The sequence below is a fragment of the Pholis gunnellus genome, assembly GCF_910591455.1.
Source record: "Pholis gunnellus genome assembly, chromosome: 17".
NCBI lineage: Eukaryota > Metazoa > Chordata > Actinopteri > Perciformes > Pholidae > Pholis > Pholis gunnellus.
Window position 1 is genome coordinate 11636898 of NC_136544.1, and position 68402 is coordinate 11705299.

Here is a 68402-nt window from a genome sequence, read left to right on the forward strand (position 1 = left end):
GCCACAGTGTTTTGAGTTCATCACACGATGAGACCTGCACCTGGTCGGCTGTAATGTTTTATTAAGCTATCACATTCAAATGAAGCTCAGTAATAGGTATCGTATAGCCAATGGCATAAAACACTCCCTGAGCCATCGCACCTTCACATTGGACCTGCACTGCTGGCAAGAAGAGTCTGTGTTATATCTGGATCCAACTGAGGCGTTTTTTAACATGTCGCGACAAAAATGAAATTAGTTTGAAGGGTATACTGCCTCACCCTTGGGAATCATGCCAAAGTTTCTTGTTGTTAGATGTACAAAGTGGAAAATAAAGATGCCCTTTTTTAATCAAAATGAACCAAGTGAACTGAGATCATCTTGAGCACATTGCTGTCTTTACCATGCTTGAGAACCTTCCTGTCCTTTCATCATATTTTACAGAAGTGTCACAAAAAGTGCCACAGACCGGGTGTCTGTGGCGGGTAGAACCGTTCTTAATAAACCCTTGCTTGCTTCACAGCAGTGTAGCCTACATAAACCCCACTTCACTTGACCCAGGCACATCAGGCATCAATATTTAGAGCAGCTTAAATCCAGCATCTCCTTGTAAAGCTTAATTGGAAACTGAACCTCTTCACCCTGTCAGCATGCACTGTGCCTTGTACTGTTTTTGTTTTTACTATTCAAATTTCTATTACTGAACACACTCGTCATAGCAATGGAAAGCACCAGGATTGGAGCCCATTTATAGTAGGGTTTTCCCACCAAGAAGCGAGCAGAAAGACTAAAATGTTTCCTCTCCAGGCGAGCGGGCCCATAATGGTAGCTTTTATTGTCATGGCAGTGACATTTGAGGTTGAGGTTTGTTGTGTTGTGAGAGTCGGCGTGTGGCGAGACGTGCTTTGGAGTCGGTGTGTGGGCTGTGCGAGGCCTGGAGGGACACAGCGCGCACAGTATCAGATTGTTCCCTGCTGGCCATGCTGCGTTTCCATGGAAGTGTGCAGGAGCTGTCTCTGTGGCATGCTCTGTGCCGTGCGGTTTCCTGTGACGCGAGAGATCCGAGTGTCTTCAGTGGACATCTCCATGGCAGCCGCTTGTTTTTCCTGGGACACCTTTCATGTCCTGACAGGAATTTTCTACAGAGTACAGTTGTCTGCCTACACATTTTTTTTTTTTCTTAGTCTTGTGTTGGATTTTCCGAAAAGGATTAGAAATACAACACCGGCTCTTTTTTGTTTACTTCTTGTCTCTTTGGATGTGAAACCGAGGGGGGATTTATCAGCAGAGTCCTCTATTGGGACTTACTGCGTGGGACTTTTGTAATCATGGGTTAAAAACATTTATTTGAGGGAAAATAATCATGACTAATTTTCATAATCATTCCCAGACATTTTCTGCAGAAAGGTTGTGGTTTCCTAAGGCTCATTGGGTAAAACTCCTGTGTTGCATGAAGACCTGCCATGACAAAAGTGAAAAGAAAAATCCAAAAATCATATCTTGCGATCGGCACAGCGGCCTTTGTATATTAATATGTACCTATGATTGAATACTGGATGACACACGCACACAGAGTAATCACGTCAATACATCCATTCGTCCATTGCATCTATGTTCCTATTCTCTAATAATACAATCAATTATATTTGCTTTTTTTTTATATTATACAAATCCACTGGAATTCTCAACACCTATGACGGGTGTTTGTTTGCAGCTCTAAATCACTGTGACATTATTAAAAAGCAACAGTGAGGCTTAGCTAAAGAGCTTTGAGCGCAGGTTATTGAGTGTAACCGCTGAAATGAGACAGATCAAGAGAAACACAGTTTATTCATACAAAACATAATCAACAAATATATCATGACGTCTTTGTTTAGATTCAATTGTCCAGCAGTGCTTTCTAGAAACCGAAATTTTACATGAGGGCATCAATAATTGTAATCTCGGAAATCAGCCAGTCTGCATATTGTGTAATTTACGTAAAACTTTTGATACTTTGTATATTTTGACGCTAATAGAGGCCAGTACTCTCTCAGATATCGTGGTGTACAGATATACAACAACAAAGCTCTGTACCCAAAATATAGAGCCATAGATATCTATGAGATATCTCATTCATAATGTCTAATTTTGACAATATTGTTTGTGGTGTATTTATGAATTTGTATTGAAAAGAGTTATTTTCTGTGCGTTGTCATTTACATTTTGTTGTATTTTTCAAAATGATGTTGGCTTTGTTTCTTTGTAAAGAAGTCTTATGTGTGTGCAAGAAAAATACAAATACTTCCACTTGAATGCAGGACTTTTATTTCTACTATGTGGTATTGCTTTGTTTTACTTCAATCTGAGTTCTTACCACCACTGCCGTGTGTCTGTCATATATCAAATTGATAATACTTTTACAACATTGATGACTCTAGACTGCTATGACTCTTTCCTATGTTTTAGTTCTTCTTTTCCTGCCAAAGATCCAGTCATCGGCTGCATTCTTTGCTGACGCACCGAGCCAGAACTCATGGAGGGTCATTTCTGGTCACCAGATGACCTCTATTACAGGAAAGACCTGTTCACTCCACCTGACTGAGCTCTGGTTTCGGCCTTCTGTGTTCTTATCTTAAAGTTATTGGCTAATGTGTACACACACGCACATGTAGAGGTCACACACACACACACACACACATACACACAGACAAGTCCTCTCTTTATCTCTCTCTCTCTCTTTCACACGCACACACACACACACACACAGTTGTCATTGTGTACTAGGTTTGTGGTTTGATGTATTGAATGGCTCAACTGTGTGTCAAATGATTAGACGGTTTCCAGTAAAGCTCCTGCTGCTGGCTTATGATCCACACATGATGCGAGAATGTGGCTTTGGATGATTTTGTTGTTTTTTTTCTACTTCAAATGACCGAGTGTTTAGTCACATCATGCATCCTCACATTATTTCCACTTTGGACAATCAGAAACTTTGTTTGAGAGTCGAGCTGATTCGTGGAACAGAAGTAAAAAACATGCAAACAATAAACAGATTTTTGTGAGACAAGATGAGGGGGAAAAAAATCTAATTTGAAGAGTGCTGCCATAAATTTACAAGTCTGATTCCTTCTCTGTCCATACACCCAGCCAAATCTCACCAAATGGCGTATGAATGACAACAATTCGTATGTCATATAACCTGCAATAGCTACGCCATTCTTGCTTTTTGTGTGTCATTTCACGCCATGTATTCTGTACTGACTGCAATGTAAACTCATACATGTGGATACGCTACGCTCAGAGCAAGTGACAAGTGTAAAAAAAAGAGAAAGACTACTTATGGTAGGATGAAGGGGGTCAAACAAACACAACGAGCAGGCCGTTGTTCGTGTCCCAAAGTGTTGTTGAGGTATTTTGAAGTTACATTAGGGATGTTTGCGACATGTTTTCCGGACTTATATCACATTGTTTATGATTTATTTAACTATAATGATTTTCCTAAACCTAACTTTGGCAGTTTGATGGTAATGACGTAGCGTTGAATGAAACGCGAAAATCCATAAAATGCATTAACGCGCAATGTCCTTAAAATGTCGCACTATTAATATGTCTTTCCAAGCGATCCGGATGATATACCGAACTGACTCGTTGTCATTTAAATGCACAAACCTAAAAATCTGCCATTTCCTCAAGTTTACACATAAATGTTGATACAACATCCAGTTTCTTTGGCCGAAATATACCAGTGTTATCAGGTTTCTCTTGAACCCCTACACAAGGTTTACATGTTGCACGACATTGAAATCAGACAAAAGCAGCTGGATAATGAGATTTCTTGCATGCATTAAAACACGATGAATGAGCCTGACACTGTGTCCGTATTACTGAACTTGACTTTACTCACTTCTGCTTCACACCCGACTGGTTGAGTCCATTAATCTAATGATTACTCACTTTTATCATGAAGCATGAGGTAAAGATCATTTTAACAGGCGCCTTCCACTGATATTGGACAATCATTCACATATTCATTAGTGTCGCTTACTGAGAAGAATTACATAATGCATCGTTTACATGATAAGAACCTGATTATGCGGGTGGGGACAAAATGTAATCCAATGTCTGTTCAATGTAAAACTTTATAACCACACCTGACTTACATTCGTTGCTTTGATGGTGGTAGCTTCATGACCTGCCATATACAGAGATAGTGCCAGGATTATACAAGTGTTGATCCAAACACCAGATATAGCCTTAGGATTGAAAGCCTGCAGGCATCTGCCACATGGTTTCTAAACCTTGATGTACAAGGGTTTGCAACATATGCCTTATTCTTTGGAGAACACGTGTTTCTTTTGGCTGATGAAGGCCAGCACAGCTACAGCCAGCTGATGAAAATCAGAAGGGTAGAGGAAAAATAAAGAAGAAACAAAAAACATGAGATAAGACCAAGTTTGCATGCTAAAGGATAAGGCTGGCAATATGTTAAATTGTTGTTACTGTCAACAAATCCCATGAAAAGACTAAATCCGAGAATGGGTTAGTCCATCACTCTGATTTCCTAATCCGGTTGTTTTGCACTCAGCCCGAAGTCCACATTGCATCCCATTGAAGACGTAAATCTTTAAAAATGAGGTCACAAATACATTGGTGTCATTAAATATTTTCAGCTGCAGATTTGTACGCTAGGGAAGGAACACTGTGTGCTACAGTGTGGCGGATTCATGTGTTTTTTAATAGTTTTTGGACAACATTGGAGCTCCAAGTGAGTTTGGCTGCACAGATAATACTTGTCAGTTGGTTGAATTCATTGTTGGTTTTGATCTTTTTATGGGATTTGGTCATTTTAGTTTCTGGAAATGCCGAAAAGAAAGGAAAACTATCAGCGATTTACCTGAACTTGCAGAACTTCAGTAACTTCGTGGCTTACATGGCTAGGATATTTACGCCAAGCTCATCCTCAAAAAGGACACCGTGTAGCATGGATCAAATTACCAAGGAAATCTAAATATTTATAAGTGGCCTGTTGGTATTTGTGTGGCTGGTTTCACTTGAATTTCACTTTGAATGACTCAAAGAAAGAAATGAGGTATCGTCACACTTCCGAATACTGATGACACTAACTTTGACAGTGAATAAAATACAGCAGATTATAGTACATTTGGTCACAATCCGCTGTATCATATCATGTTGATATGCATATCATACATATTTCATTTGGTATCTTTTGTGTGGATTGTGCAATGAGTTTGAACGACTCAGTTTCTTGAAAGTATAATCGTGTCTGCATTTCACCGTGACTTTTACGTCTTTACAGATGTAGCATATCTCGACACAATAATCAGCACAGCACATTTATACAGACAGAAGGTGACAGAGATTACAGTGTAAATAAATGTACCTTTTAATCTATTACGTGTCATTGCGGCATGCATGAAAAATTAAATTCAAAGGAAACTTCTGAGGAAATGTTAGTCACGCCCCAGTGTGATGATTGTGTCTCCCATCTTCTCCTCTCTGTTTAATGTGGTTCGCCATATCAAGACTGGTACATTCAGGAGTGCTGTACAGAGAGGCCGCCCTTATTTTTAGACAGCACCAGCCCTGAGAGTGTTTTTCTTACTGATTGATAGCCAATAAAAGTCAGAGAAACTCCCTGGAATATCAGTGGAAGTACTTGAATACTTCTGAGGAAAAACATGCTTGGCCACTCTTGCAAAATCATGGTTTAACAAGAAGAAGGAAGTTCCACTATTATGTTTTTCCTCTATGCAAAACTGCTACATTTCCACTTCTCTTTAAACATTAGAGAAGTACTCTTATTATAATAAAATTCCATGTGTTGTTTATGTGGGCAGCTTGTAGCCCTGAACTTTTACTACATAGGTGGATAGCGTACACTTCACATAGACTACTGCTTGTTTTAGTTCCCATGGAGAGGACAACTTGTGCTGGATCAGCGTAAATTATGTCACAGTTCAACCCTGACCAATGACGTGACAGAGCCACACCCTGTTCCATTACACACACACACACAGTGGTGTGATATTACAACAAAAGAAAAAAACGTCATGCATAGATTATGTTTAGAACAAAACTGCTCTACGTCTTTTGTCAACAAACGCTGTTGTCAGCCAAAATATGTATTAAAAATAGAAATGTTCATGACTCGTGAGGGAAGTCATGGTTTTATAATTCCAACATCTTTCCCAACATACAGTGCAACAGAGCGTAAAATATCCCTGCAGCGTACTCTATTGCTGCTTATCAGTTTGAATGTATGATAGCCAAAGACAGTCAACAAATGTTGATTGTCTGAAGTGTTTTCCACTCAGATATGATGAACAGGAAGTGAGTCAGGGTATCACCACAGCGGTGCACAGCAACACGCTTTTTATTGTAAGAAGCTCACAGTATCTGTTCCGTGTTATTTTATAGCTAATTGCATTTCTTTAGCTTGTAAATGCACCACGGTGTAGAGGCGCCTTGTGTTTTCCTATGTTGCATCTTGCTCAGTGTTTTGAAGTATTTTGTAAAGTAACAATCCACCAGAAATACGTCATTTCACTCTGTCCCTGCCTACTGCTATGGTACATTGGGTTTCCTGCAGCAGTGACTCACCGGGTGTTTCCCGGCAGTGCAGGAGGACTGTTAGGGATTTCTCTTCAGCTGACATTGTTTACATTTGGTAAACGCTTCACAATTACAAGCACTCCAACTGTAATTTTAGTTTCTGTAAATGCCGAAAAGAAAGGAAAACTACCAGCGATTTACCTGAAATTGCAGGACTTCAGTAACTTCATGGCTTTTATTATTAAATGAAAGCAAAACAAAGAGCCTCATCTTTTCACACAATACTTTACTTTTGCACCTTCGCACGGGCTTAATGAATGGTTTGTACCCAGTGTGACGTGACTACATAGGTCACTGTGTAGGTGTGTGGAACCACGCTGTGACGCAGCCTCGTGTGTCTTTCGTGTGACACAGAGTAGGATATTTACGTCAAGCCCATCCTAAAAAAGGACAACATGTAACAGGGATTAAAATACCAAGGAAATCAAAATATTTCAAAGTGGCCTGTTGGTACCTGTGCGGCTGATTTCACTTGTATGACTCAAAGCATTTACAAGACTGAGTCCTCATCTTATAAAAAAGCACTAAATTACCACTTGTAAGAAGAAACATATATATATATACACGTACACTCAGTGTCCACTTTATTAGGTACACTTGTAAAATGTATTGCAATCTAATACAACAGCGCTGCCATGAATTAGTATTGATTGACAGTGACCGAGAGGTTTTAATTGAATCAAATGTTTATTATTGAAGTTGTAGTTTGCAGTGGTGTTGAGCTGGACTGCGTTATATTGAGAGGTTTTCCATTTACATTATGAGGGGGCAAGAATATTAGAAACACATTTATATCCATATTTACATTTAACTCAACATTTATATCCACATCCATAACCACTAAGTACGACCTCAGTAATAAATAGATGAATTAAAGCAGAGAATTATAAGCTTTTTAAAGGAAGGTGACCTAATAAAAGGGAGCAGGGAGGTTATAATACACTCATTGTGAATGTGGCACATAATGACTACCAGTTGGCAGTGTGGAGTAACTGCAGCCATTACTGAATTAAGATGTAGCTTAATACAAAGATTATTAATTGAGTCCGACAGACCCGGTACCAGGTCCATCCCTGTGGGGTAGTTACAAAAAGGTGCGATGGAAGATGGTCTATGTATGGAAGATATAATGCATGGTGTACTTTTTTGAAAACATTGAGTCTTCAGCTTGCCGAATTTATAAACAAACTAGGGTTATCCTCGACCATAGAAACTTTTTTTTTACGGCTAACACTTATATGATATTGTTGACTAATGGATTAGTTGTTTTAATCAATAAATCTGTAAAACTGACTTTCTGCATAAAGAGTCACACAAAATAATCACTTTAAATCGTGTTTGTACTAGAGAAGTGCTAATAGTTTTTTGGGGAAATCAGTCATTCACCATGAAAAAGAACACATGTTTGGTCTCGCTGAAAATTAGAAACTCCGATTTTTCCAAGAACCTAAACGCACCATGACTCAAAACAACAGCGTCCACAATTAGAACGGACACGAAGCAGTCAGACTTCTCATTTCACAGTCACACTGATACAAATCTATGTTATCGCCAAAATAGTTCACCAAGGCATATGTTACTTTCGCCAAAAAAACGTTAGATTTGAGTTACTGACCGTTCTACGGCAGTAGACAGGAAGTCGTCGTGAGCCTCCGGCGGCCTCGGGGAGGACACAAACACCATCCAGTTCTCTTCTATTGGCCACCTTTTCAGATTAAACCTCCATTGCACAGTATTAGACTAATAGCCTACAATAGCGTTAAATATTACATTTACACAGAACAGTAGGAGGGTTTTACAAAATGTGTATATTGTCAAAACCATGAGAACCAATCAGCTCCTTGATCAGGTGACAGCCAGGTGTTTTTTCGATCATGCCTCTGGTCTTGCATTTTACAACTTTTAGGACCTAATGATTTAAAGGGCTATGTAAGTGTTCGTACCAGGAGGTTGATTTACCTCAAAAACATTATCCCCTGACTTACAGATTTTTTTGGGCCCAATGGGCATTTAAGAGATGCAATATTTTATTTTATTGCATCTCCTTTTACTCTGGAGCGGTAATAGAAATAGTTTACTTACAATGGTTCAAACTCCTTTGCTTCTTACTTTTCAAAGGTGACCAGAAATAGGCATACAAGCCATGGTTGAGGAGCTATTCCTGATTCATTTTGGGTAGGTATGTTAGTTTAGGCCTTTTTTCCTATAGGGCAAGAGCTTAAGATATTAATGTAAAATAACACATGAAGTGAGTCTCGTAGAATTAAACTTGCACAATCCTAATATTTTTGTGTACTTTGTGCATTGCTTTCCTGAAACCTGGGATCTGTGAAATATGCCATAAGACTATAATAGCCATGGTCATTTTGAGAAACTGCCAGAAAAGGTCACGCACAACACCGTCAATGGTTTCTAATTTTGTAGCATTGCCTCATATCTATTTCAGCTTCATCTGTTGTTTCTCTTCTCTGTGTGGAAACAGAGCAGAGCAGTGATATGGCAGTCTGAGAGCTGCTGAAATGGCAGAGGATTCACGCTCAAAGACGACTGTGAAAATGGAATTGCAGATTTATAGTATTACAGCCAGGCAGAGAAGTGGAGCACAGGGAAGTGGAGTGCTAACAGTAAATCTGGAGGCCTGGAGGAGGAACAGGAGGAGCGTGCCCGGAGAAGCGTCTCAGTGGGTGGGACTTGGATGGTGACTCACTGCTACTCGCTGGCATCTGGAGCTCATTGACAATGACTCTATGGCAACCAGAAGTTGTGGAATTGTAAACAGACTGGAATGACGGGCAGGAACCAGGCTTTCGCAGTTCCTCCACCACACGCTCAAGAGCCCCAGCAGGACTGCCAGCCTACGCACATGTTTAGGTCAAAGGGAGCAAATGAGGCAAATTACACATACACACAAAGTCATATAGAGACAAAGGCCTTTCCCCTTGCACATTACGTGTATAATATGCAACTTTCTGCAGCATTCAGGATTCATCAAGGCATTTTTTTCAGATATGAAAGATGTAGAGTTATTTTGCCACTGTGGAAATTAGATAAAGCATATTAATAAATAATTAAAATACTGAATTTATTGCAAATTGCGCAGTTGGTCAGGTTCCTGTGAGAATATTGTTTGAGAATATTTGAGAAGTAAAGCTTTTTTTCAAAATGTAACTGGATTTGTGTGGCCTGCAGTAAGTTGAAAAGCTTCTGTAACCATCCTCAGTTTTTGTTGCATAATAAACACTATAATACAGCAAAAAGTTGGAAGAATCGCCAGACACTGTAGCAGCAGTTCCCTGGGGAACTATAATTCCTCTGTAATTGCTCCAAGAACTACGAGTAACTTCATATAAAACTACATTAGATAGTACCAGTGATACATTGGGTCAGATACTGTCGGGCTGGAATTCAAAAAGCCTCTTACTTACAAGATAATTTCAGTTTCTGATGATAAGACAGCATTAGCTCTACATGCTAATGCTAGAAATGATGCCAGTGAGCCAGAATAACAGACTGTGTGTGCAGAGCCTTTTAAAAACTGTGCTGTCAGAAGCAGAAGTTTCCTCATCTTCAGTTCCAGTGAGTCTTTGACAAATAGTCAAAACCTTGTTGGAGCAGATGCAAAATATGCTATAGCTCAGGCTTGAAAAGCCTACGTCTATGTAAATCTTCCAATATGCGGTATCAAATGTATCTGGAATCGTTTTTAATGGTTATCGGACTATGCTAAATTATCTGACCGTTTACCGTCACTTCTGTCTTTGTTTGGGTGACTTTTAACCGTGCTTCCTGATGAATGCAAGTAGAGTTGATTAATGTTTGTGTATTACTCATCTTTCTGTAGTGTTTGCCATCTGTGGCAGTGTACACAATCATTTGTGACGTCTACCTGGAGAAGCTGGAGTCCACAAAATCCCACTTCCCTCTTGTAATACGACCAAGAGACTGACGTGAATGGATTTTCCCAGTCGTTGTATTGTATCATGAATTGTATTATCATAAATCCACTATGACATTAGGCACTTCAATGTGCTAAACTAAGTCCGGCTGATTCAGGGACAGTGTGCTGAGGGACCTATTTTCTTGGAAAATTGTCGAATCTATATGCTGTCAAGGTCTCCATTTGTACAGCCATTATACTTTCAAAAAACTAAAATACCAAAGTAATCTTGATATTCTGTATGTGGCAGATTAAAGAGATTCTGGCTGACAAGCAGTATAATTAAATGCCTGTACTTTCTCAGCTAAACCTGATGTGGGAGCTTGGTTTCAGAAACGACTGTGCCGCTATCCTCTGACAAATATATGGCTTGCATGAGCAGCGCTCTGTCTCTGCAGTGCTTGTTCTCTGGAATCACATGACAAAGGACTACCAGAGAAATTCTCCTGGGCGCCGCAGCAAGTCGGCATTCTTTAAATAGGCCAGACTGGTTGCAGCTGGCTTTTAAAGTGTTGCAGTCTGTCATGCATGAATGCCTTTAAATAGGTTAACGGCATCAGAAACCTGATAACTTACAACAATGTTGACTGACAGATGCTCCAAAGCACTAATCACATAATAAACTGTACAGAACGTGATTTAGTTTAGTTAGTAGTTTTGCAGCAGACTGCACACAGACTTACACACAGAGGAGTGTATGTTGTACTTCCAGCCTGATCCTGCACTCATCTCCTAAATACATTTAACCAGAAATATGATTCATTATGTCAGTTCTGTGTAATTTAAGGAGGGGTGTGTCATTTTTACAAGGAAAGCAAAGAATTTCCAAAATAGCCGTTCTCTGGAAGATTAATTACATTTTTAAAAGACCGTCTGTATTTAAGTCGAACAATGTTGGGTGATATCGAGACAGTGAGAAAAATAATGTTTTTTTTCTGGACCACTCACAGCGCACAAATCACCTCAGAGACCCCTTATCTCTCTGAAACCTCTTCGCTGAGCCCCTTTGGCTGAGAGGAAACACTAAAGTGCTGTGGAAGCAGGTAGACCAGGAGCGGATTCCTGTAATTGTGTTGGATATGGAGGTTATTGCAGATTCCCGTTCATCCGTCATTTTAGCGGTTTGTCGTAAATGTGCATGTTGCTCCTGGCTGTAGTTGCTCCTAATGAAGACTTGAGGGATCTGTGCTTTCACAGGATTGTAATAAAGAAGTCACATCTGGGGTGGTAGTTAATTAAGTTAATTAAGTCTTTGTAGGAACCCTAATCATTAGATTCATTTTTTGTTTCGATTGATTTGTGACAGTGTTTTGTTTGACATTTGCTTTTTTATAGAGGAGCACAAGATGTGTTGGAGGAGACTTGAGATCTTTCCTGATTTGCACAGTGGTATCGTTGACAGGTAAACAGACAGTGTGCTGGAAATCTAGATGAACATGATGTTCCAATGAACTGGCAGCACTCAGCATGATTACCAGCAGCAGCCTACGGTAGTGCGGGCCTCAGTGCACGATATTATGACAGGCCCTGCGCGCTAGTTACTAGTTATGAACAGTCCCAATTAGTAGTAGATACATTTGACCAACAATATGTTGGATTTTACATTCGAATTAGAGACTTTTTGTATTGGGAGTAGCTTCCAATAACCGCACTGCCTGCCCAGTCTATACGCCCTTGATCACTGGTTAAGGTGCACCATGGATGGATTACCGAACAGGTAAGGGGCCCCTGAGCCAGACTACAACCTCAAAAGGATACAAAATGACCATGGAGAGATGCAAAATGACCATGGAGAGATGCAAAATGACCATGGAGAGATGCAAAATGACCACAAATATATATCTTTGAATCTGTGGGTCTTGTTCTAATCTGGGAGAGAAGACAGACGGGGGCCCTTTCCATGTCTGTGCTCAGGGGCCCGTTGCCTCATAATCCATCCATGTGTGCAACAGTAAATACAACTTATCTTTGAATTCCTATGTGCTGAAGTAAACATGTTGACATATTTCTAACTGTGTATTTGCCTACAGGGCGGGGTACATTTCTGAGAAGTTCCAAGCTTGTAAGAGGCGCACATGTTACAAGCACGCTTCATTATGCATGTGCACGTGAGAGCATGTTAGGCCACACTTTCACCTAGAATCAGTCACAGCAGAATAAAGGAGTCAGCTCTTAATTCTCTGGATTGCTATTTAACATTTCTGGTGTGCGGAATTTTATCAACTGCTCAACAAGTTCTCAGCTCAGAAAATAAGAGTGAGATACTATTTTTGCTTCAGCTTAAACTAACGTCTTGGAAACATATCTTTAAAAGACAAAAGTGTATGATAAACTGATAACACGATGATGTTTGTATTTAGTGTATCTGTATCTGGGTCGAGGAAGAAGGCGACACTTTGACTTTAAGAGGAGATCAGTAAAGACAGTGAACTGGTGGCCTGACCTCTGCAGCGAGTTAACAAAACCAAATGTGATGTTATCAGAACTTATCTAAAAGGATCCATGCGTACAATGAGTAGTGTTAGTCCGTTTGCTCTGCCTGTGGAAATAAAAGTTTCGTGAAATAAATCAAGCAGTCAGATCTCATTTCATAGAAAAATAGTGCCCTTTTATTATAAATTAATGAAATGTTCATACAAATATAAATAAGTGCAAAGTCGTATCAGTCTGCTTGCTTCGTCAAACACATTTCTTCAAGCATCCACAGCCAGTGGTTTGGCTGGTAAAAAGTACATCTTTATAAAAGACAGCACAAAAACATCTTCACTCATGTAAACTCATGAAAATAAGACACATTTTGACTCTTCTCCTTATTGGGAAAATACAGATACCATGTTTAAAACATTCATTTGCAAGTGATGGCAATTCTTTCTCTGCCACAAATACTACCACATCTTTTGGCATATTGATATATATATTTCCTCACCACTGAAGGCATATTAAGCAGTGGTACTGTTCTCTCAAGTAAGATCCTCTAGGATTCGTTCATGTTGGTGTTTCAACAAGCTGCTGTCTAGACAAAATATCAGAAACACGTCTTCTTTATTTTCTGGTCTTAAAACATCTTATAAAAGTCAGGTATTTTTTTCAGTTTTTCCATCGTGGCTGGTACAAATATGCACCCAGAAGGTCATCAGTGTCCACTGGTTTGCACTCTAAGTTTCCATTGTCTGTCAATTTCCCAGGATGCTGGAAGGACGTGTGCAATATGTCCAAGATTATCATCGGAGGTCAGCAAAAAAGCCAGCCTGACCGTAAAAGCCGGACCGGCTTTAATGGATGGATGATTTTTCTGAGGCTGATGTGTGTGAGCCCGACAGACTCACAGCTCATTTGGTTAGCAGCAGCAGAGGGAACCTGTGTGTCATCGGACTTTAGACAGCTGACTGTGACTCTCACTTCAGTTTTCAGTAAGTTGCATGTCATCAGTGAGGCAGGGAAGGGCTGCGGTGGTTGTCTCTCTTTCACACTACCAGATTACAGCAGTGCTCTCTTTCTCTTGGCCCCTCTTTGTGGATTAGTCCCTGATCCAGAGTCTCTTCCTGAAACACGGACCTTAAAGAGACCGATCCCCACTTTTCTGTGAGACCTACACACGTCTTGTCAGTACAATAAACCGCTCCTTTTCACAAGCTCGATCTTGCTCTCGAAGCTGCTTCGATTGATACTCCTCGGACACTGACCGTTAGCTGCGCTGAAACCCATCCAGTTCCTTTTAAGTCTTTGCCCCTTCAAGAGCATCAGTCCGACGCCTCTAGATAGGAGCATCATACTCTTGGAGGAACTCCTTAAGAGGATGAGGGAGTTGGTCTCTTTTAGTAGAAGTGTCCAAATGTCCATTGACTGTTTTCCTGCACAAGTGCTGCAAGGTGGAAAAGCTACATGAGAGAGGTTTGACGAGCTCCAGAGGGATCTTCTCCCCTCCAGAGTAAATGTAGTACATATTCCCACTGCGAGTGTTCACTTTGCTCTGAGGCATGTAGAAATGGACCAGCTTGAGGACGCAGTCAAAGTGGGGAACAGAGTGAATGTTCTTAGGGTCTGTCTGCAGGTAAAAAGAGGAAGTGTCACATTGGATGCGCAGGTTCTTGGTGCCCGACGCCGTCTTGACGCTGAGGGCGAACAGGTGTCGGTTGTCGGAGCTGTCCCTGATGAGGAACGTGCCGATGGTCTGGGCCGCCAGCATGGCGTTGGCCTCCTTACCGGTGATGGCGGCCCAGTAGAAGCCGCTCTCCTTGAGCTTGTGGAGCGTGGCGAGGACCATCTGGTACTGCGTCTTGGAGGTGAAAGTCTTGTAACGTTGAGGCAGCCGCATACTGGAGTCCAAGAGGCTGCTGCTCATTGCGGAGTCAAACTTGCTGTAAGTTACCATGGCGCTGTGCCCGTTCTCTATGCAGCCTGGGGAGCACTGGGCACCACACAGACAGGAGAAGGAAAAGGTGGAGTCACAGAGAGGTTCAGAGAGTTGTGATGAGGTCAGTCTGTCTGGAAGTGAAACACCTGAAGAGACAAAAGAGGGGACGTTAGTTTGAGCTCAGTGTGGGAACAGATGATAAACATTCAAATGCATTTTTAAAAGTTTAACAGTGACATAGCCAAGCTTTGTTTTATTCATGTTGAGGTCTAACACCCCTCAGCTCCAGCAGCTCCAGCAGCTCTACCGGGAACTATTTTTCCAGATGTGGAAGCTCTTTACATCGTGCGCTTAAACATCAGCTTTGTGTTTGTCACAAATATACCCAAACTGCATGCCTCCTCTCTCCCCTGTTTGAGAGGAAATGTGGCTTTAACAGCGTGTTTAGATCAAATGCCTCTATGTAAATTCCATCCATTTCGGGGAAACTTTGTGTGTGTAATGTGCCCTCGGGACTCGGTCAGTTCCAGTAAAGACATCGTTATCCTCATTACGCAATTTAAAACGCCATGGCCGGCTTCACTTAATAATTTACCTCACTCAGATAAACACGCAAAACATTATTTATCCACGTTCGCATAGAAGAGAAGTATTAGAATATGAAGGGAAAAAACAGATCCTCACCTTCAATGTTTCTCCAAATTCGCTCTTTTAAAATAAATCCAAGTGCGCAGTCGCTGTCTGTTCACAGTCTGTCGGGACGATGCAGACGTTTGAAAGTTCTTTGGCAACAAACTTCGGACTTGTAAAGTAGTTTTCTCTGTGTGTATCAGCCCGAGTGCTGCCCTGTGGAACTGTGAGTGAATAGTGATCAGAGGAGAGGAGAGAAGTCATTATAAATGTGAGGAAACTCCTCCCTTCCTCCCTCTTGGCAGATTGACAAGCGTGTTTTTTTTTTTTTTTCCTGCTACGAGAAGCGTCCTCCCCCTGCTGATTTTCCAAAATGAAGTTAAGGAGGAGTTCCAAGCAATACTTATTTACCGTTGGTAACCTAGAGTCAGTCTCCTCCGGGTCTTATAAACACTTTAAATAATACTTTTTTTGTATCATTATTTAAAGCACCAGCTATATAATTAGATATTTTATTATATGCTCCTTTCCTCTCTCTTTTTGGTAGAAGTTCCGCTTTAGCGTCATGTATGAGGTAATGATTCAGTCGCAGCTCTGTGTACTCGGTTTCCCAGAAATTCACAGCAATAATAGCTCACATGCTGAGCACCGGTTCCTCCAGAGAGGGCGCCAGATTTTGTGTAACTTCATTCAGCACATCTTTATTTCCCAATAGCAAATAGTTGGTATCCAGGGGCAGCAGGTTATTATTGACTAATTGTTGTGAAGTTGTGCGTCTGTTCTTTCCTTCAGTCTTAGAACATATTGTATGATTGTTTTTAAGTACTATCCCGAGATCCGTGACACAATCAAGTAAGGGCTCTTGCCAAATGCACTTTGTTAACATGTCAATGCATATCTCAATATGTGCTTTAATATTGTTCTTAGTTAGTTCACTATGTTATTTGTACACAGTAAGTGGAGGCTGGTGTATACACAGGAAATAAATGACAATGTTGTAAAACACAATTGTAATGATATAAAGTATTATTGCCGTTATAGGATAAATTGCAAATGTTGATAAATACTATAAATTAATGAACACTTAAAATATCCTCATAGGTGCTTAAATCTACATTATAGCATGTTTTAAACCATCTATTAGTTGTTTATAGTAAGTATGATTGCTAAATTATGTGTTTTATAATAATCCAACAAGTAAAAAGTAGTAGTACTGTAGAATAGTAGTATGCATGTTTTGTTTTAGTTTTTTTTGGGGGGGGGGGGCAAAATCCTATTTCATCTAAATGAATAAACCAACTTGGATAGTCCATTGCTGATTCTCAACTATCAGATGAAAGTGTATTTCCTGGAGCTCTCCTCCCACTGCGGTGACCCTAACTAACCCTTCTCCTGACCCTGCCCATACTGTGAGACTTTCTTCATCATCACTGTATAATAAATACCATATCAGCATTAGACTGTCTAAAGAAAGCTGACTTCAGATCCTCGCCTTAAAGACTAGTCCTATTTTCTTTTAAAGAAAGTTGTATCTTTGGCAACATGTCTCTGACTGACAGAGTGCTCATATCCACATCAGATCCCTCCCTGCTGACTCATCTATGACCGCCAGAAGCCTCAGGTGGTAATTGTACGGCACATTAACTGGTGTCATGCCGGGCTTTGACATCCTTTATCCAACTCACTCGTAATCATCATGTAGAAGACGGAACAGCTCTGAAGCTTCTCTGCACAGACCAAACCTCGGCTGGGAGCTGAAAAGGCAACGGACTGACGCCGCAAAGCCTGAGTGGGTTTTGCTAAAAGCCAGCTGTGTCGACAGAGGTGAGTCAGGTGTTGTCTGATTCAGACCACCAGCGGGACGTAGGGGGTAAGGGAAATTACTAGGATAGCCTCGTAACAGTGCACTTCTTTCCAGAAAGTCTATTGTGTCATCAGCATGAGGCATGTACTTAGCATCCAAAGTCTCCTCTGGAACCATAATGCGTGTCAATGAAAGGAAGAAGGGAGGGAGAAACCCCCCACACCATGCTTTAGCTCGTCACATCTCCAAGGAAACCACTATGCACATTATTACAGGATGCTGACTTGGCTTTTAGCATGTATACTGTAATTTCCCAAGTCAATTACACTTGTGATACAAAGACGCTCCAGTAAGGAGGACGGCGCTGGAAAAACAAGACCTGTAAGTGCCCCCAGACGTCAAGACGGTGTGTGCTTAACCAGAGGTAAACCCTCAAACGGTTGGTCAGTCGGCTGACGAACCAAGTGACCTGGAGCTGAGAAAGCTTTCTGCGCTGTGAGCTGTAGCACGCCGCGAGACCTCGGCCAAACATCTGAAGCTCAGGGTGTGAGTCTTGGCAATGACAGATGTGGCTCTGTGTAGGCGATGCGTGTGTGTCCCTCTTTCTGTGTATGCTAATACTCTAGGCTTGACACAAAGCGTTCAAAGTCAATGAAATGGACTTTTATTTAGCGGAGGAGACAAGGCCTCACATGGCAGCTTGTTGCTCTAAACAACTGTTTAGTACAAAAGGCAGCTGTTTAGGTTTTCCCACACTGACTCAGAAATTTACTCTAGCTCATGGTTTCCCGTAAACCCACTGGGTACGGGGGGGGGGGGGGGGGGGGGGGGGGGGGGGGGGGGGGATAGAGTGGTGAAAAGCAGAAAAATGTTATTCAACAAAATATTTTGGGGCTGCTCGGTCTCGCAGTGTTTCACCGAAGAGGGAGATCTTTAAAAAAAATCAGCGTGTTTTGCCAATTCCATGAAATTGTTTGCGGTGTTGGCAGTTACAAAGGCATCCCTTATTGTTAGTACAGCTGAATACAGTGAGCCCCGAGTTCAGGTTGAGTCAACAACATCAGCAAACGTTATTCATTGAACAGAATCTGCCATTGTGGGGGGTTTCAATAACAATACATTCTGTTTTACTAAAAACTTTTGAACGATACTGGGGAAATGAAAGGGCTGAAAGAGGAAATGATACTGTGAGATGTGAAATTATACTGCATGATTCAAATCAGGTAGTGTGGAACTGTTACTGCTGATTAGAGATAATGCAGGTAGGTTCCTGGCATATCACTCAATCTAATTCCTGTTAAGCCTGTGTCATTATGTACAGTAGCTTCACTTCCTGCCTCCCCAAATGTCACAATTTGGTCACTATTGAGCATTTCCTCTTACAGATGTATTACTTTAAAACGTCCTTGTTGGTTGAGCAAGACTATGACCGTGTGATTACTAATCATCCACTGATAGTTTCCTGGTAACCCTCTCTCTCTCTCTCTCTCTCTCGCTCTCTGTCTCTCTCTCTCTCTCTCTCTCTCTCTCTCTAGTATATATATATATATATATATACACATCTGTGTTACTTAATGTCCTTTGAATTATTGTTATTATTATGTGTTTGAATTATGGGAACCACCAGAGAGATGAGAAGCCACAAAATCCAAAATGTCAAAATTGAGTTTCACAATTCATTCTTACAAAAAATATTCGCAAACTCAAACATGTCCTTTCTGTATCAGTATTTACATTCTTTGTGTTGACTGGAAACCTTTTGATGTGCAGTCTTTCCCTGGTGAGTGACATGAATTGTCCTCAGAACATTTTGTACTTCACGGTCTGTAGAGCTGATAAAATCTGTCTCCACCCTTCACCTGACACGGGTGTTCTTCCCCCAAATCCATAAACAGGTACATATAAGTAGAGGAGTTAATGTTCAGAAAAGGTGTGAAAGCTGGCGATGAAGTTGAACGTGAAGTCAGGCAAGACATGCTTGACATACTTGACACATGCCGCACTACGCATGCATGGAATCTATTTATGTCACGTCTGTCTTCTGGGAAGGGCTAAAAGCAGAACAGAGAGCCATTAATAAGTACAATCAACTGTACACACCCACAATACTTAAAAGTAGCAACACTATAAGTATAAGACAAACATGTACTTAAAATTTACTTTAATGTTGTATCTGGTCAAGGTGGAGCTAATTTGACCTCCTTCATAATATAATGTTTAATATGTTATGAGCAGATAATATGTGCTGTGTGTAATGTCTTAACCGGAAAAGTAACCAGCTGTCATGTAAAAGTAAAAAGTATAACGCTTCTCTCTGGAAAGTAGAACTACAAAGCCTCACACTAGAAATATTCAAGTAAATTAGTACCTCAAAATTTGTACTTAAGAACAGTATTTGAACACTTTGCACCACTGTCATTGTGTCAATCTTTCTCGCAACAGCTGTGGCCCTGTTTGAAAGGAGCCTGTTACATTGCCAAGAATGCTCTTTGAATAAATTATCTGATTCCTGATTTTATGACGTACTTTCTGGCATTGTTTGTCAACGGCCCTGCCAGCAAATGACCAGCAGACTTTTCACCTCCGGGCATCTCTCCAATATTTACATATCACCACACTGAGGCCCATTGACGGGGCCGGAGCAAGTTCTGCTCCTATCAAGGTTAACAAGAGGAGGAGGAGGAGGAAGAGGAAGAGGAAGAGGAAAGCTTTTGATGTGATAAACTTACGGTACGTTGTCTTCCCTTGGCTTTTATTTTCCTGGCATAGGCTACTGACAATAAAAGGAACGTCTTGTGCTGTTGTGATATGTTGCAACTGGAACAGCATGTGAGTGAGTTACCAACACTTCAGCCTTGTGACAGGGAGCTGGCAACTTCAGCTGTGTGGCTATTATTGAGACCGACATCACAGGACTAACTCCTGAGAGACCTGCGCTGGAATTTCAAAACCCTTTCTTTCCAAATCACATATAGCCGACACAATTGGGAATAATGACCATTGTAACATTTCGTCCTGACTTGTGAAAAATGTTACAGGGATTGCACTCTATGGGACCGTGTGATTCAGTTCAGTTTAACTGCACAGTCACGGTGTTGAGGAAGAAGGTAAAGAAAGAAGTGAATGCCACAAAAACGTCACTGGGTTCTGGCTTTCAGTGTGTCATTATTTTCCACCATGAGGTGGGTTGTAGTAGATGTGGTTGCTAAGCACGTGGCACTTCAACATTTACTGGAAAGTTCAGAATATAGTGTGTAAATCAGCTGATCCACAGTGGAACACGTCTCTTTCTATCGCTGTCTAAAATGATAGATGATTATGACATTAAGTGTGAAAGAGTCTTCTTAGTTGTTGAGATTCTCCTGGGTGCAAAGCCGTATTTACTTTCAGAGGAATAGTTTGGCATCTGGGAAAATGTGCTTGAACTCTCTTTTTGCCGAGAGTTAGACGATAGCGTATATGCCACTCTCATGTTTTGTACATAAAATATGTAGCTGGAGCCAGCAGAGGTTTAGCTTAGCTTAGCTTAGACTGGAAACAGGGGAAACGGTTAACCTGGCTCTGTCCAGAGGTAACAAAACCCAACTACTAGCAAATCCACATACTGGAAGGTGGATTTTGTTACCTTTTGACAGAGCTCGGCTAGCAGTTTCCCCTGTTTCCAGTCTTTGTGCTAAGCTAAGCTAACTGGCTCCTGGCTGAAGCCTCTTATTTACCATACAGACATGACACCGGGATAGATCGTCATCTTTCAAACTCTTGGAAAGAAAGTAAATAAGCCTCTTTCCCCACAATGTCAAACTACTCTTTTAATAGATTTTTCCAACTTGTGAGACATATGCAAACAAGATGGGACACTAATTAACACCTCGAAAGGAAGCCATCATGTGCAAGATTACAATCTGCAACTCTTTCGTCCCTGCACTTCCCGACAGAAATAGGCACGTGAGGTCATCCCACCATGGTGGTACAAGCTGCGTCTGGTAAATGCACATCTGCCACGTTCCCCGAAACTGCCAGCGTCCAGATCGTGATCAACTGCCTCCTCAAACATTCGGATTGCATCATGCCAGATAATACAATTGATTAACGCTGCCCGCCTATCTTGGCTGGCCGGCCACTGTCGCCTCCATCCGTTTATCAGTATCAAATGCTTGGAGACAAACGGAGCCAGTGACATAATCGGGATCTTCAAAATGGACTTTGATTCCCACAAACCCCAGAAATAGCAGACTGATGTCATTGGGCAGATGGTAATAAATCTGTCTACACTATTATAGCAGGTTGCCAGAGAGATGCTGTTACACACACACACACACACACACACACACACACACACACACCTTGTTTAAATGCACTCAAGCAAGAGTGCACACTGCCAAATAATAGGCTACTTGAAAATGTATTGAATGCACAGAGCACGCGCACTCATGTGCATGCATACAGTATTCATGTGCATCTTGGATAATACGCTGGTTATCCATATGCATCTACACTCATGGGCACATGGAAACTCAGAGACACACACGTCCTCTATAACACAGTAGTAGTAACTTGATCCTGAGCTGTGCCAGTAAGCCTGACATTTCCGGATAGATTTAGTGTGTACGTGCAACGTTCACACACCGGTTTTGTGGTTACTGTCCAGATAAGAGCGCTGACAGCGGCCTGTGATGTGTGCCCGGCAGAGGACAAGGACATTTCGGAGGATCAGAGGCGATTTACCTGGAAGATGTCCTGTAAACCTAGGGGAACCTGATCTTGATTTAAACGTATCCCTCGATGATAAGTCACTTGTTTCCTTCTTACTCCACATTGTCTGAAGGGCCTGACTCACACATGTTTGAGGATACTACCCAGGATGCATCAGTCAGAGGAAAGCTTTGATCCTAGCTATTCACTCAATCGGTAACTGCTTCCACATGCCTGAATGACGAGCCCTTCAATGACTTTGCACGAACTGTCTTCACGGCAGACACAATGAAGTCATGTGGGGGAACTATAAACTGACTGAAAGCCATTGGTAGCCTATTGTTACTGGTGCAGGTGTGTTCGTGTACGGAGTGAGTTACAGGAGCGCTCTTTCATCTCAGTCATCTGTGTTTGTGCTTGCTTCTAATAAAATTGCAGCTGTATTATTAGTCAGTATATGTGTATATGCATTTATTCTTCTTTTACAGCTCAGACCGTTTTGTTTCAGCTGCAATAAATCCCATTTTGCATGTACAACTCCTACACATTGAGGTTCGTGACCTCTGCAAACAGCAACTCAGTGTGCCCAAGAGGCCTAACAGAGGGAGCCCCTGTCTTCACAGCTTCGCCTACACTTTCAGATGTGCAAGCATCACACAGAGGAGCTCAATGGGACTTTTTACTTTGACTCTGACCCTCAAAAGCTGCGGTAAACTGGTCCTGGAACAGAGTTTAGAACAGAGCACCGAAGGCCTCTCCCACTCCCTCTCTTATCAAGGCATTTCCTTTTGTCCCCTTCTAGTCGGGCACTCCCTGTAGACAGGAAATTCTTCTGGAGGCGCTCCAAAGCCCGGCCTCCTTTTCCATCTTTTACTAGAAATCTTTGGAAGGAGAGTACAGTCTGTTCCAAGCTCCGACCTGCATGTAAACAAACACTCTGCAGGTTCCAGAAATCGCTCCAGTTTATCAATCTACAGCAAGCTCTCTTCTGAGATTTCTGCAATGCCTGTAATCCCTCAGCTGCAGAATAATATGCAATCAACACGAGATAATATACAGGAAGCTCCTTAAGACATGAGATACATCGTGAAAGTCCCACAGGAAGGAATGTGCCTCTTTTCGCACCACATTGAAAAAGTTTCCCAGAATAAGAGCCACCCACAGTTCAATGAATATGCAGAAAAGAAAATCCCACAATACCGTTTTCCCTCTGGGACAAACAACCTTTTGTCTTGTTCAGCCAGTTTATTCTACCGCCCTGCATCAGCAAGTTCACTACCAATAATATTGCACACAAGAAAATAAGTTGATTCTTCTTTTCCAGTAAATTGACTTGATGTGATCTCGATTCAATTCAGGAACAAATACTTCGATTTAAACTTAAGGTGGCTGCATTGTTTCTCATTTGTTATCCAAGAATGCCAGTAACTGCAGTGTCTGACTGCTAAATCATTTCCAGTACTTTCTATTAGCTACACATGACAGTTTACAACTGAGTCACGGATCCGAGCACGCTTCTGTTTCAACCAGAAGAGTTGTAACAGGATAGAGCCTGTTTCGTCTTTTATTACCGTAACGTTCTCATTTCTGTATCACCACGTCACCTACGTAGAGGTCCTCAGGGCAAATGATAGCTTTTAAAGCATTTGATATGAACAGAGATTAGGGATGTCTTAACCACAGGTCTAAAGTTATCCATTCACCAAAAAAATGAACACGCAAACAGCAGCTGCCCCCTTTTTCACCACTTTAATGTCCCGAGGTACGAATCAGTCGCATCATTTAAAATAAAGACTAAAGTGAGGCCATAGGTCTTCATTTTCTTTTCTGCTCCAGCTAGTTTTAATTTGACTTACACAACAGCATGTTTGTGGGAAGATTCTTTGAACCAAATCAGTAAATTATATATTCCACATCCCAGCAGTATTTTACTCGCTGCCCAAGTTCTACTGCTTTTCACTATCAGTGCTTTAACCTCACTCTCAGCTGGCTAAGCTGCCATGATACACGGTACATAATGGTGTTTGCATGGTTATATGAGTGTGTGTGTGTGTGTGTGAAGCAGAGAGCGAGAGAGGGAGATAGCTGAAGGGGGGAGGGGAGGGGAGGGGAGGGGAGGGCGAGACTTTGTTGTGGTCGTCTTTTTAACTCCCTTTCTCAGAAATCCTTCCCAGAGGATGAATACGGTGTTCCTCGGCAGTGCAGGAGATTCCTAAAGTGATCTGAGCAGGATTTATTCTTCCAGGAAAGCAACAATGCATCTGTCAGCACAGCAACTGTGTACATGCACCTAGAACACCCTGATATACAACATCTCAAAAGAGTTTGAGCTGCACTTGGCTCCAGTCTGTCTGACGAGTAGTGTTTTTCGTATTTGTATAAACATGACAGTAGTGCTTACGGAGATCTAATGGGATGCTGTTTTCTGAATCGGCCTGACAGCTTGATAAGAACAAACATGACTCACACGGTATGCAGCTTTCATCTTTTAACGTGACGACTTCAAAGCACCGCCCCTCTGAAGTTAACTTGCACATTGTATGCAAAACTGAAAACCGAGAAACCTGTTGAGGCAAACGTTACGCAGCTGTGAACTGGTTTTGAAAACGTCCCACCGCGGCTGTGTTGCATTACCTCTGCGTGTTGGTGTGTACACACCACACGCCCGCCCGTGTGCAACATTCTTTGCCTGCATGAGCCCCATACGAGAAAGGGCCCTTCTCATGCCAGCTGAGGTCAGGTCCGGACACCGTGGGGTGCACCCTTCTCCCGCCGCGGTGGGCTGAGAGGCAGGGGGAGGCCTCCAGTGCTTCTGGGAAACAGTCTGGGCCTAATTGGAGCCTCACATGTCTCCACTTACTGGAGGAGACGGAGGATCCCACTGCCTGCGCCTATGAGAGCTGCAGCAGACTCCGAGCCTTTCCCCCTTCATCAGCATAACCGCACAGTAGTGAATTCACCAAGAAGGCCTGACATGACAGCATGAGTGAGCGGTGTGGTCTGGGCTGTCTCGGTGCAGTGAGGTCAGGTAGGCTACACTGAGCTTCCCATTATCTCTTTAAAACAATATTTGACCTCGATACAACCGAAACGTACAGCTTGTTCCAAGAACCTCCTCTCTGTGCAGAACATGTACCTTCCTCCTGTTGTTCCCTCTTAACTCATTCTGCGTCAGGACTGATGAAACCTCCCCCCCCAACTGTAGAGGATATCACGTTCTCCTTAGCACGTACACTAAACTCACAAAAAAAGATGTAAAAGAACACTGTCTTTTCATGTGCCTGTGTATTCCCGCTGCAGTGAGAAATACGAGAAGTGAAGAACAGCGCAGATGGTGAAAAACAAAGCGTATACCCTGCTGCTGCTGCCGCCTCACCACCACCACCACCACCACCACCACCACCACACATTCTCGAACTTCTTTTCACTGTTTTTTTTTCTCTCTTGCCGTGGCAATGTGCCTCTCGTTTCCCATCAGTCACGGTCGCCTCCTTGGCCCTGCTCTGTAATTCTCAAAAACGTCATTATCATCCTGTTTTACAGCAGCAGCGAAAAATATTGTTTTACTGCAGTTGCACAAATAAAGAGTGCGGCCATATTTCCAATCCACCAAAACTCTATTTGTTTAATCTCTAAATGAGCAGATGCACAGCAAGAAGCTGGTTTTACAAATGCGCCTTTTTATTATAGCATTTCAATGCACATCTGGAACAAACTGTTTCAGAATTTGTTGCCATATTCCCCCCCCCCCCTCCAAAACACTGCAGACTATGGCCCAGACGAAAATAAACACCTATTCATTTAGTCTCGAATTTCGGGCATAATTTAGTTTTGCTGGGAAAAAGGATTTTCTAATCTTTCACAGATCAAAGGGCTTTTGAAAGCAATTCTCTGCTCAGATAAACACGCCTCAACTTGAATAAAGTCAGGCATTCACAAGACCGACCCGTTTTACTTTACCACTGTACTTACTACCAGTTCAACATTACCCAGGGGCCTCTGCAACTACAATGCAATCAAGCATTAACTGTGAATATTCAACGGTGACTGAAGCCGATTTCTGCAACTACAAAGTGCTTTGAATGTCAGTTTGCTCCGTCTGTCAGTTACACATTTAAGATGCTGAAAAGCTGATTTGTTTGTGTCAGCAAATTTGTGCAGACTGCAGGAATGAAAACATCAAGGTCAAATATTTTTCATAAAGTAATTTAATTTAACCCACAATATCTGAGAGGCTCAGTAGACACTAACCGCCATCCAAAGATGCATGTGCATGTGCATTTTAGTCGGTTTCCTGCACGCCTGTTCCATTGAGAAGAAGTCATTTCTATTGATTGCTTTTCCAGGCATCATTTAATATGATACACATTCACTTGTAAATATCGACCTTTCCCTGCTGCCTCGACATTTGTGCCATAAATACTTTAAAAAGCAAGCTTGTGAAAAGATATGAAATGTTATGAAGCTGTAAATAAAGGCCGGATTGAAACAGAAACAAGAGATTTTTCTTTTTTTTTAAGAGGGTAAATGTGGTTGACATAATTCAAACTCTGGAAAGTTGTGCACTTTGTCGAAACAGAGCGGGAATGATTCAATTTCAAGTGGAAGTAGTATTCAGTATTCATGGGCATACAGCATGCTGGCCTCACCTAACTCATAATTTAATTTGGACATGACTAATTCGGCTGTAATTAATAAACTAAACATGTTAAACCTCCTTGTTTGCTGCAGTAGTTGAGATTTAGCAGGATGCCTCGACAGTGCTTATCACATACTGCCCCCTGCTGGAGTTACTGTACTACTGTAACATGAGCGGATGTTGACGTGCAGTTGTTTAAAAGACTCTCACAGCCAGCGTTGGGACACAATTGTCTTTATTTTAGCTTGATTAAATGGCAATGATACAAACCTCAAATCAAACATTGAACAGAATACCAAAAGAAAATGGCACAACTAATAAGAAACAAAATGAGGACAAAATACCCACTATACATTTAAGTATGTACAACTCTTGATAAATAAACCAATACTGTCTAGAATTAGGATTGTTTTTGCATTCTTCCGTATTTCTGTAGGATTAGTGCACTGAGAGGAGCAGAGTGAGGACAGAGACCAGCAGGCACAGATGAGAGACGGTAGACCAGAGTAGAAAACAGACAGCCGCTTGATGAACAACTCAGGGCTGCGTTTGCACAAATTGTGCCTCAACGCAGTTGTTTTTGTTGCTATCTGACAAAATGACGCGTCACTGCCTCGGTGTGACCAACCATCCATCCTGACCTCCATCGTTTGGTTGACCACAGTGCGTTCCTCATACGACTAGCAGTTTTGTATTGTTTCACATCACACTTTGGATCCTGAGACGGGGACAGCCCATTCTTCTCCAGGCATAGCTCCAATGAACCACACGCGTATATTTGTGCCGCTTTAAAGCCTCTACAACAATATGTCATATATATTATGTCTTATACATAAACAACCTGAAGCACACAGTACAACTATCAATGAGGTCGGGCCGACGGCTGGAAATGACATTACCATTAAATAGGTAACCCTCTACAAAGAAAAGAAATTTAAAAAGGCAGGAAACCAAATATTAAATGTTTGACTGGGAGAAAAAAAAACTGTGAATTACGGTCGCTAACCAGCAGCTTTTCTCATCACATTTCATCCAGAGTGCCAGGCACCGTGCAGCAGTGACGTAAACTTTCCTAACAACAAAATGAAGTAACAGGAAGCGGTTTTGTGTTTGAAACAAAATAAGAGAAAATGTACGGGGAGAGAAAATAAAAAAAAAGGGGGGGGGCCACTAGTCCTAATTTCCAGACAACCTAAGACCTCAAAAAGAAGCCCAGGGTGATGAACACTCGTGCCTTTAAAAAGACTCTAATCCCCAGGATGCATCTCCAGGACCTTCAGGAAATGAACAGCGAGAGAGAAAGCCAGATCAAACACGGAGACCCCGTCCAGACCAGCAGACACCTCCGTCTGCAGCCGCGTCACATTTACAAAAACAGTTCAGTCTGGGACACCGGTGAGGCTTTCGTGCCTCACATGGCCGTCGTGTTGTGAACAGAATCCACGTCAACGCCGACATGGAAAGTTTGAGAACATCGTAACAATCTCCTGAGTGGCAACTTTTTTTTCAAGTTTTTCTTTTTTCTATAAAATAAACCGTTGGCGAATCAAACCCTCCCTCCCTCCCTCCCTCCCTCCCACACGAGACCTTTCTTTTTCTACAAAAGCAAAGAAACAAGACTTTAAGAGGAATTGACATTTAAAGCTGTAAAAATAGACACGTATTACCGTAACGTATTAAAGCACATCAGAAAAGCTCTTTTCTTTTTGAAAAGCGAGGAACATTTTGGTTGAAGTGCCACACTTGGTCAGACCTGCTGAGTTTAAAACGATGTGTGCTACTGGGGAGCGGCATGAGTGTTTGCATGGTGCGTGTGTGTGTGTGTGTGTGCACAATGTGTACGGGAATGGTGTTAGTTTTTTTTAAAGCATCTTCAAAAGAGGATTTTGCCGAGATACACAGCGAGCTTTCCTTTACGACCTCATAGACAGAGAGCACACGAAGCTGACGGAGAAAGAGAGACGGGAGGTTAAGAAGACGCTTCGGCCACGACTCTCATCTAGAAACCCCAGCATGCTTCCCGTTGTTCTAGCCTGTAGAGGCCAAAAGCCAGTCCTAGTATGTGTCCAAGAGAAATCCCCCGCCTCGGCGTCTGCACCGACCCAGACGGGGCGAGCGGATGCCGGGACCCCCTCTGCTCTGTCAAGTGCAACATCTGGAGTGCTGAGCAGCTCTAGTGCCTCTTCATGGACGACACCTTCTTCTTCCTGGCTGCCAGCATTTCGTAAAAGGGGTCCCTGCTGATGGCGGCTCTGTGGGAACAGATGCAGAGGACAACGTCGGTGAGCGAAGAGGAATGATGCAAGTGTGTAAATTGCTGCACTTATGCGGGACTGTGATGTTAGACGTGGTGCATTTGCATGAAAGTAGGGATCCCTTTTTCAGTTTTTATTGTAATTTATGTGTGAACGTGTGTGATTTAAGTCCAATTAGGTTGCAGAAGTAGCATCTGCAATACCCAACAGTTCTTTTTTTTACGTAATTAGAAGGAAGTGCTAATCAGCACTGTAATAATCTACAACCATGGAGGAGAGATGAAGAGGAGGCACGTTGGGAGAGCCGTGAGGCAAAGATACTTATGTGTAGAGCTAATTACTGCAATTTGAATGTGTAGTTCCAACCCTTGTACTGAGCGAAGGAGGAAAAACCATTTACTTGATGCTGTTCATCCATTCCTCTTTCTCCTCAGCAGTGGGGGCCGAGATGCGGTAGAAGGTGTGGTTGCCCTCCACCACGCGTCCGTCAGCCTCGGTCTTGCACGCTTTTATCACCTGGTCCTTGTTGTCAGGAATGAAAAGCTCGAAGCAGTTCTGCAGAAGTGAAGAGGAAGCACGTTAGAAGTGATAGAACGTATGATGACAAGACAAAAATAACTGTATTCATCAAAAAGGCAATAAACTATCAGTTCATGTTCCTACAGAACCATATGGGTCCGACGTTGAGATTTAGAAATCCCTCTTTATGGCACAATGTTCATATACTGCGTCATATAAAGTGGCGAGTAAGTTACTGGCAGCTAATATGGTTGTGTGTGTAAATGCAACTGCCTATCAAGCAGTCAATTAAATGTCTATATCTATGAAATAAATCAGTTTGATTGATTTCTACAAATGTCAAAGTGGTGCTTGATAAACACTACAGCAGTGCAAACTCAGCTAAAATAATCCTCAATTTTCTAAAAGGGCTGCACTAAAGAGAGTCCTGTATTTAGGAAATGGGTCGTAGTAAAACCTGACAGTGTGTGTAATCCCAGGAGGAACCCGTAGAGGGAGCTGTACTCACAGGCTTCTTATCCTCCACCTCCTTGATGCTCAGGTTCTCCAGTGGGATGATTCCTCTGGGCTCCTTGTCCTGCACAAATATTAAAATACGTGAGAGACGGTGTGCAGAGGGCGCAGATGATTCTCTGTGGGCCTGAGAAAACGTCGCTGTACTCACTGTGGTGTACTCAAAGTAGTACAGGCAGTTGTCTGTGAGGATGAACCACCTCCTCTTCCAGGTTTTAACTCGTCCCCCTGTGGAGCAAACAGCCGGCGTCAGACAGGCTCAGCAAGAGAGAAGAAAGAGAGAGAAACGAGCACCGAAGCACCGGGTCGAGCAGCGGACAGGCAGACAGATGTATGGGCAGACAGACAGATGACGGCTCCACAGGACTCCTTTTACCCAGAACATCCCGCTATTCACCCTGATCCACCATCGCACCATGCGCTCGCCATCACCACAGCCCCATAGCCTTTAGATCTTCAATTCGCCTTGTATGTGTTGAATACTTTTAGCTCCTGTCACACCTACATTTTAATGGCTGGTCCAGGCCAAGTTAATAGATGCCATATTAAGGCTAACTCTTGTCAATGTGATGCTATACAGTAAAGCTGTGTGTGTCTATGAATGTCTGCTTACTTGATCCATGTTTCTCTTTTCTTTAGTTGCTGACTCAGAAGGATCGATAGACGGTATACATATCTATGGAGGAAGTTTATGTACATAGACATGTATACCTCTCTTCTAGTTAGTCTATTTGGTTTAGTTTAATAAGTTCAGTTGGTGCAAAGCCCTCCGATGACGATACGAGGGGTGAATGTGGGAAGTAAACAGTCACTTAGGATTAAAGTTCTCTTTCAGGCCCAGTGGGGGCTCTCTGGTTAACTTTGTACCCCGCTGGTCTGTAGCTGACCTCTGACCCCCCTTTGTCACCCATACTTCCTGTGAGGGGAAACCTGATCACAGTAGCAGATGGCCCCTCTCACGCTGGGAAGATGGGATGCCAACAAAATGAAGAGCGGCAAGAAGCCCAGCGCCCGGAGCTATGCTCGGATTCTCTACAGGCATCTCAGACTCGAATTTCCTGTTTTGGCTTTGTTAAGTGACTTCTCGTTCATATAGCAGCAGTGACCAGTGAGACCATGACATACAGACCTAAGCCTTGTCTAGACTATCCCACCACCAATGATAGAACCCATCTACCGGGATAGAGGAGGCTGTGAGGAGGTTTATATACAGACATGTAGAACACACGTGTATTATCATATAACAGCGGTAGCACTGTATATGATATGCCATCATATCACAAGATGCCATGATAGGTCAAACACTTCAGCCTACGCTTGTTATAATCTACAGACGCCATCGACACACGCTTCACTCGACGGGCGGAGGTGGAGAAGCCCCTCTCGCCATCTCCACCCGTCAGTGTGTTGCAACAGAAAAGCAGACAAACAGAAAACACGAGACGCGATGGCAGAATCACACAGCTGACTGGCTCGAGAGTTGATTGGGTTGTTTTGGAGGTTGTGCGAGCGGTTTCGTGGTCACGTGTGTTCCCGTCACTCCCAAGAAAAAAAAATTGTTTTAAAAAGAGAGAGGGGAGACCTCCTCCCCGTGCAAGAATGTCTGGGACGAGACGGGACGTCCCAGCGGATTGTTGCAGAGATGTGTGGACGGTGCTGGGCCCGGAGTGGAGCTGAGCGGGCGGGGCGCCCATGCAAGACGGGACTGTGTGGGAGGCTGGGCAAGTAGAGGTTCAGAGGGAACAAGTCATATCTAGTTGTTGATAGTTTTATGAGTCCTTTGTGAATGATTTATCTCAACAGGACGAATTAGAAATGGGTTCTTCTAACAGATTCTCTTTTTGTTTTGTTTTTGTTTGTTAAACCAGCCCTGAATCCCTTCGGGCACACTCCTCTGCCCATGCTTCTCTCCCACAGTCCAGTCCGGTCCGGTCCGGTCCAGCACCACACCGTTACCCTTCAGATCCATTTACAGCATCAGATAAGGAGAGCAGAGCCACGTTGTGGAAAAGGTGCAGTATTCCCTTTCCATGCGACCAGAGAGCAAACAACAAGTAGCCAATGGGTAAATGGGTTCATTATCAATTTGGAGAGTCAAGCAGACAGTCCCTTTGTTGTGTTCGCTGTATGGAAAAAAGGTATAATGCAGCTTCCAAAAAAAAAACAGATCAAAGAGAATGACCACTGCAGCATAGAGAGGAAAAAAACGGGTCAAACTGCTCAGTGGAGCGGTCACAAAGAGTCAGCTCCCCCGAGCCCACGGAGATAAAAGAGAGTGGACGAACCACCAGCTCAATGACAGACTGAACAGACAAACATCTGAAGTTCAAATGAGTCAATGGAGAGACGCAAAAGGAAAAAAAAAAAAATCTACAGACAAAAACAACCTGCGTGAACGTATACAAAAAAAAAATGAGGAAGAACAAAAAGCATGGCGGACCACCAAAAGCACCCGAGAGCTGAGAGATGGACTAGCGTTTGGGAAGAGCAGGTGTACATACCTCCTGAGGAAAGACAACAGCCAAAATCATGGGAACAAACAAACGAAGAGGAAAAGAAAACAAAAAAAAATTAAAATTAAATGATAAGGAATTATTGCACCACAGTCCTGTTAATCTGGTTCCAGGGAGGCTTTGATGCACTGCTTTACAGCTTTCATTTTCAATGAGGGTGAACAGGTTTTACGCCTGCTGTTATTACACCAGCCCACATGGGGGAGTTCTACTCATTGTCACTGTAAAGCACTACATGAAATATCGCCTCCACTTCGGTCCATTTCCGTTGCATCCAGCGATTGACCTTCCACCCTGATTGTTTTACTCAAATCTGCCAACTTGGGGTCATTGGAGAGAGAGTCATTCTTCCCTTTCTTGGTGTAGTTTGTTGTAAAGATTCACAGTGATTGGAAGACTCAATTATAGGTCTCACATTCAGGCTTTTTGTTTTTTATTATATTCATTGTGAATCTGTACAACAGAGAGAGATCTCAGAGGAAACAAGAGGATGAAGAGTTCAGGGGACCAGGGTTGTGCTTTTCTGCTTGTAGAGCGATTGTGTGACCAGTGAGAGTAACAGCTGACGTCCTGTGAAACACTTGTAACGATACAGGTGTGTGTGTGTGTGTGCCGGAACATATGTTAAAGTCTGAATTTCAGGAAAAAAACCCTCAAGAAACACTGCTAAAAATTAATTTTTAACACTAAGATAACTCCTTTGTTGTTAAAAAATTCCAAGGCCTGCTGGGAGTTTCACATCTCCAATAAACACATCTCAGGATAACTGATGTGTATGTGCATTGTGTGTGTGTTCATTGTGTGTGTGTTTGTGTGTGTGCATACACTTTATTTACAAAAGCTACTAAAGTCAGTATTTGTGCGAGTGCTTGCATATCAGCGTATGAATATGCTCCGTCATAAATATTTCAAAGGCCTCCACATGTGTCCTGACCACATTCATAATACATGAAAGCCGACAGAGATGTCTTCAGATGCCTCGGGTGGAGTGTGTACAAACCTATCCACACACTCTCTCTCACACACACACACACACACACACACACACACACACACACACACACACACACACACACACACACACACACACACACACACACACACACACAGGTTATTGACCTCACTTTGTGCCGCCTTGAGATCATTTACCAATATGTGCTGCTGTGAAAACACAACACGAGGTAATCTATCAGCACTGACGAGAGCACCATTATTTTTAATTTTTTTGTAAGATCATCATGAGCCCAAATATCTGTGTTCATGTACTCCCCCCCCCCACTCACCCAGTTTTAGCAGCCAGCCCTCTCTGTCTGGGTTGAAGAAGGTGTGTGTGAGATCGTTGCCGTCGTCCTCGGGGATTTTGAAAGGCTCATTCTTGATGCTGTCGTACAGATTCTACAACAAAAAAATAATAGTTGACTATGAATCCAGAGCAGGTTTGAGGAGAAATCCCTCACGAGGAGAGAAATAACTTTGAGTTTTAAAGGCGTACTGACCCTGAGCAGGTCCTCGGGTAAGTCTCCTCCATCGTTGATTCCTCTGTTCATGGAGATGAATCGTTCCACAGAAGGCTTGTCCTTCACATTCGGGTTGTGGAGGCTGGTGTTTAGCATGATGATGGCAAACGAGAGGATGTAACAGGTGTCTGTAACACACACACACACACACACACACACACACACACACACACACACACACACACACACACACACACACACACACACACACACACACACACACACACGAGATCACACCATAAGAGGGGGATGAGAAATAGGTTGCTGTTTACCATAAAACCTCTGCCAGTGTTTAATTCAGTGTTTAAATGTGAACGTAAATGAGCCGAGCTGAAAGGACTGCACTTAGGGGACCACCGTCAAACAGAGAGGAACAGATAGGCGAGGCTTCGTTAGCGAGGAGAGTGGGTGGGTGGGAGAGGGCAGCTAAGTATGCGTGTGTGTTTCTGGATAAGCACTCTGATCTGTGTGTGTGTGTTTGCTAAAAGACGGCGTGGCCAGCACGCGGCTGACGCAGCAGCACTTTATCTGGCCCGTTAGGCTGTTGAGAAGACCCCATGCATTATTCACATCCATCTGCATCCATGTTAGAGGCAGGCGGCTGTCTGCTGTGAGCATTGTTTCCCAAAAGCCAGACACCCTTCCAGAGCATGGTTCACATCAGCAGACTTTCTGTCTGCTAAACAAAGCAGTTGAGATGCCATTTCCTTTGGCACGCCATTAGATCTCAGTGCGATATGGAAAACTAAGTGCTCCAGGGAGTCCAACAGAGAGTTACAACTAGTTATTAGCTATACTTCAGACTTTATCAACCAACTATTGAGACAGAAGACAAACGGAAGTCATTTTGTTCTTTGTTTCACTGTGCACACATTCACAGCTTTTGGGCTTTTTAATGGCGTGACGGCGCTACCTGTGGACTGGAAAACGCCAGGGTTGCACCGGCAGTAGCGCTGAGCGAAGGACTCCATCATCCGGTCGATCTTCTGAGCTTCTCCCGGTAGCCGAAAACTCCACAGGAACTGTCTGTCAGGGGACACCGCTCACCAGTCAGCAACAGACTCACGTCCACAAGGAAAAGCATCTTCAGGAGACTCTTAAAAAATGGACTGTATCACACATGATTTACATTTTTTTAAAAGGGGCGGGGCAAAGCTCTGAGGGTCCAGTCAAGGACTTGATGAGACCTGAAGATGCTAGCTCCTGGGGAGATGCTGTCTTACCTTAGGGCCTGAACCAGGTTGAGGTCTGTGAACTCATGAAGCTCCACAAAGGCGTGAAGGACTTCGAGATTGAAGTCATCTCTACAGGAGACAAAAGATGGCAACATGGCTTATTAGTAAACATTTCAAACAATTGTTTGTTCTATAAAATATCAGAAAATGGTCAATAAAGACGGTCACAAGCCCAAAATGACCAAAAGTCATTCTAGTTTGGTCCGACCCCAGTTCAAAACCAAATGATTCTCAACTGCCTCATCATACAAGACAAAGAAAAGCAGCAGAATCCTGTGATGAGAATAGGATCACCAATTTAGCACTGCACTCCGATAACGTAGACTCACAAGGGACACTTAAAAAATACAAAATACATGTAGTAATACTCCCCAAGACCTGTAAACACACTAAAGCGCGTAAAATCCGGAGAGTTCCCCTTTAAAATTATTATTCAATCCATTAAAAATTGTGAATAATAAATACATTTTTGTTGATGGATTAGTCGTCTAAGTGTTGAAGCTCAAAAAAGGTCATAACCTCCAAAGAAATCTATTAAAGTGGATTTTAAGGATTTACTCGGCGGATGCTGAGGAAGGCCCAAACTAAACCATGCTCATTTAGAAGCTCTTCCTAAAAGTTTGATCACTGCCTCATTTGAAAAGTAGTCCCCATCAGGAGTGTGTCTGAAGACCCAGGTCTGTGATACGCTGCATACTCCCATCAAACACCCACCACCTCCCTCTAATCTCCATCATGACATCATTCCCCGGCCTTCAGAGTAAATGATCTGCCCTGTGGGACCACGTGGAGGCTCTGAGGGGCTCTCGCTGACACAGTCGTATACAGTCACCAGTGCTCCCAGTGGACGAGTGACCAATCGCGTCTCAAGGCTCTCGCGCTGCTGCTGCTCCGGCCCCTCCTCATGGAATCAAGAACACTCGGAGAGCTAGATAACAATGAAACGAGGAGCATCCATCAACGGCCTGAACTCCATTTCCTGGTTTGACCTCAAAGACCACACCCTGACTGTAGTCCCAGAGCGGTGCGTAATGTACATCAGGCCGAACACCATTTCCTGTGTTATGAGTTCGCCGTCGCCGAGGACGGTCTCAGCTCTCGAGTGAAATCTGTAACTGCCCTCAAAGACATGCATTCCCGAGTAGTGAGTCTCTTGATCTTATCAATGAGTAAGATAATCAAAGACAGATGGAGGCTATTGAGTAACGGACATCGTCACGAGAGAACGCTCTAAACGTGGGACCAATAATCCGAAAGGATGGGCGTGTGCCTAACCGAGAGGAAACGGCAATACGGAAAATATGCACTCGCTACTCCATGCTTTCATCAAGCACATGGATGTGTGCTGGTGAGTCATGATAAGAGACGGTTCGATAAGAGGGAAAAGTCTTCATCCTGACCTCTCTCCGAGGTAATCCCCGATGGCCGTTTTGTTGAGGCCCTCGCCCTTGTAGAGGAATTGAGCGATGTCGTCACTGGTATTCTTCAGTAAGTCGTTCTCGATCAGGAACTGGATCCCCTAAAGAGAGAGACGGGGCCCCGGGTTACTTCCTGCTTCAGAGAACATGTGGGACAAATTACCGTTTCTGAAGAATCACAACAGTTTCTTCCACCTACCTTTTTGGGGTCCATGTTAAATTTCTTGCGCCCCATGGCCACCTGTTTATTTCTCTGCATGTTTTTCCTGAAACATAAGGGAGTAGATGTTTGTTGGTTGTTCTTGATGAGAAAATAATGTTGTACATGAACAAAAGAGCTGCAAATAACGTTTCTTTATTGATTAATCTGACTTTTTTGTCAAGCATTTGGTCGATAAAATGTTATGAATGCAATAAATACCAATACAAATTTCCCTGAACTCAAGTTAATGTCTTCAAATTGCTTCTTTAGTCTGACAAACAGTCCAAAAAATGAATATTTTTATTTGATTTCATTGATTTTCATTCATTCCCATTAACATTTTGCATTTGTTGGGCTTCTCCTCCCCCTCCACATTGACGACAAAGCGTTGATTAAGCGTTTTAACATCACGCATATGGGAACGTCTCATTTCTCAGGACTCAAGTTATTCAGGGGGTCAAAGTGCACTCAAAAGAGTCCGCCGTCACCGTGGTGAGAGGTCACCGCTTCTCTCCCACTGATTCACTCGCAGCAAACATTCCTCTCGGCTCCCGTCCGCCAAAACCAACACTCGACCGCAGCACGAGCTGCGTGTACTTTATTCAAGAAATGGATGGGAGCGAGCTCTGATCACAAGAAGGTGCTGCGACCTCTTAATGGGTTTTTTAGATCCAAGAAAGATTATTCGGCAGCTGATGGGATCCCTTATCCACTTGAGTAGACCAAACATCAGCCCTCCCTCCCACCCCGGGGACCGTGCATTGTCTGCCTCTGCCTGTACACCCACTGCATTATTCAATGAGGCCTCCCATCATCGGGGGTGTGCCTGATGAAACATTTAAACTGCCTTAAAAGCAGAGCCAATTTGGGAAGTGTTTTTGGTGGGATGGGAGAGCCCGACCTGCCCATCAAACATGAATAATTGACAGCTTCATTTGCCAAGTTAATAGAAGGCAAACAACAAGCCAATTTAGGCAAAACAGAGAGGGAAGTGTGTGTCTTTAGATCCCTTTTTCCTTACCTCTCCTCAGTGGATCCCAAGTTCTCGATCTCACTCGTCACTTCTGCGATCTCATCCTTCAGCCGCTGCAGAAAAGACACAAACGTTAAAATGTCATGAGAACGTCAAGAGAATGAATTCATCATCGGCCTGCTAATTTCCCTGACACCAGGAGGCGTGGGGGCGTGCGTGACCCGACACAAAACAACATGCAAATTATTTTGCGTGGCTCTATTAAACCGTGTCGAGGGAGAGGCCATCATCTCTGAATCACCTTTATTTGTCTATAAGCCAGGTGGCCTTTTATCACGTCCAGGAAACACTCGCAACGGAACCATCGGCTCAACACGGAGAGCAGAGTCACTTCCGATGGGCTGAAACTTCACACACACACACCGCTGCACGACTAAAAACAGACAGCAGCTGTCTTTATCTACATCAACGTGTTTCCGTATGCGTGTTCTCTCAAACAATCCTCTCATCCTGAATTTGATTAGGCAGAGAACATTCATGGATAACCTCAATACGAATGGAGTCAGAAGAAAGCGTAAAAGTGGATTATATTTTTGTGAAGCGTTTTAGTGATTAATGGCCTTAGAGGCAGATTTAGCTGATCGAGCCAGGGCCGCTGGTGCCAGACTGGCGCAGTCGGGGCATTACGGCTGACGTCAGCTCGATGAAAGTGAGGAATAACGGCACAAAAGAAATCCTGTGTACAGACGGAGCTTATCATTGGTCATGTGAGGCGGCAGCTCTTCAAGTAAAAAGGCTACAATCATCGCGTGTCTCCATTCATATCCAGCTGCAGTGTTAGTTTATAACTCCTCACGCATAATACCAACTCACTTTGGGCCAAACCACAAAGGGAACATCTGTGTTTTCAAGAAGGCCCTGCGCAATCACAACACATTCCTCAGATGCTTGCCTCCGCAAACAAAAGGCCGTGTTCATGCAGGGGAGTGGGTGGTTGAGGGGCGGGGGGGCATGGACCGGGGGCAGCAGTGGTGGCTGAAGAGGGGGGGGGGGGTCAGGCAGGGCGTTGGATCCTCTGATGTTTGTCCGTCAGTCCACATCTGGAAGCCAACTCTCTTCTGGGGCAGGACAGTTGTGTGTTGTTTGCTTACCGAGCTGGTTATTGAGTGACAGAACTGAACCTGAGCAGCTCGCTTCAATAATCAGCTCTGCTCTCGGGTCGAGGCAACAGCCCAAAAAATAAAAAATAAAAAGACCATGAGCCACGGACAGGAATCAAACAAACCACTTTAGGGAAATTCAGCCAAGCTGATTTGAATCCTGGCTTTCTTTGGAAATCAGAGAGTACACGAGGGATATTCAGCTGGCTGCGTGAGCACGTTCCTCATAAAGAGCTTAATCCTATTCTATCTGTATGCTCATCGTGTTTTTTTAGACTTGAGTTATATTCAAATACCACATTTCAATAAAAACACCCTTAAGAGACACAGAACATCTACAAAACACAAATGGCTCAACAGTTGAAATGGTTTGCTAAAGCGAGCTTTTTGGCAGGAAATACCTCACATTCCACTCGGGGTGAAATATTTTAAGTGCTTCTTGTAAAGGAGACATTTGTACAGATGGATAAGAGGTATTTATATATTTAACAAGTTGTAGTTTTAGCTGAAGTTACTGGAAGTGAGCCAAATAATAATAATAAAAATGAAGATCCTCTTGCCCCTTGAGCCTCAAAATGTAAAGTCTGGTCATTTTAATGAACGGATCAATTCAATATTTTATTAATATTAGCTGTGCTATAAAGTGTCAATTAGAATAGTTTCCATAAAATGTACAAGCTTTTACAGCCAGTCAAAGTAACTGAAATGCGTTGCAGTTGGGCATAATACTTTCCAGATAAAATCAAGTAGTTTCTATAAAAAAAGATTTGAGTAAGTAAGCCACACATGGAGTTTTTTTTTTTCTTCTGTGTCATAAGCTATGTACAGACAAACAGCCCCCGTATCCTGTTCCAGTATTACCTGAATGTCCTCCATCAGCTCCTGCTTGCGCCGGCGGATATTCTCCAGCTCCTGCTTCTCCTCTGGGGTGAGGTCGTCCGGCACTGGGGGAGAGATGGGGGAGAGATGAGAGAGAGAGAGAGAGAGAGAGAGAGAGGATGAAGGGTTAGTCGCCCAAAATACATAATGCACCTTAATCCTTCGCTATGCATATCTATCCCCTGAGGCGTGTCCCTCCGGGCATCTCAGTGCACAGAAATAACATCATAATTCCCCCCTTGATATCAGAAAGGGATTGAATGCCCACGGCAAGGGGCTCAGCAGATATATACAGATATATATATAAAAATATATATGAGAAACATCTACACCAGAAGGAAACCAAGTGTGCAGCAGACAGGAGCACTTTGAAGAGGACTTCACTTTTGTGTGTAATCTGTCCGACTAAATGAAACGGCTCGGGTCAGCCGGGCGGCGCTGAGCATCGATGTCAGAGTAGCACAAATGTGACAAAAGTCCTCCCGTCACTCACACTATAATCACGCCATAATTAGCTCTGTGCCGAGGACTGAGGGGCGCCGCAACGTGTCCTGCTTGATGGACAATTAGTTTGTGTGCGCGCAAGCCTTACCTGCACTACAAGCATGGAGGGATCCCACTAGTATCAGCGCAAGCAGCACAATCTGCTCTGGAGGCATTTTGCCTCTACTCTTTCTGCATCTCTATTTTAAAACATAGTAATTCTTGCTTCAGAATTACATGTAATTACCCTTTAAATAAGGTAATAATTGCTTGCTTGAGTCAAAATCTTTGAAAGGAAACAGCTAAAATACAACTTTCTATGCTTCTATAAAAACATTTGAGATGACTGGAGGGAAGGGATTTCATTCTCTTAGTGTTTCCAAAGACGTGTTTGCGCTTGCTGTAAAAAAAAATGCATGATCCAATGTGCAACAACACTGATCTCTTTTAGTGAATGATTAATTCCCCTGTGAAATAAAGTGAAAGCCTGTGCCCTCTGAGGTGTGACAATCCAACCATTTGGCCTTTCTGCAGCAAAATAACTGCTGCAAAGCGTTGTTTGGAGGACACTCGCACTGAAAAACTGTTGCAGCATCACAAAACTAGAGATATTTAGCATGAGTCGCAATTAAACCCAGCGAACCCCGACAGCGCCATGAGCTGCTCGAGTCCCAGCGGTCATGTAGGTAAAATCACTCAGTGACTCTTTCTCTGATTCCCCCAGTGGCCAATCACAAGCCACCTCCTCTCCTCCCCTCTTTACCTCAGCAGCAGGGTTCAAAGGGTTAAAGGAGACGAGGGTTGACTCTGCCAACGGTTAGCTGGGTAATGGTTATAGAGAGATGGAACACAAGGTATTATAGTACTCATTTCACAACTCTATGATACTAACAATGACCCAGAAAAAAATCTTTACTCTGCTAAATAAAAACATTAATTAAATATTGGTCCGACATAATCAAAACAAAACCGCAAAAAATTCTCGACTAAATGTGACGCAGTGTACCTGCAGTAAGAGGTCAGTGGAACGAAGGCTACAAAAGCTAAACTAAATCTAACGCAGCAATCAATAAAGCAAAGGAAAGGCCAGCCATCCGGAGAGTAAGAGCTTCATTGTGCCTTCAAACACACACGAACATTCATAACTTCACAATTAGCAAAACGCAAGATCAGCTCATTCAATGTGACCGTAAAGATTTTATCCAAGCGTAAAATCCGGAATAAATGATATCCTCGAAAAAGAAAACATGTGCTGCATAACGGAGAGCGCTCATTGTAATAAAAGAAGGTATGCCAACCTCAACGACGTGAGGCAAATACCCACGACAGTCACTGCAATGTCAGCTAATATTTACCACGGGGATAACGGACAATAGAAGAGCAACACAAGAGCCTTACAGTGGGTCTTTAGGGAGCTGCAATACAAAGCCATGTTGTTTTCCAGACTACATACAGACCGAGATGCACACACAGACACACACACAAAACACAGTGCAGACAGATTTGAGAATATGTGTTCTGCTAGCATTTAATGAGCCCGTCTGCCGATCGACTGGGCGAGTTAATGTCACGCTGAGTGAACCCAGAGCGGGCTGCGAGTTCAACGGCACAAACCAGAGCAACGAGGAGGATGAGCTTAACGCAGGAAGTTCACTCCTCTTTCTGGAAATGTGATGTCAGGTTGGGCGGCTAACGGACGCTGAAAGGGAGCCAGAAGAAGACAGCTGGAGACTCAACACAACCCACAGCGATTCAGTCTTAGAAGAGGACCACAAAGTGAAAGAGAAGAGCTGCACAACAGGGCTGTAATTATATAGAAACTTATCATTTGAGGATGTAAATCATATGTTCCCTATGCATCCTTCAAGAGCACAAACAAGGAGATTAGGAAACCAGTATCTTGCAGATGCATGATGACACCACCGGTCCCGGGATTAAAGGGCCAGATTTTCTACCCGGCCACCACACACGTCATCTGTTGTTACCCACACGATCAGATCTACTCGAAAAGCCGGTCAGGTACACACACACACACACACCACTGCCTTCCCGATTCCACCCGAAATAATCAAGACCACATCAGGGAAGGGAGAGGCCCCGCCAACGCACGTGCCAGAGGTGGGCACCAAGTGGGTGTCATTTCCCAGAACACAGCAGATGAGGGGAGAACCCATCAACTTAAATAAATGCTGAGCGCTGCTCGTTTCCATTCTGTCTGGCAGAGCTGCTTGGCCGTCATTCGGCAAACTTCTGCACCGGTAAGGCCGATGAAAAGAGGCCGTCATCAGAAAACAGACAGGAAATGACAAAGACACGAGACGGACGGGGTAAATAAGGTCAAGAAAGAGGGATGGAGAGAATCTGTTTCTGTGGTGAAAGCTAATTATCCTAATTAAAGACTTGTCAGATGTACTGACACCGTAATAATATAATCCATCCAAATAACAACACCCATCTCTTGCTGATGCGGTGATATGAGTTTGAAGAGCAAATTATATGAGAGGAAGTGTTGTTTTTCCCTTCATGTTCACAACATGTACCGCTCCTCATCTGCCCTGTCTATATCTGACTTTAGGGGCCTCTCAGAAGCAGAGGGGCCCTACAGCGATGAATGTAGTGATTTCCACAGGCTGACAGATAAACACCGGGCGCCCACATCTTCACTCCTTCAGGGACTCGCGCTGCCCGGAAAGCAGACGGAGGCGTGCAGTCGTGCACATAGACCTCCACGCGACGTGCACGCACATACGCACACATGCTTAACACCCACACACCCACACACACACACACCGACGCCCGGGGCCGACACAGTGCATCTCCCGTCGTGCCTGGCGCTATGTCAGCGCTCAGCAACTTGCTTTTTGTTTCAGCTTTCAAACGCTAACGGCGTCTGACTGGAACTGTCCAGATTGTGATATTCGGACTGAATCCGTTACGCATCCCTTTCCCTTCTTACAAAAAAACATTTGTGCATTTAACATTTTACACTCATGGCCATTGAGGAATAAAAGGCCGTTTATTCCTCAATAAACGGCCTTTTATCCTACAATTGTTTTACATTTTGACACCATGTGTCCTTATCTTTTGCTTTTCGGAGAGTCTGCAGAGTTCCTAGATGAAGTAGTTTCTAGTGAGGGCTGGGTCAGCGGAGAGCACAGGGGAGGAGACATCGAGGGAGATACCAATTATAGCTTTCTCTCCCACAGCGGCACAGCCCACTAATACACATCCTGATTGCCGTCCTGGCAGAAGGGACAGACGTCTCATTTCCACCCAGATCACTGAGGAACTCTCCTTGAAAAATAAGGAAATTAGAATTCTTGAGTGCTTAGGATCTCTCAGCCCCCCCCCTCCCTGCAGATGTGACCCAATTTAGGGAGCTCCTCCAAAAAAACGTATTAACTAAATAAGCTCCTCACCTATAGGCTGCCGCTGACACAACTGCTGGATAAACATTTAGGTGAACTTAAAGACACACAGGTCAGAATGGGGAAATGACACCGTTTAATGTGACGCTGGGTCTATTATCTCTACATCTACTGGACCAGATGGAGACATCAATGCATTTATTATGCTACAACGCTGCCTATGATCTGCTGACTGAGGGAATATGCAAAAAGATGCACATCCATGTCTGCAGCCTCGTGTCTGTGTGTCTGTACATAAGTATATTTTGATCTGTTCCTCACACTTAACATTCGGCCTGATTACCCTTACTCTTCATCTTCTGTCATTCCTCCCCTGATCTTCTCCTTTATACCTCTCTTCCAGTTTCTAGCCAATCTTACCAGCTTCGTCCAGCCCTCCTTCCCTTCTCCTGTTAAGGCTTAAGGCTGTTGTTGCTGCTGTGCAGCTTTTGTCGTTACGGTTTCATGGATAGTTCCCTTTTTTAAACAGCAAAATGCACCCTGAAGGTCTCTGTAGGCTCCGATCAATCGACCCCGAGCCTAAAGCAATGAGAGAGCCAGCTGTAACAAGACGCAGTCTACTTCATGATGAGGTTTAATGCATTCAGCACAACACACAAACAATCGATTATGTGAGCTGGTATGGGCACACACACACACACACACACACACACACACACACACACACACACACACACACACACACACACACACACACACACACACACACACACACACACACACACACACACACACACACACACAGGTCTATTAAAATGTCCCTAAGCTTTCTGATCTTTCCTGCTGCTTGAACAACAAAGGGTGATTTAAAACGTGAACGTCTAATCCGCTGATCTCTGATCTGAGACTGAATCTCATTACTACAGTAAACCCCCAAGGGGACTCTCCCTCATATATATTTGAAAGCGCACACACACACACACACACACACCTTCTGAACCAGACAGCTTGTAACAAAGTGGAACACGGGGCTATGAAGGAATGCCTTCTTTAATAAGGGCACCGGCCTAAGAACTTCCTCACCTCTGACCTTCAGATCCACTGTTGGCAAACACAAAAACAGAAACCAAAAACAGACCACCAGTTATGGATCAAAGAGCCACAAAGAGTCCAACCTGACCTGGCCTGAGGGTAGGAGGTAGGAGGTAGGAGGAGAGATAATGGGAGAAGGAGCCTTGTGTTTGGGCCGGGGAGGCGTGGGACGGCGAGTGGCAGGAGAACACAGAGACAGTGGGACGATCACAGCTTTGCCTTTGTGTCTGCATTTGGCCTCTCAGGACATTCCTCAACAGGGCCCAGGCAAGGGGACTGATGGCTGAAGCATCCTTGGCTTGCACTTGTTACATTGCTCGTTGGTCATCCCAGCTTGCTTTTGTGCCACCAAGTAAAACTGCAGCACGACTTCTGCAGCCCTGGTCGTGAAGAGTTTACCTCCGTTTGCACTTTTACATACGATCCTGAAGAGTCAAAACAAATATATGCCTTCATACAGACACACCTCACCCCCACTGACAGCACCACGCTGCCCAGTCGTTAGCCTGCTGCACCAGCACTCAATCATCTTAACCACAACACAACAAACCAGGCTGCCGAATGACAGGACGGCCCAGCAGACGATAAGTCAGACCACTAGCACTTCAAATGATTCTCATCCTAGTTTCTTTTCATCCTCGCAGATTTAATCTTCAATACTGTCAAAGTGTGGCTGCAGGGGGGGGGACAGAGTCCCGCATGATAGCAAAGTACCAGAGATGACAAGCTAACACAAACAGACCTGTGGAAAACAACGCCAGATCAATTCAACAAATAAAAACACACGAGCGTCAGCAAATCTAAGCGCTAACCTGTGAGAGAAATCCTCCAAAGTGTCAAGTGTGTGTCCTTCCAGGGAGCTCCTCTTCTCTCTCACTCTTCCTTGTTATATATATATTAAAAAAAGGCAGCAGTCTGTTTTTCTGTCAGCTCCTCTGGCTTAACGCAGGCGAGCTGGACGTCCACATGACCAGCAGCAGAGAGAAGGAGCCGGCTCCTCCGGTCAGGGAGACAGATACAGCTCAGCTATCAGCTCCCAGCATGCTCCCAGCACACTGACAGCCCGTCTGGGGAAGGAGCCTTACTCACTACCTCCCTCCCTCCTCTCCCTCCCTCCCTCTCTACTCACTCTTTGAATGTTGCTGTCACTGCCATTAACATGGAGGCTCCACCCAGTGGTCATTCCTTTCTCTGCCTCCACACACACACACACACACACACACACACACACACACACACACACACACACACACACACACACACACACACACACACACACACACACAGAGGGCAATATAAAAAAAGGTCTATATCACAATTACCACAACTTTCTTTCAAAACCGATGTATATGATGACATATGTTGAGTTGTGTTTCATCAAAACATATTGCTGCTTTACACACATCCCTAATAGAGCAGCTCCAGGGATGACGACGTTTTGTACGGCGACCCCGGAAGTTAGTATCGCACTTGTTCCTTCGACAAAAAGCCAACAGGATTTTTCCATTGGATTCTGGATTATCACAGAAACACAACTTTATGACACACGTTTTGTTCAGCAAGACAATCTTCTAAAGCTAATGTTAGACTAGAACTACACCACGGTCTCATGAGTGTAAACACAAACAGGCTGTGAAGGCGGACTAGTCGGACTGATGACGTTTTTTAGTCTCATTTAGCCTCTTGCTTTAACCACAGTTAGACCATAATTCAGGCATTTATCCAATTTATCCATTAAAAAAAACACAAATCAACTTTGAGATGAGGGAACCAGAGGTGCAAAAATGTTGACTCAGTCCCGTGTTTTAGGACTCATTCCTGCAGGATCAGAAATCCTGTTAGGATTACTAGATTAAAACAACCTGCTCAAAAGAAACGTACACAAACAACTAGTGTTTTCAGAGGGTAATACGGTATATCATAAGACCCAGAGGCCCAACAGAGAAAACGTTGTTAAAAATGGGTAACACATATATATCATTCATTCATTCGTCTTCATCTGGTCACCACAGTGACGAGGTCATGAGCTGTTGGTATGAGTCAGCACTTTGAGCCAGGTCTTCTCTCTCCCGACCAGTCATGCGACCAGTCATCATCATCACCTCCGAACTCCAGCTTAACAATGCCGTCTGTCCTGAAGACAATCGTGTATTTGCATGATCATCATCCCGATGCTAATGATGCATTCCAAAAATTCGCAGTATTCCAGACTCATCGTAGCCCGAGCGCCTTGTTTTTACAGCATGAGTGCGTGTACACACACACACACACACACACACACACACACACACACACACACACACACACACACACACACACACACACACACACACACACACACACACACACACACACACACACACACACACACACACTTTTCCCCCGGGTGTGTCTGCGTCTGCATCACAGAGCAGATGTGAGCGCTTGCCTCATGTCTGTCTGTCTGTATGAGTCAACCTGGAGCCCTCTGCTGTGCCGGCTGCACTCTGCACCTCTGACTAGAGTCAATACGGTGAGGATTTATATCCTGCATTAGACTTCTAAAAAGGGCCATAATGCGATGAAACAGGAAAACGTGTTCACTTGGTCATGATATCACCATTATTATCATTATTTATCTAATTAAATACATTAAAACCCCTGCAGATCCAAATCAGGCACACTGTCTCTGGGTTCCTGAACGTTTTTAGTGTAAATAAACATGGATGGAGCCCATATTCACTTCACCAGTGGTTCCCAAACTTTTTGGCTGACAAAATGAAGTGATGTGTTCTCATTACCCCTCTATAGAGGTTTCGGCCTATATCAGTATGAACATGAGTTGTGAGCAGTACAACCAAAGAGGGATTTCTCCTTCTCAGTTCTCACGCTGGTTAATTAAACTCATTTAGAGTCCTTAAGAGCTAACCAGTACTACAGACGAAAGAAATCAAAGACAATTCTAAAAATAAACCCAAGAGATGTATTTTTTTCCTTCTTATCTCATCTTGTGACTCGGTAGATTTATCTTTTTAACTCTCAGGCTGGGAACGGCTGCACTACACGGTTAAGACCGTCCCACAAAAACAACCTTGTATTGTGTTATTAACACGAGCCGGGTCAGGTGTATGCCACACTATCCAGTCATGGGATTCAAGTGAGAGAGAGCATCAACATCCCATAAACAGTTCCCAGTGAGCGTGATAGCTGTGTTCAGGAATGCTGGGACCAGAGAAAGAGCTGGAGAACGTATAGCGATGTGACCGTATACACACACAGCTTCATTGTAAAGAACACATACAGCATAAACATCCTGCAGCTGCACACACACACACACACACACACACAATCCATCACTGTGAACACAGTAGAGCAGCTTTCTTAAATAATCTCCGTTCTGTTTTATTGGCATTTATCAACGTTAATTGTTTTAATAGGCCGATGTGAAGGCTTCTCAATGTTGTTCCTCAAAAGCGGAAGTGCTATTTCTACCCACAATGCATGCCTTTGTCCTCCAACGTTGCTGGCCTTGATTCTTATCGGGGCTATCCTAATATCAACATCCTCTCTCGCCACTAAAACACACACACACACACCAGAAAACACATGATGGGAAAAGTCTTGCTTTTCTCTGTATTTCTGTCTCTGTGTTGAAAACAGAGAGATCGAGCAGTGAAGACATTTTAGCCCACACACAGACCGTGGGATGTCATTTCCTGTCGAGCATGTTGTCAGACTGTGGGCTTCCTGTTTGTGAGCTGTTCTCATGGTTCAGAGGAGTGAAAGCTGTGGCTAAACCCACCCATCCTGTGGGAAGTGTGATAAAATAGCAATTCTTCCTTCTTCACAACTATAGTCTTTAAGCTCGATCACAACGTGATGACATGCATGTTCGACTGAGACGTGAACAAAAAAAAACAAATGACAATACAACTCAGCATCTATTGTTCACCTCTTTGACAAAGTTTCTATGGCGCCAAATATTTCTCAATGCATTCTTTGCGTTTTCAAAAAGAGAGAAAGCACAAAGACCTATGACAAGTCATTTGTAAAATCAACACGAGATGCGATAAACAACACTAAAAACCTGCTTTTCCACATCAGGAGCAAAGTGTGTATGTAATGTAATGGACCGATGTCGTCATATTTGCATCACTTTCCTGCGCCATTTTGAATTTCTGGGTCTTATCAACAGGACTGATCACAGAGTTTTGTCCTGCATGAAGAAAATGACTCCAGGCGTGTCTACACCTGCTGCAAAGACACCAGCAAGTCACGCAAATCAGTTCACAGCAGGCTAAACTGTGCAAGACAGAAAGAACAACACACAAGCTCCAGAGGCCAACGTGAAGCAGGGAAATAGATTTTGTCCGAGTAACACTTAAAGATATCAAACTCACAAACAACATAAAAGTGAGAAGAACAGCAAATGATCACATTTGAGAAGCTTGAACCGGCAACTATTTGAAGTTTTTCCAGGATAAACGCCTCAAACGACTACTAAATGATCAGAAACATTTAAAATACACTTTCTGGCAATCTATGAATCAATTGTTTTTGTACTTGGATGAATCTGCATGATTGTGGCCAAGAAATCAAAATGTATTTAGTTTGATGTCACATAAAAAGCTCAGATCTTGAATAATAATTCAATGATCTTTTTAAATGTCTTGTCGATTAAAACATACATTTTCTGATAGCACTTTGCGTTCCTGATTTTCTTTATTATGACTTTTTTTTTTGGGCTGCTAATGAAACTAATGCTTTCTTAAGAAGACGTTTGGCTCAAGCAACCTATATGGGCAATTATTATTATTGTTGTTTTTGACATCTTGTAATCCAAGTGATTACTTCACACATTTTAAAAACAATAAATAATGAAAATACAGTCCCACATCGAGCCAAACATGACTCTACCAGCTTGTTTTTCCGCCTCCTTCACTGACTGGCATCACCGCCCTAAAACATTTCAGCTATGCAGCGTACTGTGTGTTGCTGAGCTGCCAAACACGAGACTCACATCAACACATAGTGAATACACAACATGTCGTCCAATTGCATTATAGCAGCTAAGTGTGCGGAGCGATCACCAGCCTGAGAGGAAAGATGGGCTGCAAACCGACGCAGAAAGAAGACGAAAATACGATTATAGGGGGAGACGATTATCAAACCACCGGGGGCATCAATGCACATTGTTGTGGAGGAGCCCATTAGAGCTCTCAGCGCCCCTCATTAGGGAACCATTAGTGACAACTACTTAAACTTCCCGGACCTCAAGTGGCAGAGACAAATGGACCGGAAGAGAATCGACTGTTCATCTCCGTGAACACAATGCAGCCGTGTGCCAGCCAGGATCCTCCGAGGCAAAGAGTGTGTAGAAGTTCTCACGCAGAACAAGAAGAGTGGCAGCACATAACAGGATCCGTCAGTCAGATGTTCACTGTTCTCCAACGGGATTAATGCTGCAGGGGGCTCATTAATGCTGGCATTGTGTACGTGACTTCAAAAAAGCTGCACGCTCATTTATTTCTGTATAATAACCGCATGTAAAAGGAATTATAACCTTTTATATAATTAAAACAATAGTACAGCTGCTGGGATGAGCTTCTTATGAGCATAATATGGTGTTTTAAACTAAGATAACATATGCAGAAGGCAGGGATAATAAATACAACTTTAACATGAGTGACAAGTGTTTTAATGCCATGCTGACACACTGGAGGAGTGACCGTCTGCTCTCACACCTGTTGCTGATTGCTCAGCAGTCAGTGAAAGATGACACTGAGGATGATCTCTGTCTGGCAAAAGCATCAAGAAATAACAAGTTTTGCTAAAGTGTTTATACATGTGGTATAACACCCACAGTGATCAACTTCAAATCCACAGAGATATTACTTATAGCAGACTGATAGATACTAAACAATTAAACTTAAAGAGCCATAGTTAACCTATAGGATCCTTCTTTAAACTGGATATAGTGAGTTTTTTTATATTAATCTGTATATTTTCTTTATCTACTATTGCAGACTGACCCTATAAAAGGCAATATATAATATACCTTTGTGTTTTTAGGGAGGGTATGCAACTTAAGTATTTTTTAGATGATCAAATATGCAGAAAGTTGATTCAGTGAACGCTTAAAATGGCAGAGTAGTAAACACTGTAAACAAGGCCAGACGACCCAGCAGCTCTGACTCCTCACTCCTGAGATTTACCTTCAAACATCATTTCAACACAGTTCATACTTCTCATACAGTAAAAGACATTCAACACGATATTTGTAGAAACATGTAGTTCTTTTGACGGTTGCACTCACCTACACCGTCTTCTGATTTTAACACCATGCTGTCTCCGCCTGGTAGCTCCGAGTTAAAAAATAAAAGTTGAAAGTGTTTTCCGAGCGTCGAAACTTTGACCTGATACTAGTATCGATGAATATATTGAGTTATATTATTAAGTTTTAACGCCGAGAACACAAACACACTTTGGTTTCGTCGGCAGTTGAACGGTGGCTCTGTCGACAGCTCAAGGGAGTGGTTAGAAGACACGAAGGACTTTAACCAACCAACGTTTCCTGCGCGCGATCCTCTGTCAAGACAGGCTGAGTAAAATCAACGCGCTTCCGGTTAAGCCTTTCATAATAAAACGGATGTACGGTTCATAAGATTGAACGCTTTAAACGGCAGATACAGGGGTTTCTCCTGATCCCAGAGAGGAGTGGAAACGATGGGTGCTCTCATTACATTTGAGTCATTATTGAATATTAACATCATTTTTGTTTGTTTATTAACATTTCTGACTTGGCAAACAGGAAGTTATTAATTTGCATCAAGACGTATGAAGCACAAACACTTAAATTGTACTTGCACCCCAGAATGTATATATATATATATATTTTTTAAAGATTACATTATGTCAGCGTTGCATTGAATTGTGTCACACAGGCACGGAGGATATGGCACCTGCACAGTTGAATAACGGCGTTACGGTTGTTATGCTCAACATAAGTCCTCTTTCATTGTATTACATTCAGCAAATAGCCTGCACAGCAAATTGGAGATAAAAAAATAAAAAATACAAACCCTCTGGTTTACAACAAGTAGAGTTTATTGGATGTTTGCCTGTATGTGATTATAATTGTAGGCTCTTATTTATTAAGGAAGAGCTGCTCCCTATCCGGTAACAGTCTGTTGAACTGTTGCTCAGAAAGAAGGTGCAGCAAATGAGCCAGATGACGCGTCCGCCGCTTGCGTTTGCACCCTGTTGCCTTGGGCACTGCCCTCTCTCTCTCTCTCTCTCTCTCTCTCTCTCTCTCTCTCACACACACGCAGTTGGGACAGGGTTGAGTGGGGGCAGGGAGAGATTGTGATTGACACACACAGGCACTGCAGTTCACTGCTGCTGATCTTGCGCTTGTTGCTGCGTTTGATTCACCACATCCGCTGGGAGTTTTCAGTCAGACTTTTATATCCGTCTCACAAAAACAAACTATTCTTTAGAAAACGGCAACAACACCTGGCTGCGGAGAAGACATAACAAACTCTCCCAAACACCTGTTGAATATTCAAATAAAACCACAGTGTTTTCGAGATAAATCTGACATTAATACAGAAACTTTTTTTGGGGGGGCCAAAATACATTTTCATATTGTTTAATATTTGCTAGTTACACTCTGTCATTATTACACAACTGAAAGTGTTGGAATTACTCCAACAAGACTACAACCAAGTACATGTGAATGTGTCATTAAGGGTGGCACCCCAGGGAGACTGAGCAGCATGTGTAAATGTCTGATTTAACTCGCCAGGTCCCAGCAGCTGCTCACAAATAAAAGCCTCATCTTCTTTTGGATTTATTGCCATCATGTTTCATCCTAGCCCGCCAACACTCACATTTCACATGTCATGCTGCCTGTGAACAAAGGTGCATCTGGTTGTTCTAGGGAGACATTTCTTGACAGCATATTTTCGGGAAAACTGTAAGGGCAGACAGCAGAGCTACCCAGCTTTCCACCCCCTTGTTAAAAAGTGAATAAATCAGCCTGCTGTTTGTGTAACACCTGCTCTGCTGTGCTGCTGTCAGATAGGAAAGGGCCGAGCCTGTCCCTGCCTGTTGATGAACACCGGAGAGCCAGGAGGAATGCTGCGCTCTGCAGCCAATGAAAGAGGCCAGGAGATAACACCGCCTCTCTGTTTTTCTTTTCACCTCTCCACTGATGCACCAGGAGAAAAAATAATGTGTCTGGATGTCTGGCTGCATTTTTATTATGTTGAGAAACCACCAACACGGGAATCAAGACTAAATACTGCAGATTCATCCCCTTTTTCTGAAGACCATACTGGCAACTGGCAATCACAAGACACCTAAAAAGCATAAAAGCATAAACGCACCCTTGAAAGGCCTCTATAGTCTGCATGGCCACTTCATCTGAGGGGCTTCAAGCTGTGGCTCATGAATACCTCAGTTGTGCTCAACAACTGACAATGCAGTCTGTGTGAAGTTAACCCCGTTCACACAAAGTTTCAATTCATTGTTAACAGTTAATCCATTTCTCCCCCCCGAGCACTGCTATAAATCTGTGCTAATGAAACCCAGAACAAGTGAAACCAGAGAGCCGTTTGACTTTTAAATGAAAAGATCATCAGTTGATACCAAGACATTGTTGCCTGCAACTTCCTGGTCCACACAAAGACAAGTAGAACTGATCCTCGGATACATGAGACGTCAATGGAGAGTTGAAGTCGAAGCAGCAGCATCATACTAGACTACGACGTGTAAAGAGGGTTTTGTTCTTGCATGTTGAAAGATGCAGCTGATTATTAGACTCAATGGGATGGAGGAATTCCTCAAAAGGACAGTTTTCTTCTTTATTCATCTCTGTTGTTTATGAGGGTTTAGTCCACAATCTTCAGGGCATGGATCATGGGCGCATTATGACACAATGGGCCCCTGAGCACAGTTACGCTAAAGGCCCCACCTCTCCTCCATAGATACAATACTTAATCATTGCTTAGGCTCTTCCTGTTGTTGTTTTGTGTCTCTTTGTAGTTGTTAGGCATCTCTCTGTGTTTTTTTGTGTGTCTTAGTGGTCAGTGTGTAGTTGTTTTGTGTCTCTTTGTGGTCATTGTGTGTCTCTTTGGAAAAGTTTTGGTCTTTTTGTAGTTCTTTTTTTGTGCGTGTGATTGTTTTGCCCGTTTTTTGGTAATGTTGAGTCTCTTTGTAGTTGTTTTGTGTCCGTTTGTAGTTGTTTTATGTCACTTTCTTAAAGTTGAGGGACTTGGGGGAAAAATAATGGTCAAAATGTTTGCAGCAGAGGCCGAGACATCCTGACTTTTAGTTCTTAGTGTGAGCAAAGCTCCAAAAACACTGGATCCCACACTTTGCAAAACACAACTTGACAGTGTCTCTGTTACATGTTTAATACGCGCCCATGTCTTTCAAACACCAGGCCCCCAGTTTATAACGCTGGCTTTCTATTAAAAACATGTACATCATTAGGGTTACTTTCTCAAGCTTTAGAAGATAACATCCAAAGGCAGAGAGGACATTACAATACAGATGAGGCGATCTTGATGTGTAAAATTGGTGTAACGACCCTGTAATGGGAATCTTGCCCGGGTAAGGGTTAGGATTTGTGACGGGTTCAAGCTGTGTGTGCCTGGGGAGATGTGATCGACTCTCCTCAATCATGACTAGAACTGTAACTGTGCAACGGAGTTATTCCTGAAACCATAAGGCTTTATAATTATCCATGCGGCTATAATGATGCAGTGGCAGCTCCTGTAGTTACAATAGTAAATCTATGTGTTTAAATAGCCTGAAATAGATGGAAAAAAAAGTGAGAAAATAGGCTTTTAACCATCCTATGAGAAGAAATGCCAGGAGTGACCCCTGCTGATCATCTGCTGTAATTACAACTAAAACTGCAGAAAAACCAAAAAGGCATGAAGGAAACTTAATATAACGACTAGACATTATTACACAACTACCCACACAAATGCCTCCTATTTACCTCATATCGTAACATATAGTCTTTGACTTACAAACCAAATTAATCCCCAGAAAAGAAGTTATTGAGAAATAAGAGGTTAGTTTCCGCACACCTTGACACACGTTAACAGGCGGCCTGATACTGTTACTGTTTGCTACATAGATTACTACATGCTACATAGATTACTACATAGATTACTACATACTACATAGATTACTACATACTACATAGATTACTACATGCTACATAGATTACTACATGCTACATAGATTACTACATACTACATAGATTACATGCATGGCAGACATTCCGGGGCATAAACTGTGGCTGGAGTTTTATCGCTCCATGCATAACGACTCACTGCACAAGCTGACTCTAAAACCACTTCTTTCTCTACAGGTGCAGTCCGGAGGTAATGAGACCTTTTGGATCAATCCATCCTATAATTTTCCAAGTGGGAGGGTGCGCAGAGCTGAACGAATGATTACTGACATGAGTCATAGAATATAGCTAGCTCTTATGTCACGTTTCTTACGTGGTTGTGAGAGTAAAACAGTCTGTCTTGCAATTACACAGATAAAGCTCTATTTCAATATACAACATGCTCTCCACGTATCCTCGACAGCAAGACAATTTACTTTCCAATCGTTCCTCGGCTACACTTACACAACAAACATGCAGAAACATACATGCAGAAATGCTGCCGTCAGAAGATGCGACTATACGCAAACCACTTTTAGGACGAGAGTGTGAAACGTAGAGAGCTCCTGCTGAAGTACGACAGCCTGTCTAGGAGTCACTCTTCCTCAGGCTAGACTCGCAGCATTCTGCACTGCAAACAATTTCTGCAGTTGACATCACCCCCAGCAAGCCGTGGTGAACTACAGGCTGACAAAGCATTGTTCATCTGTAATTCATAATGCATTAGCCTGACGAACAAGCGGTCCAAGGGAATGGCAGAATAGAACCCCTTCTGTTCAGATGGATTGTGTCCCCAGGCATGAAAGCTCCATGGGTTGGATGCCAGCGTGTCTACACATTTACAGTACAAGAATAGGAGTTACAGTGTGTCATAAATGCCAGAGATAGGACTGAAGCACAGTCAAAAAACATTGTTTTCTAGTTCACCAGTGAACGTGCTACCACGCCCGTTCATTTCATCAAGATAAAAAGCAAGAACTCAGAGAAGAACGAATCCTGCCACACAACCAGAAGCATCTTCTTTGGCTTACAGAGGAGTGTGGATTTCATCTGCCTCTGCCTTGATTCCCACACACGCCTCTTTGAAGCTGCTCGCTGGCAGAGTCGGTTTACGTCCCGCCTCCGAAACACGCCAAACTGTGTATTGCCAGTGGGATACAGTTCACATGAAATCTAATAAATCAACATTATGATTTCATGTAAATGTACACAGGAGCTTACTGATCAACTAGGCCTTATTATCACAGTGTGCATTACTTTATTAACATTCAAAGTGAGAGGTTTTAATCCCATAATCCAGCAGCTCCCACATTTGGGGTTGCAAAGAAGAAAAAGTATTTTCTGATATTCAAATTAGGTATATTCTTTTCTCTAATCTTATACTTTAAAGTTCAGGATACATCCTTACGTCTTTGTGAGTATAATATAGTCATAAATAGGTCTTTATAATAAAATAACATTTATCATAGTAAATATAAATATCATGTAGTAATATATTTGTATTATGCAGAGGCTTGACAGCATATCCAAGGGATAATGTCAGACACAGAGGAGGGTGGTCATTTGTTAATCATGAGGTCTCCTGGCGAACAGGGCGTTACTCTTTTCTGTGGAAGCTTGTGGTGTTCTGATTTGTAATCCCTATCATTGCTGTCCAGTTCTCTATTCACAGTTTCACAATTACTTCCAGTGAAAATCTCGAAGGCAATCCGCTGTCTTCAGCCTGTATTTGAAGCGTGTAAAGTCATTCACAGACAAAGAAACACACAGCATGTGATGCCACACAGTGACGCCAATTAGACCCCTGAAAGGTCAAACTCTGTGAGACCTCTACAACTGCTACAAAAACACAAAAACACAAATTCAATTATTTAAGATTTTGGAGAAAAGTAACAAAAGTGCGCAAAAAGTATTTTCCACATAAATCACAGATACAGAGGGTATGAAAACCGATGCCATGTATTACAGCTGTGGTGTCTGAGACCCAAACAGAGGTAATAAAGCAAGTTATCAGTTCAAAATCATGGTTTACAAGCAATATTCATAAAATTGAGACAATAAATTGAATATAAAGCTCACGAAAGGGCCCAGGATCCCAAACCGAATATTAGGTTCACAAGCCAAACAGCTTGGGAACCACTAACATGATCCTGTTAGCATTAACACCGTCACTACTGCATCGTACCCTCCTTTACAACAAGTGGATTTGGGAAATATTCTGGACACTCGCTGCTGCTGACGGGTTTATTTGTGCTCCCAAAAGAGATCACTTTGTCCTCAACCGGCTCCTGGAGTCCACACGGAGTCATTTCCATGACAGAAAATCAAGACAAAGCTCGAGCACACCTGCCTCACAGCGCAGGAGGCCCTCGTAAACGCTCTGATAAAACTAAATTACTATCACGTTTGCACTGTCCACTATGATGCACTGTCCACTATCAGTCCTGTGAAGAAGACATGCTGGGTCACACTCACAGTGACTGTGAAAGTAAGAACTCACAGTAAGATTTACAGTCTGGAAGAGCACTGACATAACGCTGTACACGCGCTTAATTCATTTAGATGCAAAGGGAGAGCGCCTGAGAGGACTGAAACAATCATTTCGCGTCCCCTGAGAAGCAGGAAGACTTTGGGAAATAAAATGTACACGAGGTCAGGCAGCCAAGTGAGGCAGCTAAGCGAGTTTCTCAACTTCTCACTCGTGTTTGCACTTGTTTTTTTTTTCTTCATATCAAACAGCAGTTGTCTATATTCCAGGAGTGATCTAATGATGCTGCCGATACAATGTGAACTAGCTGGACAACCATTCGATGAGTCACACGATGAATCACTTGCATGATTCACGATTAAAAACAGAAACACCAACACCAACAGAACACTGCTCTATGTCTTCCCGGCACAAGAGGTCCGAAACGCAATGGCTGCCGTCACGACATAAGCAGTTTTTTTTTTTTTTTATTACAGTCTGAGCAAAAAAAAACTGACACTTGCAGGCGGATGACAGCTTGAAATTAAGCCTTTGGGAATGTACTGCTTTCAAACTGGGGGCTGAATATCCAAATGACAAACGAGTGTCATAGCTAACTGGAACTCTTTCCTCAGCTCTTCTCAATATGTCAAAGTTATTTTGGTTAGCTTGACAAATATCTGTGAAACTCTGCTGTGTCCACATTCTTGATAGCTGAACAATCCAGATTACTCCCCCCCCCCTTGAATATTCCCAAAACAAAAAACAAAAAGTGTTCTCTTTTCACGCTCGTCCGTGGTGCTGATTCATGCTTTTTGAAATCACTGAGACAGCACCGTTTCCCCTTGCTATGCAACTCAGTCAGCTGATTCACCGCGACCCAACAAAGCCACTTCAGTCTTGTCAACACGGTCTGCCGACAACACACAGTTTCAAACGCTCCCAGTGGGAACCTGGCTGTGCACCACCCCGCAGTGTCGTGTAATGCAGTTGCAAGACTTTAAACTACCAGCCCTAAACAAACACAGGACACACACGTTGGCTCCATCGCAATCCAGATCCTGTTATTAACTTCAGTGTGAAGGGACGAGTCTGAGAACAGATGGTGAGTATGACAACAACAAAAAAAAAAAGAAAACTCCTAAAAAGGAGGCCACCGTCTTAGCCAGCTCCACTTCTCCTCCGTCTGTGATTAAACCGTTGAAGGACTGAGAGTTTAAGAGGTGATCTCCAGTAAACACAACCCCGCCGTCCCCGTTATCAGAGGACCCCGGCAGCTAAGTAACGGGGACAAGAAGAGACATTTTCATGCACAGCGGAGCGTGATACTGGAGGAGCATGTCGCTCTGCGAGGCTGTGTCGTCACCTGAGGTTTCAGTGCTGTTGGATCTGCTACATGTGTGAAGAAGGCACCATGAGCAGTTTCAGAACAGTTTGGCGGTGGAAAGTGTGCGAGACCTGCTGGAGATTAGGTCTGCTCAGTAAGTAATAACATTAGCTCTCTCTCTCTCTCTCTCAGAGGTTTAAGTTGTGCTTAATGAGAGAGCCTCCTTAGCTACAAGAAGCTCCCTCTATTTCCGTCCAACTGCTTTTTCATCCCTGCTGAGCACACATGCACCGTCAATCAACAGGTTTATATTGACAGTGTGGGAAGTCTTTTAACAACTAATTGTCATCATGACTTCTTCAAATGATCTATTTCAGCCAGAGGGTTCAATGTTTCGACGACAAAGCAAAGCAGAAAACTGCTACAAAGACAGCATGCTTTACCTGGAGGTGGCTGGAGCGGCTTCACGGCTGGACACAAGAACGTCTGAAGGCTGGACACGCAAAGTTCACTCACCGACCCCATGTCTGCAGTGTGTGATCAACGTACGTGTGTGTGTGTGCGAAGGGTTGTCTCCGTGAGTGGCTGTGTGAATGCTCCCTCCTGACGATTCAGGTTGACATAGAGAGGAAAAAAAGAGGGAAGTTGCGGAGGGCCCCCGGCTTCCCCGCTGTGGCTGCTGAGAGTCACGCCGAGCTCCCTGCTATTCAGTCCACGCAGATATACTCCAACTGTAAGGTCCCGTCACTCTGCCTCACATTATCCCCCCTCCTCTCCTCCCTCCCTCCACCCAAGCTGGACGAATCCTCAGCTGCCCGGGCCGATCTCTCAGACTCACCTACTTTCTCTTCCCCCTCGATTAGAATGTGCAACTTGCCAGGATGCTGAAATCACTTCTGCTTTCTCCCAGTTCCCCTTTTGAGCTGGTGTCTCAGCCACCCTCTATCGTCCTCTGCTCTCTCTCTCTCTCTCCCTCTCCTTCTCTCCCACTTGCACTCTCTTGCTACTTTCCATACTAATTCAAGCTAGATATTCTGAGGCATAACAGAATGCACACTCAAATGGAAAAGTCGGGTTCTATTCTAAAGTGTGTATTACTGTGGTGCACCTTCAGGACGGATATCTGTTTTCCACCACTTTAATGCTTTTATGATGAAATGTAGAAACAAACGGGGGAAATCAATTAAAGACACAATTAAGCAGAAAGTTTCCCTGTGCATTAGAATGAAGGCGAGTTTCAGCAGCACTCTGCTCTGTTGCTTTTTAGTTTCTCGTCACTCGTCGTTTTTTTGGCTTCAAAAGCCTTGTGCATGAAATCAAGATTTCATGGTTGCTTGGCAACGGGGTGGAAGAAAATGATTTGTTCTTGGGCAAAACACTGTGAGCCATTTGTTTTGATTTGATTATAGTCTTCCCACCTATTGAGGTCTTTCACCACGACAGAGACACATTTTTGGGGTCAGGTGATGGACCCCACCGGGATAGAAAAACACGCACACACACACACACACAGGTCTGGTTCTGCCACACATGCGGTCATAATCAACGCAAATTGATTTCATTTGGGATTTTCACACCTCCCATGAAGCAAAGCAGAAATGTTTACCTCCACTCATGAACCACTGCCACTCTGAATTAGCCTATCTGTCAATCACACAAGAGTCTCACTCTTTAACACCCTCCTCTCTCATTGTGTCATTCATTCAATCATTTCCAAAGTCCTCTCTCTCTCTCTCTCTCTCTCTCTCTCTCTCTCTCTCTCTCTCTCTCTCTCTCTCTCTCTCTCTCTCTCTCTCTCTCTCTCTCTCTCTCTCTCTCTCTCTCTCTCTCCCCTCATGTCGCTGACTCAGGCAGTAGATCCGACACAAACTGCATTTCATACGGTCTGCATGGCTATGACATCACCGCTGATCTACCAATCGTCGTCCAGTTCATTGGCGGTGACTCCTGCGTGAACTCTAAAGTCAGTCCTGACCATTTTATTCTGCTGCGGCTGCACGTCACCCAGAGGAACAGCGGCCTCGTCACACGGTGAAGTCAGCACAAATGTCTGTCTTCTCTTTTTTTAGTATGCATATTCCTCAACCTTTCGCTCGGCTCCATGCTCCCTCTATGAATAAGTGTGGGGATGTCGGCGCCTCACTGAGCACCTGCAGAGAATAAATAAGTAAACGGGTGGGAAGATGGACGGACACACGAGAGACAGAAAGAGAGAAAGAGAAAGAGACAGAGACAGAGACAGAGAGAGAGAGAGAGAGACAGAGAAAGGTTGAACTGTCAATGTGAGTCCACATAGCAAACTATAAGTACCCTAATGAAAGCCATAAAGGCAAACTATAAGCAATAACAGTCCATTTCAACTCATTATGCTTAATATTGCCCCACAAGGTCTTGTGGGATATTGCAACACAGTTCAAAAGTTGTTGACCTCCAGTAGCACAGTGGAGCAGTTTCACTGTGAACAGCCTGCAGGCGAACTGTAGGGGAACCCGGTTGCTGCCTGCGATCTCTACCTCCAGGATGGCGGCTATTAATTGAAAATAAAAAGAAGTTCCTATAGCAAACAATGCGAAAGTCAAACATCTCCATTTAGCACAAACAGTGGCTGCCTATAGTCCCAACAAGAACACGTTACTTGTGCCGTTATGCATACATGCCACCAGGCGGACAGAGCATGGAACAACACGTTTACGCTTCAGTCCCACATCGAGTGAAGTTCATCATGCAGCAGATTGAATTCCACCGTGAAACGTACGTATGGTCGAACAACTCATGTTCAACCACTGTGAGCAGAAAACCGTCAGCTGCTTCGGCAGACAGCCTACTAGGAGTTTCTGATGGAAATCACTCACATGTTTGTCTTCAAACAGTCAGGTAGGAAGACAAGTCTTCTGTGTGATGAAAGAGTTCCCACACGTGGGTATAAAACCTACAGAGAGCTCGCTGATGTGTGTGTGTGTTGGTGGAACTCCTACATAGCAGCAAAGTGTTAGCATCACCTCCAGTGACTAACTGGCTGGGTGGGAGCAGAACAAGCATCCTATGTTGGTACAACTAAACTGAATATACTCTCCGGCACGAAGCTTAGCAGGCAAGTAACATCGTCCCATAGCAGCCCATTGTTCTATTCAGCTGTCTCAAAGCTTTAGTAGCCTCCCTTTGTGTGCTTCTCTTTATCTACATTGTGATTGATGAACATTTAATGAAGGAGGAAAAAAAAGGGAGGATGTTTTTATCAGCTTTTGTTCATGACAATGATTATTTTTAGACTGATATATCTTACATGGATAAGCAAAAAAACTGCAGCACAGGTGCAGATTTAAATTGACTTAGAGGTGACAGATTTCAACTTCTTCTTTTGATTTTCATGTCACACTTCTTTTTTCTGCATAAGTTCACTGATATTCTTGCCGCTGCTGCTGCTTTGGCAATTTTGTTTTCCACAGAGTGTGCTTTGAACGAGAGCAGAGCTTAGTGCTGGAGTAAACCTGTCCGACCCCACGGGTAGAGAGTGACAGTGTACAGTAAGGGGAGAAAAAAAACAACCTATCAACAAGCCAGTAGAAGCAACTATATTACAAACTGAGAGGAGCGACGACAGCCACGACCAAAGCGACCACACGCACCTGCCGCTACAGTGCACCGCGCCTAGAAACCGGCACACGGTTTCCTTTGTGTGCACAAATATCATTATGCAAGAGGGAAACTGAGCTGCACTGACAGGTGCGGGTAGATGGCAAAATAGCACGAAAAGAAAGAAAAAAAAAGTCACTTTGACAACGTGCAGCTCGAAGCCTTTTGAAGTGAGTCTTGAAACAGAGCAGCACCCAATGAATCCTAAGATAGCTGGTTTAGGGCTGCAGCACCTACAACATCACAGGAAGAGAGTGCAGAAACGCTACCTATGACACTACAAGGCTGTAAAATACATAGGTTATACTCAAACACTGCAAATGCTTAAGTGTACATTATTAGAAAGATAGAGGAAACAGAGCTGTGTCAAAACAAGATTTAAAAAAGTCTGTTTGAGTCGAGCCTTGACAGCGGATGGATTATTTCTATCCTCTCTCTCTCCTTTGCAGACCTCGATAATGCCGAACAGTCCCGGTGCTCAGGGACAGAAGAGATGATGTGACTTATACTTACACATTCAGATCCACAAGCCGCTGATTTGACTAAGGAGGTGTCAGGGACAGTGAGAGTGTTATTTGAATGCACTTGTGCCCTCTCTTTTAGCAGATGATTACATAATCGTGGACCGATTGTTCGGGCTGAGTAGCGAACGGCAAAGCATACTGAAATATGCTTCCTGGGAGCAAACATGCTGTATATGCCAGAAGTCACTACTGAACCCTGTGCGCCTGATATAAAAAAGGAACAATCAAAAGAAAAACACGACAGATTGGTAAGCAAAACATTAGTACAGGATACATATTTTATTTAGAATGTAACTTTTTAGTTTTTAAATCGCTTGTATGTGATGTGTATGGGATTACCGACCCTCCCTTCTTTTAGAAGAGCATCAGTTTTGCAATGAGGCCATTGCTGGTGGTTCTATTTTGAGATGCATTACGCTCACAGAAAAACTAAACTGCTGAATAATTGAGATGAAGCCTCTATCATAGCCTAAACTGAGCCATCCACCGAGCTCATCGTGGCCCGTCACCTTGTGCATGATGTCAGGACATTGAACTTCCTGTAAAGGTTTTATAGCTTCATGGTGGGGAGAGTTTTACAAGAAGGCATTCTGTGAAACTGCGCCAGATGCCAGCATTGTATAAATAAATCTGATTTGTTTCTTGATTACCATAAGAATGGGAACTATCTTAATTCTACTGTATAAATATGTGGATTTCTACAGTGTCCCTCATGCTGTCAACGCTGCAGCGTGATGCTTAATAATTCATCATACGTATCGTTTTATATCCGTTCGGCAGCAAACATTGGGGGCACCTGTTCTTAAGATGCTTATAAAGACCCAACAAGGTATACTTCCTTTCCTGTGAAAGCTTTTCAAGTTAATCAACATGACATTATACATGTGCAGAGTACAGCCATGCTGTAATTCTAACAGTCCAACCAGACAGACAGTCAGACTGGCAGCAGTATGAACATCCAGGCATCAGACTGTCTCATTTCTGTACACTTGGCACAGCAGAGCACGAACACTGTAGACAGCAGTGCTAAAAATAATAATAAATAAATAAAATAAAATAAAAAAACACTCAATGGCAGACCACTGTGTCACAGGGGCTCACAAGATGCCCAACAGTCCATGTAAGAGCGGGTTGCAGACGTACCGTGAGTCTCCCCCTCCATCCTGGTGGTCCTGATGCTGCTGCTGCAGGCGTCGCAGCCCGGGGAGGTCTCTCGCCGAGCGCCCGCAGCGATCTTCTCTTCCGTTCCGTTCTCTTCTTCGCTCAACTTCCAAGATCTCCACTTGACTGCGGGCTCTCTGGATACCCTAGCGCACTCCAGAGGTGCTACTTTTCAGCTTGTTGCAGGCTCCGCTTGTCCCTAAGCTGCCTTTTTTTAAAATGTGTTGGCTGGCTGCATGATACGCATCCGGAGAAGCCGGTGCACATGTTAGCCCCGCCTACCCCAGATGTGACGTCACTGTCTAACTTCTCTGACCCAACAACTTTGATGAAACATTTTAATGCTGTTCATTTGAATATGTGCTAATATTGTTTACCTGAATATTTGTATATATCCTTTTTTAAACTGATATTATTTATGTAATGTACTATATAGACATTGCTCATGTAACTTATAAGTTGTTATATTATAACTTATTTTAATATGTACGCATGCATACATATTTATTAGGTGGGGAAAAAACGTTTAGAACCTAATTTTCTTTTTTATAACAAATTTAAACTATGAAAAAAAAATTAATTTATGCCCTCAAAGTCCACTTTAAATAAAAAAAAGCACTCAAAAATCGGTGCTGCTGCTCTTTAAACCTGCAATAACAGTTTTCGGGCCACTTGGGGGAAGCAAAAGCAAGCTGTGAACACCACATTCCATCACCTTTACAGTTGATGTTGCCAGCTTGTAAGCAAACACGTTTAGCAGCTGTGTAGCAACATTATCTTTCATTTGGAGTCAAGGTTCTGGCCACTGGTGAATTAAAGTCCAATAATCGCTCTATTAACGCCGCTTGTGGTCTCCACCAACAGCCGAGGAAAATAGCTGGCTTTTAAACTGCTAAATGCTCCACTATGTTCACCAGCTAATCACCAACTGGGTCAGTCTGCGGTTTGATGCGGAATAGATGGTATACAGCGGGGTTTTAGAGGTTTTTCACAGAAAACAGCTGTGACAGAGCCGGGGGGGGGGGGCAGCAGATTCTGCTGATACTTCTCTGTAGGTTCATCACTGCTTTCACATTATAATCGTTATAAGAAAAATATTGATTGCAGCCGCTTTAAAGTGTTTGTGTCTCTTGGTCTCTGACTAATCAGTGATGTCACAGCGAGTGTTAGGCCTCAGCTTTCAAATGTTAAAATACCTGTTATGACATCACTGAACCCATAGACAGCAGCGCAGCGAGATTTTAGCCTTTTTATGAATCAGCGTTTTTGTCGCTTAAATGTGACATAAGTCTGTTACAGCTCATTTGTCTCAACAATAAATGCATGTATGATTTGCCTCCTCTAAATCACAGTGAGAGTGAACACTTGCGAGTTAGCTGATCATTCTCATAGGATGTTGATTAAATATCAAATTCCTTTCTCCAGTGCTAAAAGCTATCGTAACTACATGATATCAAAAATACAGGGAAAAAACACAGCAGTAGAGGACAGAATAACACACAATCAGCTCACAAAAGTCACAACTTTATTGCACCTTTATAGTTAACTATAGAGTGGTGAGAGCCACTTTCATTATGAAAGATCTCTTCCCTGGTCAGAAAAGGTGGTGCAAAAATGGTGCAAGAGCCATCAATGCAAACATGTGAACCGTCCATTCACACCGATAAATGTTCCTCTACGTCGTCAGGTTTTGAGAGTCACACCCTATGTCAGATTTCACAGCCTCACAAACACGTTCTATGGAAATTAGACTGCCCCAGTCTCTCCGGTACTGTACACACTACAGTGACATAGGGGAAGCTCCTGCATGGAGACAGAACACTCTTACAAACAAGTGATCGAACACATTTGCAGATTAATTCTCAAGTTAACATCCACCAACTGATCCGAGTATTAGTAGCACAATTAAAGATCAGTTCTTTAAATTATATATTTATAACATTAAATCCTAGACTTGTCTTTTTTTTTTAAACAGCCAATTCAAGGCAACATCTCTAGAATGAAAAGAAATGCGCGGGCACATCTTTACAGCGCTGGAGGGGGAACGGGTAGCACAAGATGGACTGTACAGGCTTCTACGCTGGCAAAGCTTTTTGTCATAACATTAGTTTCTCTACGCATCTGTGCCCCGGACTGGTGCAAGATGATCCCATGGTGTCCGCACCCCAAATGCTTTTGTATAAAAAAGTTTCTACAGGATGTACAGGATGCAAAATGTCGGTCCCGGGAGAAGGGACTACTTTCTGATATGAAACAGTGGGGGGGGGGGGGCTGATCATTGATGAAGATGGGATACAGGATGCCTGGGTTCCTGAGTCTTCGCCCAGTTTCTAGGTGACCAGCATGAGCATCAGAAAATTGCATAGAGATATAAGATACGTGGGGGGTGGGGGGAGAAATGATTGGCATTGTGGCAGTCCCATTAAAACACAGCGCCCTGGAGTATAAAATGTAACCGCTCTATTTCAGTACGTTGGCGAGGAACAGTTTGTGAAGGGTCAAATCTCCACACGGAGCTTCTGAAACGCTGGACCGATGAGGCGAGCTACATTATTAAATAGCTGCACAGTAGAAAACAACCGTTCCCGTCAAGAGTTTCTCCCCAACAACCCCAACTTCCGACCCAGCGGTGCACGATGCACTACGAACATTAACGTCCAGGTAAACGTAGAGCGTCCAATGTGTTCCTATCAACACTTGCACAGACAATACAATTCGGCAGAGCATTCTTTTGTGGTCTAAAATGTGAAATTAACTGAATTTGTTCAGGCGCAAAAAGGGTCGCAACTAAAAGAAAGCAAAAATAAAAACAAAATTCACCATAGTTTTTTTTTTTTTTTTTAACCAATTTAGACATGCATCTTTAGAAAGAAAAGTGGCAATTTTAAAGTTTAATTCTACCAACGGTATGAAGCTAAAGTTTAAAAACAAGCCACGTGGCACAGACACTGCAGCAAAATAAAAATATAGCGGATAAAGGTATAAAATAGGAAAATCAGTCTAAAAAATAACATATGTTCTAATGATTAAATGATTTTTTTTAGATCTTTGTAATTTGGTGTAGAATAAGTTCAGGAGAAGGTTAAAAAAAAGTTTTAAATGTCAAATTAACTGAGCCCTTACGTCTGCAAAAGTATGCTCTGAGATTGTGTACAGTTTCCAATACAAGACAGTGGAAGTATTGCAGATATACTTTCTCATTATTAGCCCACCCATAAATGGTTCACTGTATATCATTTCAGATCGTTGGGGCAATAACCAAGGATGCCAACATATGTTCATTTGACATGGAGGTGTGGGGGGTTTCAGTTAAATATTGCATGCATAGAGAAGCTTGCGCCGCCTCCTCTGGTGTTTGGATTAAAAGGGAAACACTGAAGCCGGAAGAAAACGTTTCATGTTTGTTTCAAATTGAGATAAAAAGGGGCTGTCCGACTGTGTGTGCTGCTTTTGAACTCGTATCGTATTCAGGAATTTGGGTCTCGACAAGACGGAGAAATAAAACTAAAAAGGAGAAAAAAAAAGGTACAGACGTTTGGTATACAGTATTGTTGTCTCTATTTCCAAATCAGCACAACCTCAACAGCAATCTGGATTCTCATCGGCGGACTCCAAAGCCCCTCTTTCCTCCAGGTGTTACAGACCACTTGCTCCGCCGGTCCTGGACCTTCTGGAAGATGCTGCCGCCACTTCTCCACTTCTCCTTCTTATAGTTTTTCATTTTCTTTACCTGTTCATTTGTACAAAAACAGAAGTTGAAGACGAGGGGCGGTGACAACGGGCCTAAAGTTCAGCAGACCTAAAGAAAAACTGATTGAAGATGACATTCTCATCTATATTTTCCTCCCTCACCTTTCCCCTGTCAAAGTCTTCATCCCACTCGTCGATCACAGTGTCACACCTGGCGTGGCGGACGTCTTCAGCTGCATCTCTACTGATAGCAGAGACCTCTCCATCCCAACTGAGGACTAGATAAGACAAACAAAACCCATCAAATGCATATTTTTTTGGCTACAAATTGTCAAAGCATTGAGTACAACAGATCAGGTTCACACTCTGTCTCACCGTTGGCTCCGTAGGCCTTATCTGTGGCGTTCCTGAGCAGCTCGTCCACCACCCCGCTTGTCTTTTTCCCGTCCCAGGCTGCCGGAGCAGCTCGGGTCGGGGTGTCTCCTACTTCACTTCCATCAGCCGCCGGCACCTGGCTGCGTTTGTAGCCATCCTTCACGTGCCTGTCCCAAACTATCACTGTGGCTGGATTGAGAAAACAATAAAAAAACAAACATAAAAAGAGTGATGAAATCTGGCCGTATAAATGCAGTATGTCATGCTCTCTTGGTGT

The 68402-nt window shown here is 43.2% G+C and overlaps 3 protein-coding genes across 5 annotated transcripts in view; all 3 read right to left on the minus strand.

Moving 5' to 3' along the window:
* Positions 1–13130: 13130 nt before the first annotated feature.
* On the minus strand, positions 13131–15734 carry socs3a (suppressor of cytokine signaling 3a). Its single transcript, XM_079178397.1, has 2 exons — positions 15570–15734; positions 13131–15031 (listed from the first exon to the last, which is right to left on the minus strand). Exon 2 carries the CDS (start codon positions 14901–14903, stop codon positions 14286–14288), a length of 618 nt encoding a protein of 205 aa, XP_079034523.1. The 5' UTR covers positions 14904–15031; positions 15570–15734; the 3' UTR covers positions 13131–14285.
* A 12497-nt stretch (positions 15735–28231) lies between these two features.
* On the minus strand, positions 28232–59413 carry cyth1a (cytohesin 1a). Of its 3 annotated transcripts, none has more exons than XM_079177742.1 (13): positions 59186–59413; positions 39817–39899; positions 37844–37908; positions 36820–36886; positions 36603–36721; positions 35191–35271; positions 34881–34993; positions 33947–34095; positions 33734–33845; positions 30089–30165; positions 29933–30001; positions 29306–29460; positions 28232–28902 (listed from the first exon to the last, which is right to left on the minus strand). In XM_079177742.1, exons 1-13 carry the CDS (start codon positions 59265–59267, stop codon positions 28824–28826), a joined length of 1251 nt encoding a protein of 416 aa, XP_079033868.1. In that variant the 5' UTR covers positions 59268–59413; the 3' UTR covers positions 28232–28823. The 3 variants fall into 3 exon arrangements, 2 of the variants coding, with proteins under 2 accessions (XP_079033868.1, XP_079033869.1); XM_079177743.1 differs by lacking the exon at positions 59186–59413 and adding an exon at positions 51073–51277; XR_013767480.1 differs by lacking the exons at positions 28232–28902; positions 29306–29460 and having other exon boundaries at positions 29935–30001; positions 30089–32441.
* Positions 59414–65568: 6155 nt separating this feature from the next.
* usp36 (ubiquitin specific peptidase 36) overlaps positions 65569–68402 on the minus strand; it is a 13633-nt gene continuing 10799 nt past the window's right edge. Inside the window, exons 18-20 of the mRNA XM_079177053.1 lie at positions 68126–68314; positions 67913–68028; positions 65569–67790 (exon numbers count right to left, since the gene is read on the minus strand). Coding sequence (XP_079033179.1) covers positions 67659–67790; positions 67913–68028; positions 68126–68314 — 437 coding nt within the window. The 3' untranslated portion in view covers positions 65569–67658. The remainder of the gene's footprint in view (positions 67791–67912; positions 68029–68125; positions 68315–68402) is intronic.

Excerpts from the sequence above, each read along its gene's own strand:
- socs3a (XM_079178397.1), bottom strand. The coding sequence starts at position 14,903 with ATGGTAACTTACAGCAAGTTTGACTCCGCAATGAGCAGCAGCCTCTTG.
- cyth1a (XM_079177742.1), bottom strand. The coding sequence starts at position 59,267 with ATGGGGTCGGTGAGTGAACTTTGCGTGTCCAGCCTTCAGACGTTCTTG. Across the intron at positions 36,722-36,819 it reads TTAACATGGACCCCAAAAAG|GGGATCCAGTTCCTGATCGA; the intron begins GTAGGTGGAAGA and ends CTCTCTCTTTAG. Across the intron at positions 28,903-29,305 it reads GAATGGATGAACAGCATCAA|AGCCGCCATCAGCAGGGACC; the intron begins GTAAATGGTTTT and ends CTGTTCCCACAG.